The following is a 72,089-nucleotide window of genomic DNA, read 5'->3' as shown; positions in this document are numbered from 1 at the left end:
GTTAAATCATGATTTTTCAATGATAACCGTCGAAAACTGTTGTCACGTTACTTGATATCTGAATGTTTGTTTTTTTCAATTTTTGGTTTATGTGATCTCGAAGTATATAAAAACATGTTTGACGGTTTGATCGTTGAAATTAGTTTCGTAGAATGCGTATCCCATTAAAATGATAAATTCACTAACACTTAAAAGTTTATTCATACTTTCATTAAGTATAATATAAGATTTTGTGGTATCCACTAGTTTAAATATTTTAAATTGAAGATCGAGTTCATTCATGATATTCATATAGGGTCAAGGAGTGTAGCTGTAAAAAATCATTAAAATCGGAGTTAAAATAACCATTATATCGTCATTTTTCGTTGATAACCGTCGAAAAGTTTTGTTCCGTTACTTGATCTCTGAATGTTTGTTTTTTGAAATTTTTGGCGTATGCGATCTCAAAGCATATAGAAACATGTTTGAAGGTTGGATCGTTGAAATTAGTTTTGTAGAATGCGTATCCTATCAAAACAATAGATTCACTAACACTTAGAGTTTATTTATACTTTATTAAACATAACATAAGATTTTGTGGTATCCACTAGTGTAAATATTTTAAATTGAAGATGGAGTTCATTCATTATATTCATATAGGGTCAAGGAGTGTAGCTGTAAAAAATCATCAAAATCGGAGTTAAAATAACCGTTAAATCGTGATTTTTCGTTTATAACCGTCGAAACGTTTTGTCCCGTTACTTGATCTCTGAATGTTTGTTTTTTCTGATTTTTTGCTAATGTAATCTCGAAGCATATACAAACAAGTTTAACGGTTTGAAATTAGTTTTGGAGAATTTGTATCCCATCAAAACGATAGATTGATTAACACTTTTTATTTATACTTTCATTAAGTGTAATATAAGATTTTGTGGTATCCACTAGTGTAAATATTTTAAATTGAAGATCAAATTCATTCATTGTATTCATATAGGGTCAAGGAGTGTAGTTGTAAAAAATCATCAAAATCGGAGTTAAAATAACCGTTAAATCGTGATTGTTCGTTTATAACCGTCGAAAAGCTTTGTCCTGTTACTTGATCTCTGAATGTTTGCTTTTTGTGATTTTTTGTTGATGTGATCTCGAAGCATATACAAACAAGTTTGACGGTTGGGATCGTAGAAATTAGTTTCAGATAATTCGTATCCCATCAAAACGATAGATTGACTACTTAGAGTTTATTTATACTTTCATTAAGTATAACATAAGATTTTGTGGTATTCACTTGTGTAAATATTTTAAATTGAAGATCGAATTTATTCATTGTATTCATATAGGGTCAAGGAGTGTAGCTGTAAAAAATCATCAAAATCGGAGTTAAAATAACCGTTAAATCGTGATTTTTCGTTTATAACCGTCGAAAAGTTTTGTCCCGTTACTTGATCTTTGAATGTTTGTTTTTTGTGATTTTTTGCTGATGTAATCTCAAAGCATATACAAACAAGTTTGATGGTTAGGATCGTTGAAATTAGTTTCGGAGAACTCGTATCCCATAAAAACAATAGATTGACTAACACTTAGAGTTTATTTATACTTTCATCAAGTATAGCATAAGATTTTGTGGTATCCACTTGTGTAAATATTTTAAATTGAAGATTAAATTCATTCATTGTATTCATATAGGGTCAATGAGTGTAGCTGTAAAAAATCATCAAAATCGAAGTTAAAATAACCGTTAAATTGTGATTTTTCGTTTATAACCGTCGAAAAGCTTTGTCCCGTTACTTGATATCTGAATGTTTGTTTTTTGCAATTTTTTGCTGATGTGATCTCGAAGCATATACAAACAAGTTTGACGGTTGGGATCGTTGAAATTAGTTTCGGAGAATTCGTATCCCATCAAGTTCAATGGTGTGTGTGTGTGTGTATATATATATTTATTAAGTAGATTTAAATCTATTTATTTTGTACATATAATTGATTGGTATACGGAGTAGTACATCACGTGAGTCATTATAAAAATAGTGAGATATGTCATATATGTGATAAAAAGTTAATAACTTAAAAAAAAAAAAAAAAAATCTCACCACTTCTATTAATTTTCATTTTTCCCTCTCTTTTTTGTTTCCTTTTCAACTTTTCTTATATTTTTCACTTTTCCCTCTGACAGCCTATGGTGCCTACCCATCTTTCCCTAATTCCCGCTCTTTTTTGTTTCCTTTTCAACTTTTCTTATCACTTTCATTTTCCCTCCATTTTTCTTCAAAAAGGATGGCACTGCAGGGAATGAAATGGAATTATCAATTATGAAATCAAATCAATGAATGCATATTAATTAATAATTATTATAGTTTTTATAAAATTTAATTCAAAATTTAATATATATATATATATATATAATTATTATAGATAGTTAATATTTTGGGGGTATAATTATTATAGTAAATTTAATATATATATATATATATTATAGTTTTTAGGGGTATAAAATTGTTAAATTAATATATATATATAATTATTACAATATTTTTTTAGGGTTATAAATTTATAAAAATAATATTTTGCTTATCGTGTATCGTGTTACCCACATGTATACCCGAATCAACCCGTTATCTTAACAGGTGCTTATCGGGTTACCCAATAATGACCCGATTCGTTATCGTGTCGACTCGGACACTTGTTAATTTCGTGTCGTGTCAGGAATTGCCAGGGCTAGGCAGCGTGCACCATTCGGGGGACCTTCACTTCAACATACAATCGCCCTGCGCAAAACCTCTCAAACACCTTGAGATTTTTCTTTTCCTTTTTTCCGCCGACACACCTTCAGTTTGGATAAACAGTATTGCGGAGGCAACTGGCGAACACCTTCAATTTGGATAAACAACACTGTTACCGTAGAATTAGCCGACCAAGGAGTACCTTCTGTTTAGATAAACAGCACTGCGTCGTGGCCGACTGGTTACCTATCCAAGTCTCGATCGAGAAAGGTTTTCGAATCCTTATTGGTAGGGGTCATCTTATCAGCCCTCTTGGCGAAGTAAGGTGTTACGAGTTACGACATTCGGCGTACCGGACGCCGAGTGATTTTATGATTGGATGCTCACAAGTGAGTTTCAGAGTTCAGCATTCTGGCGATCGAACCACGTTTACCATCAAGACATACATCACCTTTGAATACTTGTGTCTGTACAGTCTGGTGTTGATTCGACGTGCTTATACTCTCACAAATATAATCACCGTGATTGAATCCAGCGCCGACGATTTGTGAACTTTGCAGAACTAGCAGCCTTGTCTTCAGGCTCTAGAACCAAAAAACTGAGAGTGTTCCTTCCTCGGTCGCAGTCGCAAGATAAAGAAGTCAACAACGCGCTCAACGCGACATCAACGAATTTTACTCCTCGACCGAGCTCGGCCGACGAGTTGGCACGCCCCGCATTCAACCAAATGACGTAGTTAGCTTATTAGTTACTCGGCCTGCGTGCCACGTAGGTTTTGTAATTTTTAGAGTCAACATTTTGGCACACCCAGTGGGACCCAGTGCTAAAACTACGAAGTTCATATGATATATCAAGATTCCAATCTGGCTCAACGTAGCCGATTGTACGAGCGCCTAGAGGAATTGAAAAAACACAATGAGGAATGAAAAAGATCTTTGGAAGTGGAAAAAATTCTTCGTGGCCATACAGAGATGCAAAAGTCATTCGCTTACATGTTGAAAATAAAAGCTCCTGTTACCCTGCAAGAGAAATGGGTAAATGAAGACAGGGCTCGATTTAATACTTGGCTAGATGGAAAATATTTTCCTTACGTTTTCGACTACAAATCGATTCCATTTGAGGAATGGTTGGTTGAAAAGACCAGGGGGCAATTTTCCACTCTGGCCGTAATTAGACATCAGCCCAAGAAAATTGTTACTTTGGCCGATGAACAAAGGCCACCTATTTTTTCGGTCGAGACTGAAAATATGGTCGGTCAAGAAGAAAAACCTAGGCCACCTATTTTTTCGGTCGAGGCTGAAAGTGTGGTAGGCCTAGAAGAAAATGTTCAAGTTTATGAGCCAAAAATTGACTTAGAAAATAATTCGTCAGAAAAGTGTTCCAATGACGAACAAGACCAATTCATGGTTTTAGATACCAAAACTACGCCAATTGACATGGTGATTGGTGATAAAGCCGATATAGAGAAATCCCATTCGGCTAAGTTGTTTGAATTAAAAGCCGAAATTATGCTTGGGGGGCATAATAATTGTTCAACACATTCGACAACCGAACATGAAAAACTTTTTGCCAAGTTACAAATATTTGGTGAAAACCCTTTATTCGACTTAGAGCGAAATCAATTTGAAAATGTTGATATTAAAAGATCTCGGCTTGAAATAAAGCATTGTTGGCCTCCTCCTGATTATGGTTTGGCCACTTTCGGTTTTTTTTTTTCTTTTGCTAAAAAAAAAATAATGAATAATTTTTTTTCTTAACCATTCGGCTCCTCAGCTGATGCATAAGAAATTAAGGAGGCTACATAGTGGATACACCACGCGGGGTGAATTCAGGACAACATCCTGCCGAGTGAATTTTTATTTAGTGGCAAATGCTTATTTTTTCTCAGCGATCAAGGAATGTACATAGGAGAGTTCTTTGCTTAACCGCATCACTTCATTTTCGGCAATACGAGGGGTTCTTTGACTGCGCTAATTTCCTTAACCATTCGGCTTGCTAGCCGAAGTTCAAGGAAACTGGGGGGCATAGGTGGTACATTTCGACGGTTAAAGTTATTTTAATCTCGTCGAGAATGAGTGAATTAAAATAGCTACTTGGTGAGACTGTTGCTTAGTGCAGAAATCTATACCCACAATCCAAATTAAATGGTCATATTCAACACAAAGGCATTGGCAGATTCACGCGGCAATACAACCACTACTAGATTAATTTCGTGCAATTAATCCATGAGATAAAGGTGAAATTGTGAGGTAGTGATATGATGTGATTAAGACAAAAGAGGTAGTAGGCTTTAGCCTATGGACATGATTGTGGCGTGTGGAATCATGATTTTCTTCAAGGTACTAGGCTAGTGAGGAGTCATGGTTTACTTTCTTGTCATGTCAGAATACAATTAGGAAGACAAAAGTTTTTATTTAGGCTGAGCTTGGCAAACTCGGCCAAATTTGGGTTTTATTATCCTCGACCATATGGCTCAGCATTAATTAAGTATTGTAATCACTCGACTAGGACGTCAACAATGAGATATGAGGTATAGAAAATCACCTACTTTTGGTGTTCATTCGGTGCATACATGCATCATCCCTTCATATAATGGAAGATAGGACCCTTCTGACATTTCAACCCCCTTTTCGAATATATATATGCCTGGAGCAGCATGCAATTTATTTGAAATGTCAAGCCAACAGCATTATTGCCTTGGTGTTAAAGTCAGCATACATCAGGCTAGTCATATATAAGTGTGTGAGTGTGTGTGTATATATATATATATATATGTATATATAGGCTCTACACCCAATTTTTCTCGGCCTCGGCCTCGGCCCACTTTACAAAACTATATGGCCGAATACAATTTTTCTGAGTTTAATATATATATATATATATATATATATATGGTTGCAAAACGTGCTCAGAGGCATGGGTTTAGGCTTGAGTTTAATATATATATATATATATATATATGTATTTAGTAGTATCACGTCGAGATACCATTATCGAATTTTAAATGCCGAAGCGTGGATAGCTGAATGACATGTCGAACGGCTGTCCATATGTGATTGTTTCTTGAAGACAAGCAGGTTGCTTGGTGGCGGGCCTTTGACCATTTGGTTTTTCTCGACCCTCGAACCTATTTGGCTTTCCTCGGTTTAGTTTTTCTCGAGTCGAGAGGACAACTGAGCACTAGTCTCCAACATGCATGCTGCATCCTCACCTTTGTGATACCCCTATGTTCTTTATAGCGGCTGGTGGGATGGAACCATCAGATTATGGGATCTTGGTGATCACAGTCCCTTGACAGTATTAGGCGACAGCACATCTGGAGTTGTGGCCTTTGTCTCGCCGTTGACAAGCACATGTTTATTGCAACTCATGGCAATGGATGTGTAATGGTGTGCTGTTTATCCGTGTCCTTACTTGATTCAGGCTAGAATTATGTTAGGCTAAGCTCGGCCAACGCGTCGAGGTTTCTTTCAAGACTTGGCAAGCTATGGAATGGATTCCTTGACCATATATTTATTTGACTGCTCTAATTTCCTTAACCATTCGGCTTACGAGCCAAAGTTCAAGGAAACTGGGGGGCAATGTTTGGATCCAAAATTATACTATCGGCCTGAGCAATCGAGACCGTTGGATGAGCAGAATTTTAAACTGTTGAATGACAAAGTGGTTGAAATGATTTTCAATTATTATTGAGAAATAATGTTGTGATTTTAATCATGATATTATCTCATAGTCATATGTTAAATTATTTAAACCTAATATGTGTCTAAATCCCATTTAATTTGAACACATGGAATATTGGGATATGCACGGGATCCATTGGATGAGTGCAGGCATGGTTAGATCATGCAGAAGCCTAGATAAATTTGGCTTTTGGTGGTGATATGATAAGCCTAGGATTTGATGTTGATGGAGTTTTGATGAGGTAAGAAGCATAGATAAGCTAGACCTTTGATTATGAGTTTGAAAAGTCAAGATGGGCTTTTATCTTGTTTGGAAAGCCAGCCATTTGGATGAAAGGTTTCAGACTTTAGAGGAACATGGAAATAGTGACATGATGCAGCAGGAGGTTTACCATGCATGAAGAGATAAAAGATTGTGATGGTGGGACCGAATATCCTTGGCAGGATGCTAAGAGTTTTAGTCAAATGGCAACACTTGCAAAACTTGGAGATAAAATCACAGTATATCAGGTTGCTACAAATGAACATGTTGCTGCAGTTTGCGTAAGATGGTATGACTAAAGCATAGGCTTTGGCCTGCGTAACGTAAATTGCTTTATGAGTTTGAAAAACGATTGGATTCTATAACAGGTATCCAACAAGTGTCAGCTGCCAAAACCAGTATAGCAGTGCTATAAATACAAGGCAGCGTGCACCATTCGAGGGACCTTCAATTCAACATACAATTGCCCTGCGCAAAACCTTTCAAACACCTTGAGATTTTTCTTTTCCTTTTTTCCACCGGCAGACCTTCAGTTTGGATAAACAACATTGTGGAGGCAACCGGCGAACACCTTCAGTTTGGATAAACAACACTATTGCTGTAGAATCAGCTGACCAAGGAGCACCTTCAGTTTGGATAAACAGCACTGTGTCGAGGCTGACTGGTTACCTATCCAAGTCTCGGCCGAGAAGGGTTTTCGAATCCTTATTGGCAGGGGTCATCTTATCAGCCCTCTCGACGAAGTAAGGTGTTACGAGTTATGACATTCGGTGTATCGGACACCGAGTGATTTAATGATTGGATACTCACAAGTGAGTTTCAGAGTTTGGCATTCTGGCGGCCGAACCACGTTTACCATCAAGACATACATCACCTTTGAATACTTGTGTCCGTACAGTCTGGTGTCGATTCGACGTGCTTATACTCTCACAAATATAATCATTGTGACTGAATCCGGCGTCGACGATTTGTGAACTTCGTAGAACTAGCAGCCTTGTCTTCAGGCTCTAGAACCCAAAAACCGAGAGTGTTCCTTCCTCAGTCGCAGTCGCAAGATAAAGAAGTCAGCAATGCGCTCAATGCGACATCAACGAATTTTACTCCTCGGCCGAGCTCGGCTGACGAGTTGGCATGCCCCGCATTCAACTGAATCACGTAGTTAGCTTATTAGTTACTTGGCCTGCACGCCACGTAGGTTTTGTAATTTTTAGAGTCAACAGGTTCATACATTCCCCTTGAGTAGTTTTTGTACTCTTTGATCAACATTAGCACCTGTGCATAAAAGATTACAAAACACTAGATTGTTCATATGCAACAAAGAATGGGGGGTCCTAGTTTTGTAGTGCCATTTACATGGGAAAAAATATTAGGAAACATTGTTCTATTTACAATGACAAAGGAATATAACGTTCTTTAGTAGAACAACAAAAATTTTGCTCTTGTATTGTGAATTGTTGATAAAACGACCTATACAAAGGTAAAATAAAATAAAATATTGAAACACATGTATTAAATTTTCAAGAGTTCAGTTCAACCAGGCTATAAAATATTGAAACACATGTATGAAATTTATATATTAATAGACTTATATTGTGAAAAAAAAAAAAAAAAAGAGAGGTAAAGTATGGTTACCTAGTTCTCTTTGGTGGAATAGCATCCACTTTTGCACCAGTTGAAGAGGGTTTTTATTTTTATTTTCTCAATAATTTGATAGGAACTTCATCAAGCTCTTGTAAGTTTATTTTTGAGATTTCTTCTGTTTCGCTATCTCAAATACATCACAAAGATTGTAAAGTAGAATATAACCTTTTTCAGCACTGGTAAAATGGGGTCTTCTAATTGCTTTCCTTTTTCTTTTATGTGATTCTGTAGTTGTCTCAGGTGGTGAAGTGGACAATGACACTGTGGTTGAAGACATGGCAATTTCTCTGACAATAGACTATGTGTTGTAGCCTACTTTATCTGACAAGGTTAAAGGGGGCCAGTGGCAAGGGTAGAGAAATTGAGAGAGATGTGTTTGTAAAATTGTAGGGGAATGTGTGTTGTTATCCCTCCTGCATTGTGCCTTATTTATAATAGTAAAAGGAGATAAGATGTTTGTCACATCCTCGACCCGGGCCCCCACTACATCCCGGGCTAGACTCCATCGTAACATGATATTGTCCGCTTTAGGCCCCGACCACGCCCTCACGGTTTTATTTATGGGAACTCACACGAGAACTTCCCAGTGGGTCACCCATCATGGGATTGCTCTCACGCGCTCCTAGCTTAACTTTAGAGTTCTGATGAAACCCAAAACCAATGAGTTCCCAAAAGGCCTCGTGCTAGGTAGAGATAGGAATATACATATAAGGCTTACAGGATCCACTCCCCTGGGCGACGTGGGATGTTACAATCCACCCCTTTAGGGGCCCGACGTCTTGGTTGGCACATTTCCGGTTAGGGATTGGCTTTGATACCAAATTGTCACATCCCGGGCTCGACTCCACCGTAGCATGATATTGTCGGCTTTGGGCCTCGACCACATCCTCACGGTTTTGTTTCTGGGAACTCACACGAGAACTTCCCAGTCCATCATGGGATTGCTCTTGCACGTTACTCGCTTAACTTCAAAGTTCCGATGAAACCTGAAGCCAATGAGCTCCCAAAAAGTCTCGTGCTAGGTAGAGATGGGAATATACATATAAGGCTTACATGATACACTCCCTTGGGCGATGTGGGATGTTACAATATTCCTTCTTCCCCAAGTAATACAAGTTGTAATAGGAAAGGATAACTAGAATCAAATCTAATCTAGGATTTACACAATCACACTTAAACTAGGAATGTTTACAACATTCACCCTTGAGTGTGTAAATACTCAAGGTAGATTTAGCATCATGCAGTAGTTGAGGAAGTCGACTCGTCGACACTGATTTCAAGGAACAACGCTTATTCTCAATAAGTTAGGAACTTGCATAAGTAAATGAGTCTCACTAAAAACCCTAAGGCTATGGCAAAAACCCGAGTAGGGACAACATCCATAGTCTAAGGAATAATGCGTGATAAATGCAAAGTCAAAAGAAACGTCTACAAGTCGTCATTAGGGATATGACTAGCCCAAGGTGGGTGCCTAGTTAAAACCTAGTTAGGTAGCAAAAACCCAATGGGAAAAATGCTCCTAATGGTAGAGAAAAAGAGTACATTAAGATCAAGTAAGTATCTTCAGGATACTCCCCATGAGTTTGACACAATTCCAAAGGGAAATAGGAAAGTTACAACTCAGAAAATTTACGCATACCAATTCCATGAACAAGCTTCTAAAATGTCGTATTCGGCAGTGATTTGGTGAAGAGGTTAGCCAAATTGTCTTGTGAACAGATTTGTATGACTTCAATCTTTTGATGCTCTTGTTGTTGATGTGAAAAGAAGAATGTCGGCGCAATATGCTTGGTGTTGTCTCCTTTGATGTAACCCTTCATGAGCTGTTCCATGCATGCTGCGTTGTCTTCAAAGATCGTCATCGGGACATCAACGGCGGGATAAAGATCATAAGTGCTTCGCATATGGCCTATAATTGCTCTCAACCAAAAGCATTCACGAGTTGCTTCATGTAAGGCAAGAATTTTAGCATGGTTAGACGAAGTGGCAACTAAGGTCTATTTAGTTGACCTCCAAGAGATTGGGTGCCTTCAACGATAAAGATATAACCTATATGAGAATGCACCTTGTGCGGATTAGATAAGTATCATGCGTCGGCATAACCAACAAGGCGATAATTGACTCGAGAAGCAGAGGGTGCAACATCAGTCAAGGATCCGTAGGGATAGAACAACCAAAATCCATAATACCTTTAAGATAATGGAAGATGTCTTTCACGCCAGTCCAGTGTCTGCATGTTGGTGCATTACTGTATCTTGCCAAAAGAATAACAGGAAAGGAGATATCGGGTCTAGTGCATTAGCTAAGTACAATAAAGTGCCTATCGCACTTAGATAAGGATCTTCAGGCTCCAAAATCACTTTATCATCCTCCTTCGGATAGAAGGAATCTCGTTTTACATCTAGTGATCGAACAACCATAGGAGTACTCGAAGGCTTCACTTTATCCTCATTAAAACGACGCAACACCTTCTAGGTGTATTTCAATTGATGTACTAGGATTCCATTAGAGCAATGCTCTACCTCGAGACCGAGACAATATCGAGTCTTACCTAGATCTTTCATCTCAAATTTCAACTTCAGGTGCGCGGCAGTTTTCGCGAACTCTTCAGGAGTTCCAATAAGGTTCATGTCATCGACTTATACTGCAACAATCGTAAATCTGGAATGTGACTTCATAATGAACACACAAGGGCATAGTTCATTGTTCACATATCCCTGACTAGTCAAGTACTCACTCAAACGGTTATACCACATTCTTTCGGATTGTTTCAAATCATAGAGTGAATGCCTCAGCCGAATTGAGAGCGTGTTCTAGGGTTTGGAAATATTTGAACCAATCAATGTAAGTCCTTCGAGAACTTTCATATAGATTTTCATATCAAGATCCCCATAGAGATACGCGGTTACTATGTCCATCAGCTGTATATCCAATTTTTCAGAAACTACCAAACTGATAAGGTAGAGAAAAGAAATCATATCCATAATGGGTGAATAAGTTTTTTCATAGTCAATCCCGGGGCATTGTGAGAAGCTTTGTGTAACAAGGCGAGCTTTGTAACATGCAATTTCGTTCTTCTCATTACACTTCCAAACGAAATAGCCACTTATAGCCAACGGGCTTCACATGTGGAGGAGTAAGAGCTACAGGTCCAAACACCTTACATTTCGCAAGCGAATCGAGTTCAACTTAGATTGCTTATTTCCAATTTGACCAATCAGTTCTACGTCGACATTCATCAACGGAACGCGGTTCAATGTCATCACTCAACATGATCTTAGTAGCTATTGCATATGTTAATGCATCGTCATCAATCATCTTATTTCTACACCACACATCATCTAAGCTAGCATAATAAACCAAAATCTTATGATTCTCGGGAAGAGGATTCGTCTCTTCAAGGATACTTCCATAATCTAGAATTTCCTCATTAGTTGGATAAAATGAATAAGTGATAGTCGGATTCACGGTAGGCTCTTTGGGACCTTGTGCCATGGGTTTCCTCTTCCGGGGTTATGAATCTTTTGAACCAAGGGGTCTGCCATGCTTTTGAGTTGGGGCAGATGATTGGCTAGCCACTAATGTAAGTGGATCACCAATATTGGCATTCTGGGCCTCCAGGAGGGAAGTCCGTCCTACATTTGGTACATCCATCTTTGCAGGCGTATTCGCAGCTGGAATATGTGATCTTATCATGCGCGTTAGATTGGTGAAAGCACCTGGCATGCTCTGAGCTATGCTCTGGAGATCTAATATGCGTTGCACTTCAGTTTCAGACTGAGTAGTGCGGTGATCTAAATGAGACAAAGTGGAAGTTGTCCACGATAATTCGCATCATTCTTTAGGAATGTTGATGTTCTTATCTCCTTCTAACGAAGGAAAAACTGTCTCATAGAAGTGACAATCCACGAAACGAGCGATAAACAAATTGCCTGTCAAAGGTTCTAAGTAACGAATAATCGAAGGAGAATCATATCCAACATAGATTCCCATATTTCCCTGAGGCCTCATTTTTGTACATAAGGGTAGAGAGATCGACACATATACCGCACAACCAAATAAGCGTAGATGCAATATGTCAGGTTCGTATCTGGTAACCACTTGAAGGGCACTAAATAGTTGTGTCGCAATAGGCCTCAAGCAGACCAACATTGCAGCGTGCAATATTGCATGGCCCCAAGAAGCGATCTGGAGCTTGGCATGTATGACCAACGATCGAGCAATCATTTGTAAGTGCTTAATGAAAGCCTTTGCCAGGGCGTTCTGGGTGTGAACATGGGGTATAAGATGTTCAACTTCAACCCTAACTGACATGCAATAGTCATCAAAAGTTTTAGATGTGAATTCTCCAGCATTATCCAATCGAATAGATTTGATCGGATAATCAGGGTGGTGGGCCCTGAGCTTGATAAACTGAGCCAACAGTTTGGAGAATGCAGCATTCCTTGCGGATAACAAGCACACGTGTGACCAACGTGTGAAAGTGTCAACCAAAACCATAAAGCATCTAAATGGTCCGTAGGGAAGGTGAATCGATCCACAAATGTCCCTCTGAATCTGTTGTAGAAAAATGGAAGGATTCGAACGAATCTTGTCATAAGAAGACTTAGTAATAAGCTTTCCCATTGAACACGTTTGACATGCGATTCCTTGGATCGAACCTAAGCTTCAGGTTAGTGGATGCCCGTGAGATGATTTGAGGATACAGCACATCGTTATTCATCCAGGATGTCCCAAACGATCATGCCAAAGTGTAATTTCATGCGTGGCCCCAGTAATAGGGCCAACTATATAGTGGCATTCGATGGGGTGTATGGTCGTAGTATACATACCACTCGGGATATGCTCCAACTTTTCTAGAATACGCTTCTGGCCATATTCGTAGGAAGTTATGCACAAAAAGTCAACTCCATTTTCTACATGGGTTTCAGTGTGGTAATTGTTATCTCTAATGCCCTTGAAACTTAACAACGTTCTTTTGGAATGTGGACAAAAGAGTGCCTCAGAAATGGTCAAGATTGTACAATTGGAAAAAATTATACGTGCCTTATCGTATTCGTCTATCAGGTTGGATGGGCCTGAGAGGGTTGTCAGAGGTGCATTCTTAGGTCTGAAGTTAGTGAAATAGATACGTTCACACAAAACTGTGTGCGTGGTTGCACTATCTTCTTGACAACTAACTTTCCCGCTAATCATACCTAGAATGAAAAATTAATTTGAAACGGTCACATGCATAAAAGTTCTAAAAACAAGTATGAATTCAAAATAATTTCATTTATTCAAGGATGGTAACTAATTAAAACTTGATATCAAAAAGAAAAAAAAAACAAAAACAAAAACAAATCGCCAACAAATAATCCAAGCATAAAGGAAAATTGTTCAAAAATCAACCAAAAACAAAGGGGGGGTTTGGCCACTAGGTGGAATTCGGCCCCAATGTGCAATTTTAACTAACTAAAATTGTTTATGTCTAAGATTCTAATCTTCCATAGGGGTGGTATCCTCCTGAAAGTCAGAAACCTCCATCTTTGTAGTTTCCAATTTGTCCACTTGCACGAAGTTTAATTCAAACTTCTTACAACGAGAATGATATTCATCTGCAACTTTCTTGGGAGCTCAGCAAACATGGGACCAATGGTCCTTTGAACCACAATGATAGTACATGTCCGCACCCATGGTTTCAGGTGCTTTACCTTTATTCTTGAAGTTCAGGGCTTTGGGAGCGAGGTTTAGGCCCTTTTGGGCTTTGTTTCCTCCCTTGGATAGGCCTAAGGGGGTTGTTAGAGGTGCATTCTTAGGTCTAAAGTTAGTGAAATAGATATGTTCACGCAAAACTGTGTGCGTGATTGCACTATCTGCTTGACAACTAACTTTCCCACTAATCATACCTAGAATGAAAAATTAATTTGAATCAGTCACATGCATAAAAGTTCTAAAAACAAATATGAATTAAAAAAAAAAACAAATCACCAACAAATAATCCAAACATAAAGGAAAATTGTTCAAAAATCAACCAAAAACAAAGGAAGGGGGTTTGGCCACTAGGTGGAATTCGGCCCCAATGTGCAATTTCAACTAACTAAAATTGTTTATGTCTAAGATTCTAATCTTCCATAGGGGTGGTATCCTCCTAAAAGTCAAGAAACCTCCATCTTTGTAGTCTTTGATTTGTCTACTTGCACAAAGTTTGATTCAAACTTCTTACAACGAGAATGATATTCATCTGCAACCTTCTTGGGAGCTCAACAAACATGAGACCAATGGTCCTTTGAACCACAGTGATAGCACATGTTCGCACCTATGGTTTCAGGTGCGTTGCCTTTATTCTTGAAGTTCAGGGCCTTGGAAGTGAGGTTCGGGCGCTTCTAGGCTTTGTTTCCTCCCTTAGATGGGCATTGACTCTATTGACCTTGGTGGGATGGCTTCTAGCTGCCCCTACTATGCCTTTTTTGGCGTTTTGGGCATTGGTTTGTGCTATAATGTGCTTCAGGGATAACAGTCGCCCCAGTAGGTCGAGCTTGATGATTTTTCATCAACAACTAGTTCTGCTTTTCAACGAGAAGTAAAACAGAGATGAAATCCAAGAACTTAGTGAACTTCTGAACTCTATATTGTTGATGCATGACAATATTAGAAGCTGAGAAGGTCAAATAGGTTTTCTCTAGGAGATCGTCTTCGGTCAAAGTTTCGTTACAAAACTTGAGCAGTGATCAGATTCGACAAACTTCAGAATTATATTCATTCACAGACTTAAAGTCTTGGAAGCGTAAATGTTGCCAGTTATGTCTTGCATCAGGCAAGAATATGTTCTTTTGGTGATCAAAAGGATCAGCCAAAGTGACCCATAGTGCACGTGGATCTTCTTCAACAAGATATTTAGTTTGCATAGCATTATGGATATGTCTTAGGATGAAGATCTTAGTGGTTGCTTTTTCAGCTTCGCCAACAATGTTGTCCATTTCTTCTTTAATAGTGGGACACAAGTTCTTTACGGTGAGGTGAAGCTTCACATCTTAGACGTACTGAAGGTAGTTTCTCCCAGAGACCTCTAAAGCGGTGAAGTCGAGTTTGTTCAAGTTTGACATGTTCCTATCACAAAATAGATGGACAAGATGTGGTTAGTGTAATGGAGAAAAAAATCAATCCATTCACATAGGAGTAGAACATACAGGTTCTAATAGACATGTATTGCTTTAATTTTGCATGAAAAATTTCGGGTTTTCATGGGTGATGTTTATAAACAAGGCATGTTTATAAGAAACTTCACGTTTCAAAATAATTATGAACTTCAGGTTCATATATTCTTGCAGGCAAACACAAATATATACAGAAATATCCAACAAGAATATGCAAAATATAATTTTAGGTGTATAATTATAATTGAATTAATTATTTGGACTTTGAGCCAAATTAAAGTGTGGGTGAAAAAAATAAAAAACCCATTGGGCCTAAAATAATTAGGCAAGTAAAACTTGGGGCCCAAAGAAAAACTAAGCCCACGGATGGCTTAAGGAAATTGGTGCCGTGCATTCCAGGCCTTAGGGTGGGTTGGGTTGGGTCTTGGGGTGGGATTGTAGGCCCACGGGGAGAGGAGAACAAAATAGGCCACATCAGGCGGGCCTAAAAAAATTCTTTTTTTATTTTTTTATTTTTTTCTTGGCAGGCCGAGGAAAATAGTTAGGCTGAGGGAAGCTCCAAAGCCCAACGGGCTGACTGAGAATGGACCAACCCTAAGAAAGGCTCGGGTTATGGAACCAAACACCCCAGCGTGTGTTGGGTGTGTTTTTCCGGAGAAGTACTCTGGACCGGTCGCTCCAGGGGACGGTCTGGGGTTTGTTAGGACTCTGTTTGAGTCATAGTGGTCGTTGACGACCATGGTGGTGAACAGAGATGATGTAATCTCAATGTTATAACAACCAAACCCTAGAAAATTTAAATCGGAGTTTTGAAAAAAATTCCGATGAGATTTAATCGAATCTTGGTCCTAATTCCTTTGGGGACGACTTCAGGTCGTCAGTGTTGGTAACCAAAAGGGTCAGGGTGATGGTTGTAGGCCATACCCATGGTGATCATTGACAGAGACACCATTAATGTTGTCGGGTTTTCTATGTTGTGAAGCTCGGAGCTTTTGGCTTTGTGGTTCTTGGCTTGGCGCAACATCAGTCCTCAGGCTGCAAGCCTGTGTGATGTTGAGGTTCGAAGAACCCTAGGTTCCCAATCCCAAATTTTATTTTATTTTTCAATTCAATTCAAAATATATTCAATTTGATGCATATGCAATTCAATAATTTTAATGCATGTACATATATTTGATGCAATTCACGGCAAATATGAAATTCACATAATTCAATAATTATGAGTATAATGCATACACAATTTACGTAGAATCTAAAATTCGAAAAATGTAAAGTTGGGTCATGCATTAAGGTGAATGTTCATGCTATGAGGGCTGCAAAAATATCGAGATAAAAACTGTTGTTTTGAAAGAACCTGATTGCGTGATGATATGGATGAATTGGTTTGACGTAGAAAAATTCTTCAACGTCAGATTCCTAATCACAGCGGGAGGAGCGTGCAGATAACGTGTCATAACCTATTTTATCTGAAAAGGTTAAAGGGGGCCGGCGACAAGGGTAGAGAAATTGAGAGAGATGTGTTTGTAGAATTGTAGGGGAATGTGTGTTCTTATCCCTCCTCCATTGTGCCTTTATTTATAGTAGTAAAAGGAGAGAAGATATTCCTTCTTCCCCAAGTAATACAAGTTGTAATAGGAAAGGATAAGTAGAATCAAATCTAATCTAGGATTTACACAATCACACTTAAACTAGGAATGTTTACAACACTATGGAGTTTTTGGCTGTGTTGTTGTATATTCAGAAACACTGTAGATAAGGATATTATTTGAATTCATGTTATTTTTTCTACTTCCGAACCGCAAATGAAATTATTTTTCTGTCCTATAAGCCTTAGAAACTCATTCGGCAACTGCTGTTGATCGACTAATCTTTGGTTAAACACCAAATCTTTGCAAGTTGCCCCAAACAGTTTTTCACCAGATTTCCCATTATGAGAGCATTGATTTTATTGGTGTGATAGGAGCATATTTATGCGACTTTGTTAACCTATTTCCTTGCATTTACTCAATTAGTTTCTATTTATTAGAGTGTTTTAATCTATTTTCGTGTGTTTGTAGGTCCAATTGGCAAAAGTGGCAAGAAAAGGCAATTTGGAGCATTTTATAGCAGGCAATTTGAAGCATTTTATAGCAGTTTTGGGCTTGGAATGGATAACACATGTATGGAGCGAGGTGGATGGACGTTTTTGAAGATCAAAAAAGGCTAGGAATGTGCTACAAATCTGGAAGAATTAATGCAAGATGTTGAAGATTGGGAATCAGCTAAAAGGAAGGAACATTATCTAAACCTTATCCAGACTTACCTTATCTTATCCTATCCTAATCTTATCCTACCTTAATTCTAGCTACAAAGGGGACTCATTTTCACATTAAATCACCTAAATATTTGGTTCTAGAAGCCCTATCCTCCGCCCTAGATTTATGCCGCATACCTTATCCCTTGTCCTTCTAGAAACTTGTCACAATACCCCCTTTCTAGAAGCCCTAGTTTCTACCGCAGCATCCTAGTCCTTTTCCTTCTGGACTTGTGCCTTGCCCTATCCTTGTCCTCTAAGGATTGGTGCCAAGAACCCTAGCCTTATATATACATATTTTATGCCGCACAAGAGACAGAGAGAGCCTTAGAGAGAAAATAAAAAAAAATACACTTTGTGCCATAGCTTTGCAAGGAAGGAAAGAGAAGAAGAGCTTTCTGCCGTGACTTGCAATCCAAGGCCATTAGAGTCCTGGAGCATTTCTAGGTTCTTTCTATCCTTAGATTTAGTTCAATGTTTAAATTAGATTGGTTTTGTTTAATTGCAAACATGTGGAACTAATTTTGTTTTAGCTAGAGGTGAATTCAAAGCCATCGACATATGTTTTATATGAATTGATTACATCTTGTTATTGTTTCGAAAAACATGAATGCGATTTACTTATCCGTTTGATTGATAACTTATTCTTGTATGTTGATTAAGGATGCATACTTAGTTTGCATGCATGAATCTGATGCTAAAATATAAGGGAATTTCACCTAATAGTTATGAACTTATATTTATAAGTAGTGGAAATCACTAGTCATGATTGTGCTAAGTAAATCCATGGCAGGAGTATCATGCAGTTCATAGTTACAAATGCCTTGTCAATGTTTATGATTTTCACAGACCTTAATGATCTTTGATATGTATCTCTATCATGCAGTTCATATAGGGAACTTGATAAGAATAATTTGATTGCGTCGCCGAGTCCAATTCAATGAAATTAGGAAAATCTGAGAGTTAATTTGTGCAGTTCACAATTAATTTGGGGCATTGTCATTCATGGTTTATTTGAATAATAATTGGAAATCGATTTGCATGCATATGGTTCATGTGTGGAGAAGAATTCTCTAGCTAGCCTATCACCCCTTTAATTCACCCAATTTCATACCTTTTAGTTTGTTTCTGCAAGTTTGTTTGTTTAAATCTTTAAATTCGTCAAAACCACCCCCATTTAGTATTCTGAGTCTTTTTAGTTTAATTTTCGTCCAAATTTCTCTCTAGTCCTTGTTTTGAGTCAATTTAACTTAGTTTTGTGTTAATTGAGTTAGTTTAGCTTGTTTTAAGTTGTTTGAGTCTAGTTTTCTATTTTTAAGTTAAATTAGTGTAGATTAGCATCCCTCCTAATCCCCGACCTAGAATGATCCCTACTTTCACATACTACAACTATCAAAAAGAGGGTTTAATTTGTGTGTTAGTTTATATCACATCAAATTTTGGTGCCGTTGCCTGGGATTAGTAAAATTGCTAATCCCTCTATTTTTTGTTTATTTTACTTTTGATATTTGATTTAGTTTTCTTTCTTTAATTTTAGGTACTAGAGAAGCAAGACATGGCAATTGCTAGTCTTTAAACTCAAATGTCGAATCTTACTTCTCAGTTGTCGTAGTATATCGAAAGGACCACAATGCAAAGTGTCCCAACATTTGGTGTGTCCTCTAGGCAAGGATATCAAACTCATCAACGTCCTCAATTAAAAAAGAATGGAGGTGCCTGGGGTTATCGAGGCCATAATCAATCAAGGAAGAACCTGTTTTCCAACGCCTACAATTCAGATTAGAAAGATTATTCAAATTTTATGTGGAGGGAACCTCGATAATTTCAACAAGATGGATATTGGTAGCAATCTGAGGAGTTCTATTCAAGACCTATGCAGCCACCATAACCTCTCCCAGAACAATTGCAATCGAATTCAACTGTGTCCATGGTTTACAAAATCAAGCCAAAGAGATGGGCGAAGTGAAGAAGCAAATTGGGCAGATGGCGGAATTCATGGGACAATTTAGAGAACAAGGCAAATTGCCTAGTTCAACCATTATCAATCCAAAGGGAGGTTTTGAAACCGCCAACGCCATCACGTTAAGAAGTGGCAATGAGATTGGAACAAGTTCAAAAATGTCAAAACCAACCCAAGAAGAGGACGAAAAGCTACTGCTCAAGGAAGAGGAGGATGCCAAAGCCACAGCAAGGGTATAACACCCCTTGCCGCAGCCCCCTAAGCACCCTAAGTCATCCAACTCAACTAAGGTAGGTCCAAATTCAATTCCTTCTAACGCTATTCCACCAAATGTGCCTTTCTCTGGCAGGTTTATGCAATCCAGGAACAAAGAGAATGAAAAAGACATTCTAGAGACATTTAGGAAAGTGCAAGTCAATATCCCGCTCCTTGATGCGATAAAGCAAATTCCAAAGTATGCTAAGTTTTTAAAGAAGCGTTGCATACCAAAGAAATGAATTCGGGAGAAAGAAGTGATACATGTAAGTGAAAATATCTCTGCAATGTTGCAAAGGAATCTACCACCTAAATGCAAGGATCCAGGTAGTTTCACTATCCCTTGTGTAATTGGTAATACAACGTTTGAACATGCTATGCTAGATTTAGGTGCTTCCATTAATGTCATGCCATATTCTGTTTATGCATTTATGAATCTAAGAGAACTTAAAAATGATGGAGTTATTATCCAATTAGCCAATTGTTCTAATGCATAAGCGAAAGGAGTTTTGGAAGATGTTTTGGTGTAGGTTAACCATTTGATATTTCTAGCCGATTTCTATGTCCTTGCGATGGAAGATTCAACCTACTTTCCACCATTGTCAATCTTACTTGGATGACCTTTCATGAAAACAGCCCAAACCAAGATTGATGTGGCCAAGGGAACGTTAACAATGGAGTTTGGTGCCGATATTATTAAATTCAAGGTTCCTGAATCTGTTAAGAATCCGAATGATGTTCGTTCTTGTTTTGCCATATATGTGATTAAAGATTTAGGGCAGGAACGTTCAGCAGCACCAATCAAGAAGGATGTATCTAGAACCACCATTGAAGAGGGAATTGGAGTGGAGTACAAGGAACACGCCACTACCCTCAAAATACCCAATGTGGCCGAGAGCATCCCTAGTGAATTTGTTGACAGTGCTGTTACTTTTGAGCCTTCGTCGCAGTATATTGGTGAGCCACCTATTCCAATTCCAATTCCAATTCCCATTTCAATTAATAGTTTGTTACCTTCTTTGATTCGGGTGCCCAATCGAATCCAAGGTGGTGGGAGAGTTTACATTGACTTTAGGAAGCTCAATGCCACAATTAGGAAGGATCACTATCCCTTTTCATTCATAGAGCCTTACTATGAGTATTTTGAGGAGCATGTCGTGGAGGATTTACCCCTCTATGTCATTGGCCCTACTGGAGCTTAAAAGGAGGTATCGTTTGGCTGGAAGACGTTAAAGCAAGCGCTTCTTGGGAGGCAACCCATGCATTTAAATAAAGAAGACCTAGGAATCTCCAGCTCCAAAACCAGATTTGCATTCCTTAACCCTACTCTTTATTGCTTTTACTCTGTCATAATTGTCATGTTTGTTAGTTGCGTTGTTTGATTGTTTTCGTGTGAGTCTACTTTTGAAACATTGAGGACAATGTTTGGTTTAAGTGTGGGGGGAGGGGGGTAAACAAGATGCTTTCCATCACTTATTTTCGAATTTTATCACCTATCATTTCTTAAAGTTGTTACTCACTGTTTTTAAGTGTTTTTATTGTGTTTTGAAGTGTTTTAGTGTGTCCTATAATAGAAAATCCGAAAATTTTGAAAAAAAATTGAAAAAGCTTGAGAAAATACCAAAAAAGAGTCGTTTTTGTTTGTTTGCTTGTGTCTTAGGGTACCTTCCAACACAATGATGAGGATTTGGTTTTTAATTGCATGACTATTAAAGAAAGTTACAAACATGGGTGGAAGTTTGATATGCTCTTTGGTTTATGCTTAGTTGTAGTTGTCATTTACGAATTCACATGCAATCACAAAAAGAACAAAAATCAGTTTTTGTAACATGCTTGAAGGAAGAAACTCAAACTAACGCTATAACCCTGAGAGACTTGAGCCTATTCTTTGTTTAGAGAGTTATTAATCTGTGATATTTTTGTTTTCTAAAGTCATTGCATGATCTCATTATTTCTTTGCTTGGTTGCTACTTAGAAAGCATTTTCATCATTATAGATCCAAATACTAGAACTCGTGCCCATTTCATTCAAAGCATAAATTGATTGCATAACAAATAACAAGATGAAGTTGTTTAGTTAAACCAAAGCCAAAAAGCCTTACCCTTTGCATATGTATTGTAGGTTTAACCCCTTTGAACCTTACTTAGCCTATTTTCTTTGTTAGCCACATTACCCTTACCTAGCCTAGAATAGGACTATCCATAACTTGTTCTTAAAGAATAGTGGAGCATTACTTAGAGGGAATTCCTTTTGATCTACAATTTGTAGAAAAAACAAGTGTGGGGGAAGGTTTTTCGTTGGAAAATCTATGAGGGTGTACGTTTTGTGTGCCAAAGAAAGAAAAGGGCACGGAAAAAAAAATGTGGAAAAAAAAGAAGAAGAAGAACAAAAAAAGTTGAGAAAAGAAAAAAAGAGGTTGAAAAGAAGTGAGAATGAGTTCATAAGTGTTGGTTGCTGAAGAAGGGTCCAAAAATGTGAATCTGACCCTAAATTTGTATGAATCTCCCCTCTGTGTTTAAAGTTGGGTTATGCAATCAAAAGTTGAATTCTAAGTGTTGATTTGATTACTTTGCTTACAATCACTTTAAGAACCTTTGTTTATCCTTAACCTTTCTTTGTTAGCCAATACCTTAGCCCCGTTACAACCCTTAGACTTCAATCTTGATTGTTATGTGATTTAATACGTGGAGTTTGGAATTGGTACGAGCATATGGAATCCCTGGTTCTCGCTTTAAGTAGTGGCATTCCATTTATGAGATCATATACATGTTAATAATTCTAGAAAGTGCCTTCTTTGTTATAACATATGTGAGTGCTAGTCTACATGTTTACATCAATCTTCTCACATGTACTTAGTATAGGGAGTGTAGTAAAAAAATATGTGTGAAAATAGAGAGTATATCCGGTGAGGAATTGAGTGAATTCTCTTAGGCATGTTACTACATTCAAAATGTTGTTTTAATTGATTAAATGCAAGCTAGTGAGTGGTTACTGCGATTAAGTATAAGCTCAACAGTTTCATTGGAAATCCCAGAGGCGATTGTTGGAAAGTTTAGGTTGTGTTTTGTTTTCTTTGTTTTGCTCGGGGACTAGCAAAAGCTAAGTGTGGGGAAATTTTATAGGAGCATATTTATTCGACTTTCTTAGCCTATTTCCTTGCATTTACTCAGTTAGTTTCTATTTATTAGAGTGTTTTAAGCTATTTTCATGTGTTTGTAGGTCATATTGGCAAAAGTGGCAAGAAAAGGCAATTTAGAGCATTTTAGAGCAGTTTTGTGCTTGGAATGGATAGCACATGTATGGAGTGAGGTGGATCGACGTTTTTGAAGATCAAAAGAGGCTAGGAATGTGCTACAAATTTGGAAGAATTAATGCAAGACATTGAAGATAAGGAATCAGCTAAAAAGAAGGAACATTATCCAAACCTTATCTTATCCTATCCGAATCTTATCCTACCTTAATTCTAGCTGCAAAGGGAACTCCTTTTCACATTAAATCACCTAAATATCTGGTTCTAGAAGCCCTATCCTCTGCCCTAGATTTGTGCCACATACCTTATCCCTTGTCCTTCTAGAAACCTGTCACAATACCCCATTTCTAGAAGCCCTAGTTTCTGCCGCAGCATCCTAGTCCTTTTCCTTCTAGACTTGTGCTGTGCCTTATCCTTGTCTTCCAAGGATTGGTGTCGTGAACCCTAGCCCTATATATACATATTTTATGCCGCACAAGAGATAGAGAGAGCCTTAGAGAGAAAATCAGAAAAATACACTTTGTGCCACAGCTTTTTAAGAAAGGAAGGAGAAGAAGAGCTTTCTGCCATGACCTGCAATCCAAGGCCATTGGAGTGCTGGAGCGTTTCTGGGTTCTTTCTATCCTTAGATTTAGTTCAATGTTTAAATTAGATTGGTTTTGTTTAATTGCAAACATGTGGAAATAATTTCGTTTTAGCTAAAGGTGAATTCAAAGCCATCGACATATGTTTTATATGAATTGATTACATCTAGTTATTGTTTCGTAAAACATGAATGCGATTTACTTATCTGTTTGATTGATAACTTATTCTTGTATGTTGATTAAGGATGCATACTTAGTTTGCATGCATGAATCTGATGCTAAAATATAAGGGAATTTCACCTAATAGTTATGAACTTATATTTATAAGTAGTGGAAATCATTAGTCATGATTATGTTACGTAAATTCATGGCAAGAGTATCATGCAGTTCATAGTTACGAATGCCTTGCTAATGTTTATGATTTTCACAGAACTTAATGATCTTTGATATGTATCTTTATCATGCAGTTCGTATAGGGAACTTGATAAGAATAAATTGATTGCGAGTCCAATTCAATGAAATTAGGAAAATCTGAGAGTTAATTTGTCCAGTTCACAATTAATTTGGGGCATTGTCATTCATGGTTTATTGGAACAATAATTGGAAATCGATTTGCATGCGTATGGTTCATGTGTGGAGAAGAATTCTCTAGCTAGCCTTTCACCCCTTTAACTCACCCAATTTCGTACCCTTTAGTTTGTTTATGCAAGTTTGTTTGTTTAAATCTTTAAATTAGTCAAAACAACCCCCCATTTAGTATTTTGAGTCGTTTTAGTTTAATTTTTGTCCAAACTTCTCCCTAGTTCCTATTTTGAGTCAATTTAACTTAGTTTTGTGTTAATTGAGTCAATTTAGCTTGTTTTGAGTTGTTTGAGTCTAGTTTTCTGTTTTTAGGTTAAATTAGTGTAGATTAGCATCCTTTCTAATCCCTGGCGTAGAATGATCTTTACTTTCACATACTACAACTATCAAAAAGAGAGTTTAATTTGTGTGTTAGGTTATATGACATCATGGTACAAATTGGGTTCCAGCTCAACGAATAGTAACACATACTGATCATCACTCTTCAATTTGATTGATTATCATTGATAATTATGTGTAGATGCTTTTTCAAATTACATAAATACCACAAATGACATAGGTTTATGTTGTTATAAAACTAGAGTTCAATATATCAAGTGTATATTAATAGAGTATGTCATTCATTGAAAATCAAATACTAATTTTCAATTGTGTTATATCATATAAACGGCTAAAAGCTCAAATTTCCAGCACATATGCTAACACGTTTTCAATTAGTTTACATCTGTTAATTGATTGAAAAACACTTATTCAAACTTTGAGCCTCGCAGTTTATAATAGAAGACAAATTTTGTTCGGTAGATATAAATTATTTTTGATAATTGGTTGTTGGGTTATGAATGTTGACAATGTGTTTAATTTTGTTTGTTGTTTGTATAACAATAATTTAGACTTGCTAATATAATCTAAAAGTTCAAAAATTATAAGAAAAATAAATGTTAAGGTAAGAATCATCAAGTTATGAATCACTATGCACATTATTGAAAGTTCTGTTAAAAAAAAAAAAAAAAAAAAAAAAACAAACAAACGATTAAACAATATTTTTCATAATAAGAGATGGAATTAAACTATAATTTATTAGTGATTAACAAGGAGTAGGAATTTAATTGGATGTGTGACGTCTAGATTTTGTGTTTGCCATTTCTTGTAGAAAATTGTAAATGTTACCACATCCTCTTGTTAGATTTAGGGGTTCAAGGGTTCACTGTCTCTATGGAATCATTTTGCTGGGATTAAATGTTCAAGGGTGTGGCACAACTCTACAAAGGTTTGTTCATACATATGCATTTCATGCTTAACCTTCTTCATTCTGTTTTGTCAAAACTTATCGATGCTGGTCACACACTTTAAGACAGCCCACATAGGCCAACTGACACCTTTGTAGTTGATTTGGATGAATGCCAAGTGTTTGGGGATTCTTTCTTAATCTCCTTCAACATTGTTACTTGTTTTGGATGACTGAAGTGTCATCCCTCGCAATTTTATATGTTGAAGAATGTGTGACAGGTTAAGAGATACAAATCCTTATGTTGAATGAATGTTTGTGATAGTTTATTGATAGGAGCATATTCATGCGACTTAAAAGGCTTGTTCTCGTGCATTTACGTTATGTTTCTCTAGTTATTTTAGTCCTTTATGCTTCTTTTGTGTGTTTTCAGGTTCTAATGGCTTAAGGAAGAAAAAAGATGCATTTTGGAGCATTTTGGAGCAAAATTGGGCTTGGAATGGATGGCATATGTTTGGAGCCAAAATGTTGGACGAATTTGAAGGCCTTGTATTCACTTTGGACATAAAACAAAGGGCCTAGCCCATTCTCTCTTAAACCAAGCCCTTTGCCATGCATTTCCTTCCAATTCCAAAGCCCACAATCAATTCAAATGCCATGCAAATCCATATTCAACACCCTAAACTACAAGCATGCATCATCTCACCAAGCAATCAAACAAGCCACATGCATGTCCCTTTAATCATTCAACCACATTCCCACTTTCCTAGCTAACCCTACATGCATTCTTTATTCACTCTTCATCATTGCACCACAAATCATTCACCCACATGCATTCATAAATCATCCACATCTTTGTGCCATGCACATTCATAGCTTTCCCAACATAATTCACATACATTCCATTCCATCTCCCACATGCACATTCACCCCTTTCTCCATACCAAAACCGTGCATACACATTTCATTCCATTCATCCATCATTCATCCATCTTCCACCCCCTTTAATCATTTAACCCACATACATTCACAACACACTTCACATGCAAAACAATAACCATTCACACACCAAAACATCCATGCCGTGCATCCCCTCCACATTTCAGCTTTCCAAATGTAATTTCATCAACACATGCATTCATTATTCATTCACCTTGCATTTCAACCCACATGCACATTTATTCATTCAACCTTGCAGCCACCTTTACACCCCATTCATCCACAAACATGCAACCAACACATTTTCACCAACAAACAAGCATCATTGCCGTGCACTTCACCTTGTGAAAATTCCAGCTTTCCACCCACTTTCCTAGTCTTTTATCACATGCATTGCAGCCATATGTTCCCTCCACTACTCCTATAAATACCTTGCATTCTCATCATTCAAGGCATTCTTCATCTCATTCACAACACAACACTCTTCAAAATCATCCATTCTTCCCCCTTTGGCCGTGAGTTTCCCTTCCATTTCTCCTCCATTTCTTCCATTTCCATAAATTCCCCAATCCATTCAACACACCAACAACATCCCTTAAACCTTGTGCTACAACAACGAGGAAGAGAAGAGTGCCTAAACGTTCATACAATTCAAGTTTTGAGTTGTTGGAATGTTTAGGTGTTTCTTTGATTTCAAAGTTTCATTTTAATTCTCTTTGTTTTGTATGTATGGAAGAGAAGAGTGCTTAAACGTTCATACAATTCAAGCTTTGAGTTGTTGGAATGTTTAGGTGTTTCTTTGATTTCAAGGTTATGAGGAACTAAACCCCCTTTAGGTAGGGGGTGATTCGAAACTATGTTTATATTTGCAATATGAATTGATTAACTTTCGTTGGAATTTCATAAGTTGTGGATTCAATTTGTTTAACCGTTTGATTGATAGCTTATTTATGAATGTTTATTAAGAATGCGCGCTTAATTTTCATGCATAAATATGACGCTAGAATATAAGTGAATTTCACCTAATCGTTATGAACTTATATTCACAAGTAGTGGAGGTTGCTTATAAACAATCGTGTTAAACATATTCTTGGCACGAGTTTCATGCTCATCATAGTAACGAATGCCTCGTCAACACTTATAGTTTTCAAAATGCTTAATGATCTTTGATTGTATCTTTATTGTGCTATTCACGTAAAGGACTTTTGGAGAATGTTGTGAATTGCGTTGCGCAAACCCATCCAATTCATTAACTTAAGGAAAACTTGACGGTTAATTTAAGCGGACCTAATTAATCCGGAGTGTTGAGTATCATGATTTATCGAAAGACCAACTGAGAATCAATCTTGTACGCAAGTATAACATGTGTGGAGAAGAACCCCTTAGCTAGCCTTCATTCCATTCATTCCATCACAATTTCATATTTACATTCCGCTTAGTTTGTTAACTTGCTTTGTTATTTCAATTTCCGTCAAATCCATATTTACAATTTGTTTTATTTTCAAGTTTCCATTTTTAGTTTAAAATCGTCCAAATCCAATCCCCCTTTACTTTATTGTTCAATTTAGTTAGAAATCAATTTAGTTCGTGTTTTTAATGCATTTTGAGTCTTTTGGTTTGTCTTAGTGTTTTAACGTTTAGTTTCACATTCTTTGAATCTTGTTTAGTGTTTTATCTTGTTTTTACATTTTTGAGTCAGTTTCCAAGGTTTTAGCAATCCCTCCTAATCCCCGGTCCAGAACGATCCCTACTTACATCCATACTACAATTGTCAAAAAGAGGGTTTAATTTGTGTGTGTATAAATCTCGCATCATTTATGAAACTAACCCTTATTTGTTGATATCCTTCCGGATGATACTTGTATATTGAATGAATTTTAGTGACAGTTTATTAAACAAACCCTTATGTTGAATGAATGTTTGTGATAGTTTGTGAAATCAACCCTTATGTTTATGAATATTAAGTACCACAACAAGAAATATTAAGTACCAAAACATATAGTCATCCAAAACATAAACTACCACAACAAGAAACACCAAGTGCAAAACATAAACTACTTCAAACAAGAAACATAAAGTACCACAACATGAAAACCAAAATTAAAACGTCTAAACTAAAATTGAAACCGTTTTAAACTTGTGAACTTGTAAATTTCTTCATTAGTTGTTGTCACCCATTGTAATAACCGTCCCTAGTTTTACGGTTTTTATCATTTTAAAGGTGTTAATTGACCAAAATTCCCTTGTAGGCAAGATTGATGACTTTCATTGATTATCATTTCATGATGTGTAAGAGTTACTATTTTATCGTATTTGTGTAGTACTTGTTGCTACGAACGTGTGGGTGCAAGCAGAATCGAAATTGAAGTTACAGTTAAAATTTTACGAAATTACAAAATTCGAGGGTATTTTAGTAAATTGAAAGTTAGATAGTTTCTTCTTTTATTTTATTAATTTTACTAGGGTTTTGTGGCCCATGGGGCCCACATCACTCAAACACTCGCCCTCTTTTTCATGCGTCTCTTCCCCAGACTCTTAGAACTCTCTCGATCTCCCTTCTCCTTCACCTCATCATTCAAAACTCTCCCTTAGCTCTCTTGCCACTCTGGCGAGCACCACTGCACCAACACCACCTACATCACGAACCTCAAGCCCAGGAATGTGATCACTCTCTCTCTCATTCTTTCTCTGCACAGTGGTACTGTCACTATACAAAACTTTTCCCGATTCTCGTTGTCTCTAACGAAGGTAACGCTTGAAAACTCTTCAAATCTTTGTAGATCGTGTTTAGAAGTACGATTAGGACATTTTAAGATGTTTTGATGTTGTTTGGACGTAGAGATAGCTTGGGGAAGGTTTCCCTAGTTTTCCAGCGAGATTCAGAGAGTTTTGCAAGTTTTTGCTGGCCAACTCCGGCCACGGCTCAGTTTCATTTAGGTATATTTCAAATCCTTATCTCCTTAGCTTCATTGTTTTCTTTTGAATAGTTAAAAATGGATGAGTTTTGGACCCTGATCGGAGGTGTTGAACTTTTTTGGGCTTCTCCTACGAATTCTGGCCTTCTTCTTCATTGGGTCCAGCAGGTGTAACCTGCGAGCTTAAACGGGTCGACCTGACCGGATAGCTCATAACAGAATCCAAACCCGGATCAGCGCACCTACCCAAGCCCGAGACCCAAATCTGACCTAGATTCAACCCGGACCCATTTCTCAATCCATCTAGAATATTCCATTAACTTCCAGTTAACTTCAACATAATATTATGTCCAAGGATGGAATATTTTATTAAAGTTAACTGTTTGCCTTTAGGTGACTTTTTCGAAATTTTCTCGGAAGCCCTCTTGACTAATTTTTATGCCCTAAATCCATTTTTGGCATTCGTGTAGTGAAATTTCGAAGTTTTAACGTAGTTGACCACCTCGGCAACTCGATTGACTTTTTACAAAATTTGTTGGGACCCTTCTTGGGGTATTTCAACGTGCTAATTCCAAATTCACCATCCGTTTTTCCAAATTCAAAGGTTTAAATTGAATTTTACTAATGGGTCTCTATTATGCTTAGGTAGGATTAGCATCGATGATTTGTGTTTTCTAGTTTGAATGGCTATGACTTTACAAGTGACTGTGATTGGACTTTTCTTTTATATAGTATATATAGTTATTGCATTTTCATATATATATATATATATATATTTAATAATGAATTTTTGATGTGATGCCATAATTAAATTAACTTTTATAAGAAAAGCCCTAATGATGAGAATTATGAGATTATTATAAATCTTACATGATGCCTTAATTATATTTATGACCATGAATAATATTATGTTGACTAGAATTATATTTACAGTCATGATCATATTTCGCTACACTGGTGTTAGTACTCGCCCAGGCCAGGGCAAGCCTTAACGTGTATGTTCACATCGCACCGGACACTTACTTTGGATCCATTATAGGTGCCAGTCATGTCCTAGATTGCTATAGGCAATTAGGACCTGTATTTGTTGAGCATAGCGCCAGTCTTCATGTGATTTTAGTACTAGAGCGTAAATCATTATTACACCCAAAATCGTTCATGTCAGAATATCTCTGCACTCGTGTGTCAGCATAAGTCGATGAGCGCTTAATATGATATGTTTGTTTATGCGAGATATTGTGATTACCGGATATGTGTTTATTTATGAAATAGAGAACTGTTATTAGCACTCCAAAAATTTCATTTTACACTTCTCACAAGGGTATTTTTCTTTCAAATTATAGAAAGTTTGGAGTACCAAATCATATTTTTGGAGTGCTAATAACAATTTCCTACGAAATATTGTGAAGTATTGCATTCTTGAGATATTACCGTTCACAATAAGTATTTTCATACTATACATAGTATGCTATTTTTGAAAACTATACTTGCTTTACGGTGAGAGGTTATTACATTTTCAAAAAGGTTTTACAAAGCATTATTTTTAGGCCCACTCACCCCTGTTTTTTGCCCCTCTAGGTTTTAGTGGCGGAGCTTTTGTATCGATGAGGATTCTTGGCAAATGTTGGTATAGGAGAGTACCTTGAATGGTATAATTCTTCTTTTACTTTTATTGCACTATGCTTATGCTTTGACATCACGTATGAAATGAGTTCAATCCCGCCCACATGTGCATTCTTGCATTTAGTCACTAATTATTTTAAATTTACTCACATTTTCCATATCACTAAACTTATGGCTTCACCACCTTCCTGATGTCGGCCAACAGAACTCGATTCGGAGTCCTGGTGGACATTCCAGGTTGGGGCGTGTTACCCCACCATCTTGCTAATTCCAGCATCTTCATTTATCAAATCTTTTATTTATTTATTTTTTTTTTTTCAAATGAATCGTAACCAACGGAATGATTGTCATCTCCTTATGCTTATCGGCTAGACCCACTCTTAGCTCATCCCATACACCATCTGCCTTACTACTTCTGGTAGCATATTCGGCCCATCCTCGAACATCTTATTCATGAGGAGCCAAGTTACATCTAGCTCTTCCAGATCATATCCACATTTCTCAACTGCCTTTCTCCCATAATAGAAGCATACCTCAAACAGCTTTTCGTAACTTAGGAAAGTAAACAACTCCTCATCCTCATTCATGGCTAGCACCCCTTTGAGCAGCAAACTGAACGTTGATTTCTATTATAACTCTAATAGCTATTGCATTAAGGGAATTGATAAACCTATCATCCATCCATACTAGGCGCCCAATCATCATGATTTCCCGATCTTTAAACTGGATTGATATCCGAGGGATTTGAACTCACACCCTCAAGAATGTTATAAGATTTGATTCTCTAAAGTGCTTCATCCACCTTACGAAGTGAAAAATCTGTCCTTTCACATACTAAGGACGGTTTTCCATGACATAATCAACTTCATCCACAAAGAAGAGTGTTTTACTACCAAAGGAAGAGTAGCATCACCAATTTTGAATATTAAAGGTGTGAAGGAAAATATTTTTGATAGTGAAAGGAAATATATTCCCAGTATAACATTTTCACCCTGATAGTTATACTGGTAGAGGGAATGTCTGTGACTAAAGGAATCTGTAAGCGAACAAAGAAGAGGTTTAAAATATGCTTGTGACTTAAAAGTTCCTGAAGCTGATATGAATGAAGCTTATATGGGAATCCAACAGCTTTTACAAAGCATCTACTATTCATACTAGATATGGAAACATCGGTATCAACCGATGTTATGGCTGTAATAGGACCTTCATTTGGAGGTTTAGTGATCAGGTGAATGCGTGGCCTGAGCAAATCTCCTGGTTATATGTAGCTTGAATTAGAAATACAACTTTTTCATTAGAAGTGTTTGAAGATTGACTGCTTGAATCTTTAGATAGTTCAACATGATGTGATCTTTCTCGATTGTTTGTCAATTCGTATTAATCATCCTAGAATTCTGGGTCATCTATCAGATGAATTAGGTGTGTCGAAGCTTTCTTCTTTTTTGGACAATCTTTTGCCTTGTGCCCTTGCTTTCGACACAAGAAACATTTATTGGACTAAGGAAGAGAATTTTTTCTTTTTTTGAAGATTTTGTACTTCTTTCCTTTGTATAGCGTCCAATGTTTCTTTTTCTTATTCCAACGCTTTTCTTTCTTCTTGAAACATATGCAGGGTTTTGTTGTTGTGCATCTAAACTTTTGTACATCATTCTTGTAAAATTTTGCAAGTATAGACTATTCAAAAACTTTCATTATTTTATTTAACTGTTGAGCTTGACAATGCTCTTTGAGCAAGGCTTCCACTTTCTGGTACATGCTTGCTAGATTGCAAGTAGTTAAGTCTACTAGTCATATCTGTGTTTTTGTTGAAGCTAATGAATAACTATTCTTGCCTAAGATAATAATCCTTCAGCTTAAGGACATCACAACATTGTTTGAAGGAATTCCTTTTCTTAATGCCTTGCTTCTGTCTCTTGTACACCTACAAACTCTCTAGAGACAAGAGTAAGTAGACATGACACCGGATATTCTGTGTTCAGAAAAGCATGTCTTGTATTTTATTCCAAGTGTATCCACCACTTGATAAGTGATCATGTTAATGACGTAGCAAGTCTCTTTGTTACTTCTTTGAATTCCGTAGTAGGATTTATGAGAATTTCTCCTTTTGCCTAGGCAACCATTTTCCCATTAGGCAGTCTTTTCTTTTGAATCTACTGGCAATGTTCAAGAAGTTTTTGTGATCTGGGGCATGTGGAATGACTATTCTTAGTGGGATGGGTACATGTTGATCTTGCTCTTGATCTCCTAGTGGAGGTTCTTCCTAGTGTGACTAGAGGTAGTTGATTCCTCAATTGTAGTTCTTTGAAGAATTGGTGAGAGTTCCAGTTCTTTGAAAGATCATTGAGAGTAGTCATTCTACATACCCCAAATAAATTTAAAAAAAAAAAAAAAAAAATTCTGAAACATTGATCTATTAGATACAAAAGAAAGGATAGCCTATCAAACTCTTCCAAAGTCACTCATCTTTTTCCTTCATCATCCTTAGTGTCGGAATTTAGAGGTCTTCAACTTTGGGGACTTCTGGAAAATCATTCAAGCATCCAAATCCAAGAATCCAAGGAGACTACAAGATGAAGATGACGGGGATGGAGTTCAATTCAAGGAGAGGACTGAAGACACTTCCTGAGTGATTAGCCTTTCCATATACAAAGAGGAACTATAAAGGTATAAAGAAATCTCAACTCTTTTGTGATATGAGTCGAGTTATGGTCTACCACTGCTACTAGGCTTTGAAGTTCACGGTTTAAGTTTTATTTTAAAGTGCATAAAAGCATAATATGTTGCTTAATGAACTTAGTTTCTCAAATATTTTCCTTCACAGTTGCACTGGATAAGCAAATAGTGCAACTATTGAATTCCTTCAAAAAGAAATATGTTTTTGCTTCCCAAGATTGTAATTTTTCTATACGACTAGTGGCCTCTTTTGTATCTAGAATTGTCGATGACGCACCTCGACCCTAATAACACAAGTTATGAGGTTGTGTTGTGATGTGCTGGCTGACACTAAATTGACCATATAACCCTATATGGAGATGATGTCACAAGCCAATTTAGTGACGAAGTCATAGTAAGATATTTATGATGTGTAAGAATTTGAACCAAAGATGTTCACTTAATATAAATCCAAAGCTACTACAAGAAATCACTTATCATCCTTCCCACTTGGGGACACAAATTTTCTTGGGTTTAACCCTGTTATTATCTTATAACAACAAAGCAACTATAAGTTTCAGGCAACAGTAAATACAACAGAGTGCAGTGTTATGCATAATCAAAAGTACGATCATGTCATAATTATTACTAAGATAAAACTACAGTAAAGGAACCATCACTCAAAGTCTAGAGGATGAAAGCTTCACTGCCAAGCCCACTTGTCCCCACCGATGTTCTCCTTACTCTTGTTACGTTCTGAAAGGGACGATCGAACAAAACGTGACTGGACTATTTTTATCACAGTTATAAAATCATCGTTGAACATAATAACCCCTGTTTTGAAAACATGTATAGTGGAAACTATATAATAATATTTACAATCATAATAGTAAATCTCATTCATCAATATCATAAAAACAATCAAGTCAAGTTCAGAAATCATACCTTCAATCAATCATGCTAGCATCAACTAACATAAGTACATCAAGCAAGAAATATATTAACATCAAGTAGTTAATCTCAATACCGGTGATAATCATCAAACCTAGCATCTATTAGGACAAATATCGCCTGCAAATAAATCTACGGCCGAAGATAGCTATATAAAATTTCACATAATCACCATGTGGTGAAAATAGATCACTGAGGATCTAAAGATATTATCAAATATCGTCACAAGTCTCATTAGAGACTAACATAATAATATGCATCCGCACATTAAGCATATAACACACACACACACACACACGCACACTTATCTGCCAGTACTAGGTCTAGATCTAATTTAAATAAGATCCTAGACATAATAAATGAAGAACAAAAGTTAGAATTTCAGTAAGACGAAAGTGTCGACTTTGGAGATTGGAATATCCCAAAGTATCCAGTAAAGAAATTTATAAGAAAAAATGGTCACTCTCTTCATTTAAAAGTGAACACCATGTAAGAACAGTTGATCAAGCTTATGTTGTTAGTGAAGAACAAGAAAAAGCTCATAGAAAAGACAGTCAGAATTACATTCACATTGGTATTGTACAGATCGCAGTAAAACCATTAATAAGAAGAGGTCTCAACACCTCTATCATGTTATGTCTCCGAGATGCAAGATTGGTTGACTTTAGTGATAACATTCTTGGAATGATCGAGTCAAGCCTATATAATGGACAATTCCATTCTGATTATTTCCCAGACCTCACAGTAAACCTAACAGACCCATATGTGTTAAAAGTACTCACATCAAACAAAAAAACCTTTGGTTATCAAGTCTTGGAAGGTGTCCAACCATAACTCTGATTTTCAGAGTCAATTACAAGTGCACAAGTACAAACATGAACTTCCAAGCCATAGCTAAAAGTCCCAAAGAACAACCTTATTAATCCAAAGTAATCAAGAAAATGCCAATATCAAAATACCCAAAACCATCAAATGGTCAGACATCAGTTTACCATCACATTGGTTCCTATTAATGAAAGTAAACTAGTTGATATTCAAAACAACTTAGTCAACCTAGACAACATAGAATAATACTTTGGCACAGTTAAAATCAATTTCAACACTCCAGCTAGGAAGTCGAGCGTCCAACGTCAAGAATCAAGTTAATCAACTAGGTCCAAAGAACCAGTTAGAAATTCCTTTTCAGGATCTACTTCAAAAAACATATTAGATCGTGACTGAGACTTAATAAATGATTTAATAAATATGAGACTCAAATTAGTTAGGACAAACTCCCAAGTTGCTCATCCCAACTTCACTAACAACTGATTTTGAAGTAAACTAACCATTATTAGTTTTCAGCAAGCCATTTAAAATATGTTGGAAATCATTAAAAGCTTACATCAGAGCAGAAGAAAATATACCATGGAGAGAAAGATTCAGACAGAGTTATACCCAAGATCAAAAATTAGATATTTACGAAAAATGGGAAAACTTTATGAATAAACACAAGATTGATATATTCTTCTTTAATTTTGTTGAAGAATACTATGAATCAGAAAAGAAAATTGAAGTGATCACAAAAGAAAATTGGGTCAAACAAGACAAAACAATAATTTCTTCGAGTCACCCCCCACAAGAACAATACTAATCACCACCTAAAATACACAAGTAACAACCACACCATATAATTTACGGCTACATTAGATTAGATATTGACGTGGATGAATTTCGACAGCATCTTGGTACAGTTCTTCAGATGGACGACGTAGATACGAAATACCTATGAGCCACCTAAAGAACGTACAGAGATGACACCGAAAATCTCCACAACCGAAACCTAATCCTTCAACCATAAACGACGTGTCATAACTATGCATTCCCAAACTGTCCAAATAATAGGACAATTCAAGAATCAATTGGACCGCAGTCATACTTTCGCATCCATGCGCGAAATCCAACTAATCCTCGAATGGGAAACTAAGTTTTACTTAAAAAAAAAATAATAAGTAGTATGTTAATTGCAATTAACTCCGTACATCACAATACATATTTGTACTTCACGTACAAATTTAATAACATATTATAAATATAATTTCACAACACAATATAAACATAACAACATAAGTTGAACATAATTTTAATTAATTTTATTTTTTTTAAATAAAACCAAGAAAGTACCTTCTCAATCGTTCTCCAACAATCGCTAATCACACACAATATCCCTATGAACAACGAAATTCATGGCGTTGGTATGAATTTACATTAATAATTTTACCCTAAAAAAAAAGCTTACCAAAGACACCGAGACAACTCGATCAACCTAGACAAGAAGATGGAGGGAGTATTAGATGATGAAATTGAGAGAAAATGAAAATGACGGATGTCGGATTGAAGAAAAACGAAAGGAATGAGTGCAAAGACTAAATCTGCATTTTTACTGCAGTTTGCCTTTGCATAGCTGAATCCAAATTATAAAGTTAACTTTTGGAAGACTGATTTTGCACGACGAACATTGTCTTCATTGCGCAAACACAATTTGCGCGACCAAAAACATGTTCATTGTGCAAATACCGTCTAAGCGACAAAAACAATGTATAGTTGCACGAGGTTACAATTTTTTTCCTTTATGCATTAAACACCCAATCGTTGTATAATATGGTTGGACTATCTTCGTGGTTTTTCATTAAACTTGTGGTTAAGTTCTTGAAGTTTCAAATCTACTTGTTGACTTGTTTATCAGATTCACGTTGGTTTCTTCCTTAAACCATTGGACTGGAGAAACTGACTAGTCGTTGAATTTAGATTTCATCAACTTCATCATAACATCATTTGCATGTGTTTTTGTTGGTCTTGGTGTTAAAAGGTGAGGATTTTAGGAGCTTCCATTTTGTGAAGACTAAAGACCCACAAGATGAAGAGTTTAGGAGGAGCTACCATCTTGTGAAGATTGAGGATGTTTCCATCTCGTGCAAGGTAACGTTGCACAAAGGTAAAGCTACTCCGTAGATTAGATCTAGGAATTGAGCTTTGTGTGATACTTTGTAAAAACCGTATGTGCACTAGTGGATTGAACTTAGTGGAGAGTCCCTTATTTTTTAACCTAGAGGTGGGTTTTCCTGGCCAAAACATCATGTGTTGTTTATTGTTTTTCTTGTTCACATATCTTACACTTTGCATATGATATATGGCAACCATGATTTCAAAATAGATATGTCCATGCAACTAAGTTTATCAGAGTTAGAATGTGCATTGTACTAGACCTTAGTTAACTAGGAATACTTCAGTAAACCAAGTCTTGAATTGATTAATTCCGCTGTTGATAAGCTAACAAATATGATCTTAGTTGGCTAGTTAGTCAAGTATATAGAGAATTTTTAATTATAGGTTATTCTACCTGGTACCAATTTCAAGATGCTTTTGACAAATCAGTGGACCGGTTGTTGAATCCTTGTGCATTTGCTAGACACAATTGGGGCAAGCGATGTACCACCATTCGTGTGTCAGACCGCTTAACCGATGCTTTGCACAAAAATATGTCATCCTGTAAAATATTTTCATAATGATTTTTATTAGTGGTAATCATTACATATAGAGTTTTAAATTAAGAATTAAAAACTAAACTGCAAGATTTTAATCAACCTATATTGTCCTCTTACTCTATTGGTGCAAAAATTCATGATTTCGTAACAAACGCGGGCTTCAATTTTTTGCATTATGCTTTCATAGTCCATGTCCATTGAACACACTTCAATTGCTTGTTGCTTAACAATTCAACATGGTAAAAAAACCAAGAAAAAGAAATTGTTAAAAATCCAGCCAAAATGTGAATTACAATGTATACCACATTTAGAATAACAGGAATATGCACGTGCACATCAAATACCAAGCAAGAACATGCACAACAAATAGTAACAATCAACTAACTATATTTGTTGATGCACAAAATCGGCGAGGACTTTGGTACAACAGAAAGTGTCAAGTTTGTGACCTTCGCTAGGTTGCTCTGGTCATTAGTGTGGATAAGTATGTAAATGAATAGAGACAGGGAAGTAAATAACACAAGATGTACATGGTTCACCCAGATTGGCTACGTCCACAGAGTAGAAGAGTTCTCATTAGTTGTGAAGGGTTTACACAAATACATAGGTTCAAGCTCTCTTTTAGTGAGTACTAGTGAATAGTTTAGTACAAATGACATTAGGGATTATTGTGGGAGAATGATCCCCTTTTATAGAAGAGAGTTTCTAGCTTTGTTCTGATCAAACTCCATTTGGTGGATGGCAACCTTATTTTTGTAGAAATGTGGTGTTTTAGAGGAGTGCTTCAGTCACTGCTCCTTAAGCAACAGTCTCTCATACTTAGTGGTTGCAATCATCAACTTTTGAAGCTCATTAAACTGCACGTCATAAAACTTTTTTCTCAAGGGTAGTCTCAAGGCCTTCTAAGCAATAGCTATGAGCTGAACATGGTTGATAGGAAATTGACATCTCATCCTTGTCCTCCTAAACCTCATAATGAATTCTTCAGTAGACTCATGCTCGTATTACTTTACCTTAACTAGATCGTTGATGGTCATCTCTAGCTCCATCCTGTAAAACTGCTTGTGGAAGGCCATCTCTATTTGCCCTAGTTAACAATGGAATTTAGGGGCAACAGAGAGTACCACTGAAATGCTAAGCCCACCAAAGAGTTTCTAAACAATCTCAACTTGTAGTTGGGGTTATCTTCAAATGCCACACAATGGTTGGAGAACTTGAAGATGTGATTTCTGGAGGACACATTATTATCTTCTATGCTGAATGTTGAGAATGCAGGCATCTTGAAGTTAAAAGAAAAGGGATTTTGCTCATCAATAAACTCTGGGTAGGGCTTCTGATAGGTGACCCTAAACAACGAGGGAGTTTATGGCTGACCATTTCTCACCACCATCATTCTTAACACAGCCAACTTATCTCTGAGTTGCTAATTGGCTGTGTTATTATATGGGGTGTAAAGAGTTCCCCACTTCGGGCTAAGGTCATTGCCCGATGAGGCCTCCTTCTTTGACTCGGGCTGCATCCATTTGACATCCCCTCCTTTATTAGCCATCGGTAGTGGCCTATAAGGCGATGGTTTGTCCATAGTTATATATTCTCCCTTCCCACTGGATTCCCCGATAATTAGGGTATCCTATATTTTGTTCTTTCCAGTCTGCTCTGCCCCCTACTGTTGAGTGAAAATAATAAGGGGTCGGGCAACTCTGCTTCTTGGATTTCTTCTAACACTAGCTGATCCATTCTAGATTCTTTCTTAGTCTTTTCCTTATTCCTATTTTCCTCAAGCACAGGAAACAAATGAATGATTGGGTCATCCACAGGGCTGGCTTCTCTCATCATCTTTCTAGCACGATCATTTTCTGGGGTAGAGTATTCCAAAGCTAGCCTTCTTTGCAGATTTTTGGTTAAGGAACGAAGTTTGCTTATTTCCTCTTTTGTTTCTAGATACATTTTCTCCATGCTTTTCAAGATAACTATTATGGTAGCCTGCAGGTTTTCATTTGTGACCTTCCCTCTCAGAAGGAGTTGGGTTTTCCATCAAGACAGGCCTCTGCAAGTTTTCATGGAGATTTGCCATACTCAATCTTGGTGTATACTGGGGTGGTTTCAGCTCTGTTTTCCTCTTAAAAGTTTGTTCTTTCCTTCAACTTCTTGATATACAAGATTTGTGGTCCCACTAAGCATGCCAAAACTATGTTCGGGAAGGAAATCTCACTTGGAGAGGTCCCTGGCTTGAGCACACAGCTCTCCGAGGAGTTGGCACTTTGGTTGGTTGTCAAGCTTCTGCTTGTTGAAATGCTGCAATAGGAGGACAAAGTTAGTTCTGAAAGGTGCCTTTATAGGGCCTTAGGTGTAGGCCTTAAGGCTCACAATCAAAACTAACTAAGTGCTTAGGCGTGCCACTGCCATCTCAGTATGGCAGATGTAGAACAAGTGTGTTTAAGCTAATTACTTGTGCCCCAAGTTATTATGACTTCTTGTTATCAAAGGATTGTCGTAGATGGGTTAAGTCTACATTAAGTTCTTTTTTATGCCTTGAGATCGAGGACTTTTAGTTGGTTATCTTGTATGCTTAAAGGGTGGAGGTCCAGATCTGATCAAGTCATCAGTTTAATTCACATTTAGTCTTCTTATGACAGTAAAACCACTAAGTCAATCAAATCTGGGAACTGATGGAACTTTGGTTCATCAAAAGATTGGAAATGACTTGAATATATACTGGGGAATACATCATAACATCAGATCTATTAACTTAAAAGCAAAACAAAAGAGTCGGGCAAGATTTCACCTTGTCGGGTAAGGTTTAAGCATCTTGCAATTTCTTCTCTTTGTAGTTACAGGGGTTTGAATACTAAAGCAGGATGAGTGGTGAACAAGTTTACATAAGAGACGTTACTACAGCGTCTAGAAAAGGTGGCAGAGCTTTTACACTAGACAAAAAATGTTTTTCTAAGGGGAGTCTAAGGCTGAAAGGGTATAGAATCTGGACAAAGCAAAACTTTTTGGGTATTTGCTTAATTGAGAGGCAAGTTGTATGTTTGTTTGTTTGATTGGTTGAGTGTCTTTGTCTCTGGGGCCTCTTCCTTCTTTAATAGCCCAATTAAACCCGATTGTACAGTTTTCTGCTCTTGCCCAAAGGCAACCAAAGGGTAGTAAGTCATCAGCATTTTTACATGTTTTGCCATTCAAAAAGTAATTTTTGGGCCGAGAGTAGGTGGATTTCCATCGGTTGTCACTTCTCTTGTAAGCACCAAGCCTTTGCATTAAATGGGGAGCCATTATATTGTCTCAAGATAAGTATCTGGGCTTGACTTTGGGCCTTGAGCAAAATCTCCTTTATTGAGTTCTTTTGGGCTTTCTTCCTTCAAGTTCAAAGTTAAATATTAACCCAAACACGCCCAAAACCCCACACTCAAAGACAGAAAAAGAGACAAATATTTTGAAAATTTTTGAGACAACGACTCTCGCACAGGTTTGCCAACGACAAACCATGAAGCGCAGCAAAAACCAAAGGCAAAGGAAGGAATATGCAGTCAAAAATGCTTGAGTGACAGAGCTCGAAGCCGAAAACAAGAGAGGAAAAATTTATGAAACAGAAACATGAAAACAAAAGGTGAAGCAAACAACAGTGGAAAGAGAGAACCTAGCGAAGATCAACACGTGGATCAAATGGGCAAAACCGACTTTTTACTGCAGAAAAGAGGAAACAGCAAATCAAGCAAAAAGAAATCGAGGGGATTTCTACCATTTCACTATTAATGAATAGGGCTGGGAAACTGAGTTTTATATAAGGAAAACTAATGAAAAGGACTTGAAAACTTCGAGAATGACAAAATAAAGAGTAAATTGAATAGTACCAGGAGCTTTTCGTTAAAGTTTCCTTTTATATATGTATAATTTATGGAGATCGCACTTGATAAGTTCTGCAATCAGTTTACTGATAGAAAATTAGGTACAGGATCGGAAATGGATGTCGTTAGACTATCGATCACAATATGGTGTAAAGGATATGAACAGAGAGTGAATATGGAATTTAATTGAAATCTGACAAAAAGGGATTTGGCAAATATATAGAGATGGAAGTAACCTTTCTGGAAGAGTTGTGTTCTTCAGGAAAAGTTATAACTTCTCAGGTTGAAATACAACTGTTCATATCCTTTAATTAATTAATTATATTATTTCCTTTATTAATTAATTAATTTATTTCACTACAATCGTATGTATATTAGTACACCAATGTTATAGTGTACCTTCATATATGATTACACATATTGTGAAAACCATGTTGTCATAATCATATTCCAACATCTCCCACTTGATTATGATGACATAAATGGTTTCCTATTCTAATTTGTTTCTCAAGAGTATTACTCATAAACAAATTGAATGTAACAACAGATATGTGGCTTCTATACCTGGTATGCACCATTCCACTTAATTTGATAACATTTTACTCTTTAGTAAAATGGCATCATATCCAAGTAACTAGGGAAAAAACAATCCATACCCAGTTACAAATGATGACTTAGCCCCACACTATACGCCACAGTGTTATATAAATTATTTCTTGAAGCTTATTATGGATTTTACTTTCAAGACGATGTATTATAACCTGGTTACCTCGCTAGTGCTCTCTATCTTTAACCGACCAAGTACTAAAGAACCAGATAGAGTCGCATCTACTTGTCCATGTTTCAAGCGTCGCTAAAACCATACAACGATGCCCGTCGCACGTCTTACACTACAACACATCTAGATGTTTTGCAAACCCATTATAGTCACATGATCTTTGAATTTTTCCAAAGACAATCCCTTGGTCATCTGATCGGCCCCCATCTCTTCGGAGGGTATGTAGTCGACCTTTACCTCTCATCTCTCCACTATATCTTGTATATAGTGATAATTAATATCAATGTGTTTTCCTTTGGAACTATTTGCTCCACTCTTTATCAGAAAGATGGCGGACTTATTATCACAAAACACATTGACGTGTTCCTTAGGTATACCTATATTTAAATTATCGATAAATCGTTTAGCCCATACTGCAGTACTTACCACTGTGCTACAAGATATATATTCTGCTTCCATGGTAGATTTTGCAACACAGCTTTGTTTCTTACTTAACCAAGAAACAGCTGTTCCATCAAACAAGACAATGTTACCACTTGTTGACTTTCTGTCATCCAAGTCGCCTGCGAAATTTGCATCGCAATAACAAACTAAATCCAAATCATTTAATCTGAAACAAAGTTTCATACCTTGGGTGCCTTTTAGATATCTAATAATTCTCTTTACTGCCATCCAATGTTGCTTTCCGAGGTTGGATTGATATCTACTTACCAATCCAATTGCATGACATATGTCAGGTCTTGTGCTGGTCATAGCATACATCAAACTTCCAACTGCTTAGGCATACGAAACATTTTTCATATCAATGATGCCTTGCTTATGTACCAAACACATATTTTTGGAAAGCATCATTCCTTTACAAACAGGTGTACTAACTGGCTTGCAATCTTGCATATTAAATCTTTTAAATATTTTATCCATATAATTTTGCTGATCCAAATAGAGTGTTTTGGCATCTCTATCCGTAGTAATTTTAATTCCTAAAACATAAGATGCTTTTCCCATATCTTTCATTTCAAATTTGGATCCCAAATATGACTTATTCTTTTCAATCATATCTATAGAGTTACCTGCAAGTAAGATGTCATCTACATATAGTGATAATATACACAAATTATCTTGGCAGTTCCAAGAGTAAACACAATGATTCAATGGATTTATTTTATAGCCCATTTCCATAATAGCTTGGTGGAACTTCAAATATCATTGTCTTGATGATTGTTTAAGGCCATACAACGACTTTCTTAATTTATAGACTTTATTTTCATGTCTTTTGACATGATATCCTTCGGGTTGAATCATATAGATATCTTCCTTCAAATCTCCATTCAAGAATGCTGTTTTGACATCTAACTAATGAAGTTCTAAATCCATTCTAGCAACAATTGCCATAAGAATACGAATGGATGTAAACTTCGCAACTGGAGAGTAAGTGTCCACAAAATCTATACCGGTAACCCTTAGCTACAAGTCGAGCCTTAAACTTATCCAGGGTACTATCTGATTTGTACTTCTTACGATGTGCCCACTTACAACTGATGGGCTTTCTTCTATCAGGTAGATCAACCAATTTCCAAACTTCATTTTTCGTTATGGAATCTAATTCTTCATTCATTGCTTGTTGCCATTGTTCAGACTCAAAACTATCCATTGCATCTTTATCATTCCTTGGGTCTGGATCTCCCACTGAATCATCTACCTCCTCAAGATTGAAAACAAAGTGATCTTTCAATCTTCTAGATGGTTCCGTTTTTCTTTTACTCCCACTGATTTGATCATTTCTCCCACTATATATATATATATATATATATATATATATATATATATATCTTCCATTATAATATCATGATCATCATCCATGTGTGTGTCATGATCGACATTGTTATGATCATCCATGTTTACGTCTCTCACTTGATCATTGTCAATGTCATGATCATGAGACAAGTCTAAATTAAGATGGAAATCTTGATCAACCGTAGGAGAATTTTCTTCTCCCAAAGATTCCAATTCTTGTATGGGATTAATCAAATAAGTTTCAATAAAAGTAGCATATCTACTTTTGATCAATCCTTTCTCAAAATGATAAAACCTATATTCGTTACTATTATCAGGATATCCTATAAATTTACATTCCAAAGTTTTTGCTTGTAATTTATTTCTTAATGGCTTTGGAATGAGGACATGCGCTTTACAACCCCAAACTTTTAAGTTTGATAAATCGGGTTTTCGCCCATGCCATAATTCATATGGAGTGAGTGGCTTTGCCTTTGTATGAACTTTATTCAATATTTATGCTGCAGTAGCCAAAGCTTTACCCCAAAAAATGTAGAGGTAAGTCAACATAAGACATCATAGATCGCATCATATCCATTAGAGTTCGATTTTTTCTTTCTACGATACCATTTTGTTGCGGTGTATAAGGCATAGTATAATTATGCCTTATACCATTCTCTTTGCAGAAATCATCAAAGGCTTCAAATTCTCCACCTCTATCACCATTAAAGGTCTTTATGGATCTTCCTAATTGGTTCTCTACTTCTGCCTTAAACTCTATAAATTTGTCTAAGGCTTCATTTTTATGTTGCAAGAAGTAGACATGCCCATAACAGGAATAATCATCGATAAAAGTCACAAAATATTTCATTCCTCTATGGGTTTTAGTTCTCATTGGTCTACATAAATCTGTATGCACTATCTCAAGTAAATTTGTAGAAGTCCAATGCTGAGAAAAAGATTTTTGATTCATTTTTCCTTTAATACAGGATTTACATAAATCATGTGCATGTACTTGAGGCAACATTCCATTTTTACTCATGCGTATCATTTTATTTTTATCTATGTGACCTAAACGTAAATGCCATAAATATGACAAATTTTGAACAGTAGAGACAAATGCATACTTGGAAGAAATATTTTTATTAATACAAATTGAGTACATATCATCGACTCTTATTCCCCTTACATAAATATAACCCTTTTTCCCAATAGTGACAGCACCATTCATGAATCTTGTCTCAAAATCTTTCTTTTCTAGGACAGAGACAGAGACAAGATTCCTCCTTATATTTGGTGCAAACAGAACATTTTTAAGCATTCCTTCACCCAAAACATCGACATAAGTATTGTTACCCATGTAGGGACGATGTTCTCCTAGTGCTTTCTTCTTGAAATTGATGATGCAACTTTTGTCCTTGCATACATGACGAGTTGCTCCTAAGTCTATCCACCATTGTCCTTGATCTTCAGCAATGAGTGCTTCGGAGACTGTCAAATTTAGTTCTTTAGGATTTTTGTTGTTCTTGTGTTGTTTTGGGCAGTTATGCCTATAATGGCCAATCTCTCCACAATTGTAACATGCATTATCTTTTCCCTTAAACTTGTTCTGCTTGTGGTGTCCAAACTTTTTGAAGTTCGGGCGCTTGTTACTACTATGTGGCTTATGCATGTGTTGCTTGTTTTTCTAAGAATCTTCCGCTATGAGGAGGTTGGCTCTGCCTTGTTCAGTTTCCTTTTTCCTATAATTTTTACGAACTTCTTCAATAGCCAACATTGCAGGCAATTATTCATCGTTAATTCAACTTGACCATAAGTCATGGAAGGTAACTACATTTTCCCAAGAATTAGGGAGGCTACCAAGAAGAACACTAACTTGCATTTTATCAGAAACTGAATGGCCAGCATTGGCTAAGTCTTTTGCCATTACTTCCGTTTTAGTAATATGATCGACCATAGAATTAGTTTCCTCCATTTTTGTCCCATTGTATTTCTCAAGCAATAACTGAATGTACGTTTGAGATTTAGGGTCATACTTTTTTTCAAGTACATCCATGATTTCTTTGGCCGAATCATATTCTTCATAGAGAGGTATTAATTGATCTTCCATGTAATTGAGAATTGTAGCCTTAGCCAACTCATTATCTTCTACCCATTTACCATAAACTCGTGAGGGCCCAAGGGGTCTTTCGTCCTTGATAGTGTACAAAGTCTTGTCATGGGTTAAAAGATAAGTGATCATTCTCTTCCATATTCGATAATTAACGTTATTCAACCTCTCTATTTTAAAAACTTCGGATGTGGAAGATTTAGTAGCCATAACTCAGAAAATTACAAAACAAACACAATACTTAATACAAACTTAAATACAAATACGAATACTACTAGTGTACTTTTAATTATTACAAGTCACAAATACTAAATGTTCTTAATAAATTAAAGAATAAAAAAATAAAATAAAATAAAAAATAGAGATTTATTTATTCTTAGCAGTAGATACCGCATACACTCACAAAAACTTTTTCTAATTATTGAAAAACGAGTATTTGTTCAGACGATCACATGGATCGAAGGCTTTCTTACTTGTCTACTTGGGCAGGTGGGATCAATTCTTCCTCTCTTTTCTTGATCGTGACTTTGTGATGGACACCAAAAGAACTGTTGCCTTTGATTTCGTCCCCACGTGATGCCTTTGAAATATCACCAAGACTTTTGACTTTTGTGTAGTCTCCACGTGAAACCTCCCCCAAAATAAATTCGACTTCTTTATTTTCAAAACAATCTTCTTCTTCTTTATTTTCAAAACAATTCCTCTGAGAGAGAAAACCGGTTCCACTGTCTGCTTTCTCTGGAAAAAATTTGTTCCGCAGCCTGGCGGATAATCTTGAACGGTAGAGACAATTCTCCTTGGCGGATAACGGTGTCGGCGGTATTATGTATTACCGCGAAACGACGAGACCACGGGGAAGAACACCACCACGCTGTTGCCTGCTTTGGTTCAGTGGGTTGCCGTGGCGAGTCTGGAGCAAGGCGCGAAAATCGCGGGTTCAGTCTCAGATTTGTAGCAGTCAGTGAAAGACTTCGAATCAATCGCTATGTGGCAGGTAAGCTTCTTGGGTTTTGTGACCAAATTGCAGATAAAGGTTCTGAAATTATGGGTCTAAAAGGACTCTGCAGGTCTTCAATTTTCTGTGCAGGTTTGATCTTTGCAGCCAGAAACCCCGACTGGAATGGGTTGTCTAAGGGCTTCATGGGACTGTAAAAACTTTCTGAATTCTGATAATTGTTGGATGAATTTGTATGATAAAATGGTTTATATTCGGAAAGAATTTTGTACTCTGTCAAATGAAACGGTGTAGGGGAATAAAGTTCAAATTGTTGGGTTAATTCAGGCCTAGGTTCAAATGGGTTGTAAGATGGGATTTCGAACGATTGGGTATTTTTGTGTTTGGATTCTACAGGAAAACTCTCAGATGATGATTTCGAACTTTCGATCAAAATCGGTTCAATATTCTCCTTGGTCACCAACGCCCTCTTCCCTGATTTCTTCTCAAGTTGAAACTTAGAAAGAACGTTGTGGGATTCGTTACTTGACGAAGAGGAAGTCTCGATGTAGTCCTCGGATGAAAACTGGGCAAATTGTTTTGATTCATGAAAACCTGGCTCTGAGGCCATTGATAGAAAATTAGGTACATGATCGGAAACAGATGTCGTGGATCACAATATGGTCGGAAGAATATGAACAGAGAGCGAATATGGAATCTAATTGAAATCTGACAGAAAGAGATTTGACAAATATATAAAGGTGGAAGTAACCTTTCTAGAGAAGTTTTGTTCTTAAGGAGAAGTTACAACTTGAAATACAACTGTTCATATCCTTTAATTAATTAATTAATTATATTATATTGTCTTCTTTATTAATTAATTTATTTATTTCGTTACAATCATATGTAGATTAGTACATCAATATTATTGTGTATCTTCACATATGATTACATATATTGTGAAAATCATGTTATCATAATCATATTCCAACAGTTACACCAATATTCAGATAAAAATGTGTAAATGCATATATGCTAACTCGTCCACTTACTACTTATATGAAATGAGAAGTTGTATTATGTTACTCATGCAAATCCAAGATGTGTGCACTTTCTGTTAGCATTAAACTTATAGAATAAGTCCGCTTTGCTCATTCAATCTGCACGTGCGAAAAATAGTGTCACATTCTCTAGTACACATGAATCTTGTTAAGCAATAATGAAATCAAAACGTATTGACATACGACTACTATAAACTAACTAAATCATTATTTGGCAAACAGTGTAGCTAAATGATACAAACCAGCTGCAGCAACAGGAGCACCAATACCCGTTTTCTCTGCTTGTGATTCTCCTTCATAATTCTTCCAGCTGTGGATGAAGGTGTGCTGTTTACATCTTGAACTGGCTAGGATCCATGCCTTCAATAAGAAATATCTTTTTGCTTCCCAATCGAGGTTGTAATTTTTTTATACACGTGGTGGCCCCTTTTGTAGCTAAAAGTGTCGGCTCTCATAGATGGGACTGCTATGCAACATATTGGTTGCTTAATGCAATATCATTTAATGTAAACGTTTCGATTCGGATTTAATAAAATTTTTGCCAATTGCCCCAAAAAAAATTTTGGTTTCATTCTCTGCTCTTAATGAGTCACATAGCAAACAAAAGTGTGAAATTATTACAGCACAAACGTTATCATGATCATTTAGGCATCATCACTTTATTAATTTTGTCCCATGCATTAGAGTGAATTTTTTTCCTCAAGATTTCTCAAACATGCAAAACCTTGGGTTCACAATACTAAAACCTCCATCCACCAAAAGATTATGCCCACTAACATACTTTGACTCATCACTACCCAAGTAAAGGGCAGCCTCAGCAACATCTTCTGGCCTAAGAACCTTCCCTTTAAGGTTGGAATAAACTCCATGCACTCCATCGTCTTCAAGATTGAAGAAGTGCTTCGCCAACGGCGTTGCAACTAGGTATGGTGACACGCAATTTACACGAATACCGTATTGTCCAAGCTCAACGGCCGCATTTTTCATTAGCCCCACTACACCGTGCTTCGAACTTGTGTAGGCATGTGAAGCACTTCCGCCCATGGTAGAACAAACACTAGCAGTGTTGATTATGCTGCCTTGTCCTGCCGGTATCATCACACGAGCTGCATGTTTAATCCCCAAAAATGCTCCGAGTAGATTTACCCTAATCACTTGCTCAAATTCAGCCTTGCCATTGTCGAGGATATTGGGTTTGGGTGTGCCAATTATGCCTGCATTGTTGAACATGATGTCTAGCTTTCCATACTTGCTTGTGGCTGTTTTAACTGCATTTTCGATGTCTTCTTCTTTTGTTACATCGCAATGGACGAAGGAAGCGGATGAAGAATTTAGATCTCTGCAAACAGATTCACCCAAGTCGTCTTGCACATCCGCAATCACAACTTTAGCTCCATGTTTTGAGAAGACTCTTGCTGTGGACTCCCCTATGCCGCTGGCTCCACCAGTGATCAGTGCCACTTTGCCTTCAAGCCTTCAACATTGAGGAATAATTTTACTTTCATATTAGTCTAGTTTCAACAAAACATTTAATTAAAGGAAATTTAGTTGTTATTAGTAACCAGATAGCTTAGGGACCTAATTGTCCAACAAAAATTGGTGATCAATTTTTGCTAACAATATAAAGGAGCTGTTAAGGCACTCTAATTAAAACGTCATTTGCCCTCCAAGCATTTAGAAATATAAGAGAAAAATCACAGTTGGGAGAACGTAAAATAACGTTTTTGTAGTGGCTTTAACAACACCCTAAGATAATGAATGAGTTCTTTAAAGGAAAAAAAAAAAAAAAAAAAAAACAAATGAATGACCTATAACAACTATTAGGATGAAGTTTAATGGAATTTTGACATCTAAATTCCAAATTTTATTATAAATGAAATTAAAAAAAAAAAAAAAAAAATTGTTCATGAATCTGTAAAACCGAATTAATACATCTCGATTCAGAAATTCCAACTTGTATTCATATTCCAATTTTATTTCTCTTGTTGAAACGCAAATAAATACAAGAAAAAAAAAATAAAAGAAGAAATAATGTAATGTGCAAATTTGCAACTATTAATTCCAATACATAAAGGAGAAAAAAGAAAAAAGAAAAAGCAACATCTTCTTTAGAACTAGATGCGATATGCCATGCTCATGACACAAGGCCATCATAGAAAATCGAATATTAAATAAAGAAAAATGGAATTTGGTAAATGAAATGTTCTAAATTACTCGTATATAGAGGAATTTGATCAACTAGGACAAATCTTCAAGGGGAGGAATTCAAACTTAGATGAAATAACATATTGCTCTAACGAACTGATATGATTTGTCGTCTTTAAATAATTATCACTATATAATTTGTCATTTTTTAAATTAGATAATTTTATCATCTTCATACTATAATCTAGTGATATTTCTATTTATTTGTGAGAGATCTCAAATTCGAATATTGTCGAGTTCGAAAACAATTTATTCCCCCAATTCATAGTCTAAATATATTGTTGTATAAAAAAATAACAGCCACTAAAACCTTAAAGCATAATTACAATTTTATCTTCGACAAACGATTGTTAAATGTTAGGAATGAGTTAAGGGAATCGGTGGGGATTGAATCTGCATTAGAATGTATAAACATTATTACTTTATGCCATTGCAGTAAAAACTCACCACATAATTATAAATTTTTATGATTAGATACATTAGTAAAACAGTATAAATTAACATACACAATACCATTTTATTTTATTTCCTTCACTAGACAACTTATATGGTAAGATCAAATCTCGCAAGTTCACTGGTTTGATGGGTAAAAGGAGTACATAGAAGAAAACATGCACAATACCTTCTTGCAGCAGCAGCAGCAGCTGCTGTGACTAATGAGAAGGTTCCCATATTCTTCGAAAAAGATTTAACCTCCTCCTCTTCTGGAACAAGTGAATCACTTCCTGGAGGTGGAGACCTTCGTTCCATCTTATGCTCAATAATTTAGTTGCATCGTACCTTTGTAGCAGCCCATGTGAATTGCGGGCCATGCTTATCTGTCGTACCTTTTGTTTTTTTTTAATCACATGTATGGTATGTAACCATCTTATTTTTTTCGTTTCTGAGGACAACAACGAAATGGTTACGCTTCGGATATAGGAATCAGTCTAAAATCACGTAACAACAATTTATTTTGAACTCGCTATTGATAAGAATTGAACCTACACATGTAAAGTCCATTCTCTCATGAATATGAGATTCATTCTCCACACAAATCAGGTGACTTGGAGTATCTGCAGCCGTTGAGCTTCACTCGTCAGACAACTTGTTTTGATACCATATATAAAGTTAAAATTCTACCATAAAACTAGGCTTGTCAATTCTTGACAAGACCCGATAACTCGACACAACACGAAATTAACAGGTGTTCAGATTGACACGATAACGAATAGAGTTGTTATCGGGTAACCGGATAAGCATATGTTAAGATAACGGGTTAGTTCGTGTGTACACGTGGGTAACACGATACAAGATAAGCAAAATATTAATTTTATAATTTTATAACCCTAAAAAAATACTATAAAATTATATATTTTAATTTAACAATTTTATACCCCTAAAAACTATAATAATTATATATATATATTAAATTAAATTAAATTTAAAAAATTGGTGACCATTGGATCAACTGAGATTTAATCTCAACCGTCCATTGTGCATTAGGTTGGAGGTTATCCTTCTCTTCTCTCTCATTCACTCTGATCTCTCCAGTCTAGACTTACTCCCGTGCCGTCTCCTTAATCCGCATCTCTCTTACATCCTTCTCCATTCACTTCTCATAATTCGAATGGTTTTTAATGTTTGGTTTTTCTATACTTAGTTTAGGCAGAAGAGAGTTCTAACGTGGAAAACCTTACTGAAAACATCATCAACATAACTCTTAAAGGCAATAGATCAAGCTAAAGTTCCAATACAATTTTCTCATGATGATCGATGAAAATTGAGGATTTTGTAAAAGGAATAACATGCAAGCTTTGAGTTCCATTGGCAAGATTTAAACTTTTGAGAAAGGCTTCATAACCTTGAAAAAAAAAAACTCTTTCATTTTGCATATCCTTGCACATTTAATATTTTGTAATAGACTAGTAGTGTATGAATGTTTTTTTATTAGGCTCTTATTTTCGAGTGTAGATGTAGTACTTAAACAACAAATGTGTTTTAATGTTTTAAAGTAATATTTATGTGGCAATGTGTGGTATATGCAAATTTTAAAAAAAATATATATTTTTCTTAATGGGTCATAACAGATCATAACGGGTCGGGTCATTTTACTTGTTGGGTAAAGTGACCCGACCTGTTAAGATAACAGGTGTGACACGACACGACATGATCCATTAAGTTAATAGATGTTACACGAACACGATAGACATGACCTATTTGTCAAACCTACATTAAACCAATTTGCAATATCAATATGGAGAGTAGCTCAATTACTTATAAATACATGCAAAATATCTTCTCACATTAATATAAAATTCATTCTCAACATTTATAAATAAAAAAATTTAAGTTTGCTATCAACAAGTATAATTGTATATAAAAGGGACTCCCCAACACAATTCTTTGTTTTTTGTTGAGACGTATACACGTGAAAAATGTGAAAGTTTGCCAACACAATTCTTTTGTTTTTTTATTGAAACGTTATACACGTTAATAATGTGAAAGTTTGCCAACACAATTCTTTTGTTTTTGGTAAAGATGCCAAAATTATATACGTACGACACAATAGGGACTCCCCAACATCTTTTCGTAACTCTCTAGATTTTTCTTTTTTTTTTTTTTTTTAAATAAAATCAATATTATTAATTACATTAAGAAAAAGTGACAGACTTAACCTCACAATAGGTAAGCAATAATATAGTTCAAATTCGTATTTGACAAAAATCAAACATAAGACCTCTCACTTACAAGTGAAAAGGAATACCACTAGATCGTAGTACTAAGTGACTTTTTAAAATAAATATTGGTAGGCCACTTAGTATTATAGTTTAATAATATTGGGAAATTTGAAAAAAAAAAACCAAAATCTAGCTTTTCTCAAAGTGGCATCCTAGAAAGCTTCGTTTCTGCCGAAAAGTAAAACGTTGTTTCTTCATATCTTGTTAACTGAGAGAAAATTACCTCATTAGCATAAATTTGCTGGCAATCTCTAGGAATTCAAATGAAACCCAAAAGCCAAGTTTACAATCCTGTCCCAAATGTAGCTTTGCTCAGGGCATGTTTACTTGGTAAGGGATAATCAGAAGGCGGATGAAGTTTGGATATTTACGGGGTGTAGAGAAAACCTGGAAAGAAAACGGAACCATACGCAAAGAAAACTCATCCCCAAATCAATTTATGTTGCTGCATTCCCTTCCACGTGTATGATCCAGACTTGTGACTCCAAAAGCAAACAACAAAAATGTCAATTACTTTGGGTCATATTGTATAAGCAGAACATAAGTACCAAATTAGAGAAGGAAGAGTCGAAGAGATCTATGGTTTACTATGGAAGAGAATGTAGTGGAGTTGATTGGAGAACTGTTTGGGTATATTAGTACTTTAATATTAAATTTTGGTTATAATTATCATAAAATTAAAAAGGTGATTTTAATTCTATATGAGTGTAGACATCGAAATTTCAGTAAAACAAATGTTCACCAATGCATTAAAGTTTTGACGTGTCAAGGCATACATGGGAATGAATTTTTGTTATTTTTTCAAATTTCCAGTGGTATTCCTCTTCAGTTGTAAATGAGAAATTTTAGGTTCGATTTTCATCAAATGCGAATTTGAACCACATTATTGTTAGCCCATTGTAAGGTTAAACCCAACCCCTCCTCTTAGTGTAGATAATATCGTTTATTCAGAAAAAAAAAAAAAAAACTATATATATATATATATATATATTGGCGTGTATTTGAATCTTCTATATTAGGTTCATTATTCATTAAATTTCCTACATTAGGTTCATTGTATGAATAAATATTGGTGTGTATTTGTAGTTAGTCTATGTATTTGTCTATATACTGTACATTGGGAATGAATGAAATATGAAATCCGTCATATCAAATTTAATCTGGTATTAGAGCAATAAAAGCTCCACCAAGCATTTTTTTTCGATCCCCGTCTCTTCCCTCATGGGTGACGACTCCAGTTCCCTCTGGTATCATTTGGTATGCAAACAGGACGGGACGGAACGAAATGGGACGGGACGGGACGGAACGGAATGGGACGGGACGGGACAGGACGAAACGGAACGGAGAGGGAGCAAAGATGCCCTCGGATGGAAACAAGGAGGAAGAAGAAGGAGACGGAGAGGTTATAATTTTGTGTTCCACGGATGTGGAACGAGTCGTTCCAGGAGGGTGAGGTGGAACGAAAATTCACCCAAAACTCGTCCCGTGGAACAGCTCGTTCCACCCGTTTTAGGCGCACCAAACGTGGGACGGAACGCCTTGTCCCACTCTGTTTCGTCCTGTTCCACGTATCAAACGGTACCTCTATTCCTTTTCACCTGCCACAGGCCTTCCACTTCACCTACCACAGGTCTTCCTCTTGATACCACTAACAACCCAACCCTAGTCACTATTAATGTCGCTGCCCAGTTGTCTAGTTACAGCTTAAACTCGGCCCATTCAATTTTCCTTCCTGGCAAGCTCAATTTAATGCCCTCATTCTTAGGTATGATTTGATGTGTTATGTAGATGGCTCCAAAACTTGTCCAGATGACTTTCTTTTTTTTTTTTTTTTTTTTTTTTTTGGGGGGTGAATATAGGGGTGAAGACACCCTAGACGAACTAATACATATCATTAATAACAAGAGAGTAGCCTATAGGGGCACCTACAATATCATCTGTTAGATGTTGCATAAGCCATTGGGGAGGAAATTGAAAAGAACACAATCCAAGGTCCATATTGTAGCTCCATTTGGCTAGTTGATTTGCAACATTGTTCACTTTCCTAAAAATATGCTTTAGCTCACAATACTCAATTTGTCTCATCAAGTCCCCGTAACTCTTCAAAAGGGTACCAAGGGGATGAAAAGTATCTTGCACAAACTGGTTCAACAATAATACTGCAGAGGAAGAGTCCATCATGATGATTAACTTAGATATGCCTTTTTCAATAGCAAGCTGAAGTCCGAAATACAATCCCCAAACTTCAGCTTCTACAATCTGCCCTTGCCTTAGATTAATAGAGAATGTCACATCCCGGCCCGGGGCGGATCACTTCCCTGGCCCGCTCCACCACTGTAGCACGATATTGTCTGTTTTGGGCTTACCATTCCCTCACGGTTTTATTTTTGGGAACTCACGAGCAACTTCCCAGTGGGTCACCCATCATGGGATTGCTCTAGCCCCCCTTTCGCTTAACTTCGGAGTTCCTACGGAACTCGAAGCCAGTGAGCTCCCAAAAGGCCTCGTGCTAGGTAGGGATATAAGGATCACTCCCCTGGGCAATGTGGGATGTCACAGAGACGCCTCCTAAGCAATAACCATTGTGGTCACGGAGAATTCATCCAGCATCAATGCTACTCAAAACCATTTACTTAGATCCATCCACATTTAACTTGTGCCAACCAAAAACAAGAGGCTCCCACTTCAACATAACATGCATCCGAAAATGTGGTTTATCAATTTTTAGAAGGGAATCCATCAATTCAGAAGCAACGCCAACAATAACATTTTTAGGATCACTAGGGAGGAAAAATCTGGTGGTTCCTCTATTTCCAGATATACCAACATGCAAAGACAATCAAACAATTCCATGCTTTCTTGTCAGACCACATTACCTTGGACATCACATTAGCCTTCAACCAAGCTTTCAAGTCCAAATTAAAAGTATTGCACAAGTGAAAAGGAATCCGAAGAATATCCCAAATGCATTTAGCTCTGTTACATTCTCTCAGAATATGCATGATGGTCTCCAAAGGCCAAGAACAAAGGTTGCAAGAGGAATCCACAGTTAAGTTTCTTTTGGTTCATTGCTCATTAGTAAGTAATTTACCTTGACCAATGAACCAGAGGAAGAATTTCAGTTTGGGAAGGATTTTGAGATTCCAAATCCCTAGCCAATCAAACACAAGCCTTTTTTCACAATCATATAACATATTATAAGCCCTTTTTACAGTGAAAGTTCCATTTGAAGTGCATCCCCAAATAAGTTTGTCCTCTCTAGCACCAATAGTCCCAACAGGCCAACTGATTATCTTTTAGACCAAGTATTCTGGAAGAGCAGATCTTAGCTTACTAACGTCCCACCAACCATCCCCAAGGAAATAAGATATTGGAAAGTCCTTCTTGAGGAAATTATTAGCATCAATATAATTAATTAAAGGATCATTCAACACCCAATGGTCTTTCCAAAACTTGACACCATCAGTTTTCCCAATTTTCCATTTCATTCCTTTGCGCAACAATTCAGTTCCATAAAGAATTCCTTACCAAGTGTGGGAGCAGTCAGACTTCTCATGTAATTTCGTATCCAAAATAGAGCTTCCTTGCAAGTATTTTGCTTCATAGATTTTTGCCGAAAAACTTGTATCCTTAGCATGAATCCTCCATCCAATTTTAGCCAACAAAGCTTGATTCATCTCTATTGTTTTCTTTAATCCCACACCTCCAATGCACTTGGGCCTTCAAACAAGGTTCCATTGACAGAAATAAATTTTCTTTTTCTGCTGAGAGTCCCCCTAAAAGAAGTTTCTGTTCCACTTATCCAAATGCTCGCATACACTAACCGAGAGCTTAGTGGTTTGCATAGCATACACCGGTATTGCAGAGGCGATTGTTTAGATCAAGGTGGCTTTTCTAGCCATTGAAAGGACATTACTCTTCCAGGAAGAAAGTCTACTCTGAACTTTATCAATCACACCCTTGTAAGTTAACTTAGAGACTCTACATTGGATCAATGGCATCCTCAAATAATTTCCAAGATTATCAAACAAAGGAGAACCATAAATTGCATTGATTTCTCTAGCCCCATTTGCACAAGTATTAGGAGAACAATACACCATAGATTTCTCAAAGTTGATTGCATGGCTAGATGCTAAGCATAATTTGTCAATACATTTCTTCATCACCCTAACTTGTTTTGGTGTTGCATTTGCAAAGAGCATAAGATCATTTGCAAAAAAAAAAAAAAAAAGGTGAGAGACGCTAGGACCAAGTTTAGAAGCTTTATCAGGTTTCCACTTACCAGAATTAACTTCATTAGTAATAATGTGAGACAACTTTGTAAACATGAAAATTCTATAACAAATGAAACGAGAACACGTGTACAAGTAGTAGATTTGCATTGATGAATTTGTAGGGTTACAATCTCTGTTTTCAATTTTCCTCTGATTCAGTCTTTAAATTTGATGTAGATGCATAGGTTATTGATCCAAGGGTCGCGATGATGTGATCTCAAACAAACAATTGAATGATTGCTTCAAGTTTTGAGATTGAAACAATGCATGGATAGTCTTCACCTCTAGGTTTATGTATGACATGCGGCAAAGGTGATGTTGATGTGGGATTTTTTTTATTCAAGGGTCTTGGCGACTTGATATTGAATTGAACATCGTTACAAGTTTTAAGCTTGCAACAAAGTCTTGAAAGAATCAGCACAAGTGCTTATTGATTCTTCAAGGGAATGCTTCGATTGTGGTTGGTTGTATGTTCTTGAAGAGAGATTTGGTAGTGTACTAGTCTTCAAAGATTTGGCAGAGGTTCTCCTTTTGTGAGAATTTTGGCCCTTCAATGTAGAAATTGTCCACCTTATGCTTGTCTTGGAACCTTGCATTTATAGACTTCTCAAAACTTGCCTTTGGATAGATTTGGCTTTAATTTATGTCTTAATTCGTCCATGGGAGAGTTTAGGCATGTTTTGTGTCTTAATTTCTGTAACTTTCCCTTTCTTGGCCGCATTATAGGGCTTTCTTGCCTATTTTGTGAGCAATCTTCAATTCTTGCTTGTTGTGAAGATGCTTTATCTTTCTTTAAGGTTTTGGGAGCAATTTGGGCCCCTTGCCGATTTTAAGGAGATTTCTTCCCCTTTGCTGAATTTTAGGAATGCTTTTGAGCTTCCTTTGCTTGATTTGTGCCACATGTCATTAATGACTTGTTCATTTGTGATGAGTCGTATGCCACGTGGAGCTTTGTAATGCATCATTTACATGCAACGAAATTTACATGTCTACAAGCTTCTCAATACAAAGAACAAAAATATAAGGGGACAAGGGATCCCCTTGCCCGATACCATCACTAGGCATGAAGCTCTCAATTAACTCACCATTAAGATACACTTGGTATTTAACAAAGGATATGCAGTCCATAATAAGAAGAATCAAACTTTCAGGCAAGCCAATCTCATATAACACACCACTAATAAAACTCCAATTTAAGTGATCATAAGCCTTGGACAAATCAATTTTACAAGCCAAAAAAACCTTTCTTACCCTTGGACCTTCTAAACTTATAAAGAATCTCTTGTGCAATGAGAATATTATCCGTTATACGTCTGCCAGGCACAAAACTAGCTTGATTTGGGCTTATCAATTCAGGAAGAAGAGGCTTGAGCCTAGCTACAATAATCTTAGTTATGACCTTATATAAAGTGCAATATAGACAGATTGGTCTAAAATTCAGCATCCTTTTGAGGGTTCTTAATTTTAGGCACAAGAGCAATTAACGTTTTATTCAAATTATGAGGTAAACTATGAGTTTGAAATGCTGTTTTAACCATATCAACAATGTCACTTGCATATCTGCCCCATTGAGCTTGATAAAAGCAAGCTGGAAACCCATCCATACCCGGTGCTTTAGTACCTCCAATACTGAAAAGGCTATCCTTAACTTCAGCAGGGTCAATCTCTTTATTAAGTGATCTAATATCATCTAAATGAGTAGAAGAAAATAGTGTAGGTAGAGAAGTAACCTGTCTGGACCATTGCCCATGAGAGAAGAGTGTTTGAAAGTATGCCACAACAAGACTCTTCAAGTCATTAGGGTCTACAATCCATTCACCTTGGTCATTCTTCAGTCCCTCGATTCTATTTCTTCTTCTTTTTCTCACAATCATGGTAAGATGGAAAAATTTGGTATTACGATCGCCGTCTTCTAACCATTTCAATCTAGACTTTTGACGTCAGAAGACAGCTTCCTAATTTAAAATTCCATTGAACTTTGAAATTAATTCCTGTTCTAAGTTGAGAGGAAAATTGTTTAGGCCTCTACACAGTGCTTTTTAAATACCAGTAATGCGTCCAATAAGCTTCTTCTTCTTCTTCTTCTGCTTTAAGTGCCTAAAGACATGAATATTCCATCTTTTTAGAGGTTTAACTAGAGCATAAGTTTTGTCCATGGCAGAACGATAAGAAGCGCCACCAATTTTCTGCAATAAGCTTATCAAAAGCGTCATGCCTAAGCCACATAGCCTCAAATTTAAAAGGTCTTTGGAGAGGATTGGGGAAATTAGTAGATTGAAGACTGATTTTGAGAGGACAGTGATCAGATTTAGTACGTGGTTAGTGGAAAACTCATGCTTTTGGGAATAAGTTTCTCCAAGCCATATTACATAAGCCTCTATCAATTCTTTCTAGAGTCCTCTTGTTAAAGTGAATTTAGGACCAACATATCCCAAGTCCAGCAAACTATTTGTATCCACCTGATGTGAGAATTATACGCACACAAATTAAACCCTCTTTTGACAATTGTAGTATAGATATAAGTAGGGATCGTTCTTAACCGGGGATTAGGAGGGATTGCAAAATCACTTGGAAACTGACTAAAAAACGTAAAATAAAGTTTAAACTCAAAGAATGCAAAACTAAACACTTAAAACACTAAAACAAATCAAATGACTAAGACTTAACAAAATATGGGGGGGAATTGAGTTTTTGACGAAATTAACTAAAATGCACAAATTGTAATTAAAGGCAGAATGTAAATATGAATGTGATGAAAATATGGATGGAATGCTAGCTAGAAGGTTCTTCTCCACACATGTTACACTTGCATACAAGATTGATTTTCAGTTGGTCTTTCGATAAATTATGAAACTCAACACCCCGGGTTAATTAGGTCCGCTTAAATTAACCGTCAAGTTCTCCTTAAGTTAATGAATTGGATGGGTTTGCGCAACGTAATTCACAACATTCTCCAAAAGTCCTTTACGTGAAAAGCACAATAAAGATACAATCAAAGATCATTAAGCATCATGAAAACTATAAGTGTTGACGAGGCCTTCGTTACTATGAAAAGCATGAAACTAGTGCCAAGAATTCATTTAACGCGATTGTTTATAAGCAACCTCCACTACTTGTGAATATAAGTTCATAACGATTAGGTGAAACTCACTTATATTCTAGCGTCATATTCATGCATGAAAATTAAGCGTGCTCTCTCAATAAACATACATAAATAAGTTATCAATCAAACGGTTAAATGAATTGAATCCACAACTTATGAAATTCCAACCAAAGGTAATCAATTCATATTGCAAGCATAAACATGGTTTCGAATCACCCCCTAGCTAAAGGGGGTTTAGTTCCTCATACGTACAAGACAAAGAGAATTGAAATTAAACATTGAAATCAAAGAAACACCTAAACATTCCAACAACTCAAACTTGAATTGTATGAACGTTTAGGCCCTCTTCTCTTCCTCTTCGTTGCGGCACAAGGACTAAGGATAGGTTTTGGGGTGGTGTGAAGTGTTTTGGAGGAATGGGGAGTGGTTGGAGTGGCTGCAATGGAGGAGAAAAACTGCAGAAAATGGAAGGGGATGCATGGCAAGGATGGGCAGTTTTGTGTTGGTGTGTTGTGTGATTGTTTTGTGGTGAATGGCTGAGATGGTTTGATGAATGAATGTGTTTAAATGGTTAAAATAGGGAACAAAGCCCTTCCTTGCACGGCAAGGAAGGGAGACACAAGGAAACACACGGTCATTGCTTAAGGTTGCAAGTTTTGTGACCTAGAATAGGTAGGAGCCCTTGATATTGCTGAAACTTGGAGTCTTTAAGTCTTCAATTTCGTCCATTCCTTTTGCTCCAAGCATATGCTATCCATTCCAAGTCCAATTTTGCTCCAAAATGCTCCAAAATGCATCTTTTTGCTTCCTTAGCCATATGAACCTAAAAACACACGAAAATGGCTTAAACTACTAAAACAACTAGGAATTAACAATATAAATGCACGAAAACAAGCTAAGTAAGTCGCCTAAATATGCTCCTATCACCACCCAAGATTTAAAGTCCTTGATCTTGCAAAGTGAAGCGCCACCAAGTTTATCACCCGCCTCTAACATTTCATTAAAATCCCCTGCTAGCATCCATGGCATTTGGTGGCAGTTAGCTACACCGTTAAGGTAATCCCACAATTTTCTTCTCTTCACAATACAAGGGCTAGCATAAATGAATGTAAACAGCCAAGGATTATAACCAGCTCCCCTCACACAAGTCGAGATGGATTGATCAGTGGTGCCAATGACATCAATATGAACCTTGTTGTTATCCCAAAGAAGCCACAACCATCAAGAGAACCCATTAACATCCCCTATTGCAAATGAAGGAAAGCTTAGCAATTTGACCCTGGAAGAGCTCTTGTACCACTAATTCTAGGCTCACAAATCGCAAGAATCTCCATTTTGTCTTTTTGCTCTAAATTAGTAATATTATTTTGAAATTTGGTACAACTAGATCCTCTAGAATTCCACACAACTATATTCATGCTTAAAATTAATACCGATTAAGAAAGCAGAAAGCCAACATCATCCAATATCGAACACCACACCTCTAAAAATCTTTACAGAATGCATATCCATCATATAAAAATCTGACATTATCGTCGAGCAAATCAAAGGTCAAAATACCCAAAAGATCAAGAACACATAAAACCCTAGAAATTTGTAGGTACATCTTGACAAACTTGTGGAAAATTACATAAATTTAGGATGAACTACCAAATTAACTCAGATGAGTTACTAGGCTGCAACCATCTGCATCAACAACTGAGGCAGCAGCAACAAGGATCTAAAGAAAGATTTTCCTTCGATTAACAGAAAGGCTAGTTTTCTTTTATTGAGGAGAGAGAATTTAATGCAAGGGAGAGGAGAAAAATCTCCACAAGCAAAAGGAAAATATTTTAATAAAAAGGTGTAGGCTAACAACGGAGAATCATGAGAAGAAAAAGTTTCGGAGAGGACTGAGTTGCTTGGGAGAAAAAAAAGAAAAGAAAAGAAAGGTGAAATGGGTAAGTAGGGAGTTAATTGGAGAAAGAAAAAGGGTTGGGCATCAAAGACAGATCTCCACAACCACAAAGGAAGTATTTTAGTAGGATGGTGTGCTTGAAAAAATGGAAGAGATGGATGATTTGATTGGGATCTAGGGAGGAAACAAAGGCACTTTGGAGAAAGTAGAAAAAAGAAAGAAAAATGGGGAAGGGAGGGCTAGTAGGTGAGACAGAAAGAGGTCAACTTTGGGTAGAGGAGGAAAATGGGTAAGGCTTATCGGGAAAATTAAAGCTAGGGGAGAAAAGGAGTAGGGATGATGGGCCACCGAATAAAGGAAAATCAGAGGAGCTCACAGAGGAGGGGAGGACTCACAAAGGAGGGGGAACTTTGTTAATCTTTTCTTGTTTTTTGTCCTAATGACTCATTCATTGTGCCTCATACCTTTTCGGTTCGACAATATCAACTTCTTTTACATGTTATTTGATGAGTCAATTTCATATTATATATTTTACCATATTCTTAGTATGTTTTGGTAATTATTTTGGTAGAATTTTGATACTTTGATTTATATTTAGGACTTCCAACTTCTTCTAGAGCAAAACATGACCAAACGGATGAATTTTGGATTGATTCAACCCTATTTGTGACAATTGTAGTATATATGCAAGTAGGGATCGTTCTAAACCGGGGATTAACTAGGGATGCTAATCAACACAATTAAGACTCAAAAACACTAAACTAGACTCTATAGACTCAAAACTAACTTAAAACACTTAAAACAACAACAAACACTCAAAAAGACTCAATTCTAGACCTAACAAGTGATTTTGGCGAAAATAAAACTTAACTTGACTCAAAAGACTAAAAGAAAACAGATTTTGACTCAAATAACAAGACTAAATGAAAGGGGGATTGTTTTTGACGAATTTAAAACTTAAAACAGAAACTTTGTATAAAACACTTTGTAAAAACGAATTTGGGTGAATTAAATGGGTGAAAGGCTAGCTAGAGGGTCCTTCTCTACACATGATATATGCATACAAACCAATTTCCAGTTATTATTCCTTTAGAATATGAATGACAATGCCCCAAGTTAGTTGCATCGCACAACTAACCATCAGATTTTCCTTATTCCATTGAATTGAATGAATACGCATTACAACCAAATTATCTTTCTCAAGTTCTTTATATGAAACACATAATAAAGATACATATCAAAAGTCATTAAGTTTTGTGAAAATCATAAGCATTGACAAGGCATTCATCACTATGAAACGCATGAAACTCATACCAAGGATTTACTTAACACGATTGTAACTAGCAACCTCCACTACTTGTGAATATAAGTGAATAACTATTATGTGAAACTCTCTTATACTCTAGCATCAAATTCATGCATGCAAATTAAGTGTCGACCCTCAACCAACACACATAAACAAGTTTTAATAACTTAGATAATTCAAGGCTTAAGAAACAATAACTGGATGTAATCAATTCATATAAAACATATAATCATGGCTTCGAATTCACCTCTAACTAAAAAGAAATTAGTTCCACATGTTCATCATAATTGAAAACCAAATTAACATAAACATTGAACTAAAACTAAGGATAGAAAGAACCAAGAAATGCTTCACACTCCAATGGCATGCACGGCACTCCCTTGGATGGCAGATTGCACAAGTCTTCTTCTCCTTCCTTCCTTGCTTGCAGCACTAGGGTGATGTGGTGTGAATTTATGGTGTTTGCTGTCTGAAAGTATGAATGAATGAATGAATGGATGGTTTGAATGGTGCGGCATAAGTTTGAATTTATAGGCTAGGTTTTGCACAATTTTTGAAGGAAAAGGATTGCACAATCCTAAGGGAAAAAGGTTAAGGTTTGGTAGAAACCAAAGGGGAATGGGATAGGATATACACGACAAGGATTTGGGGTCTCTAGACGGATAAGTGCAGCACCTTTTTAGGAGGAAGATAAGGCTTCTAGAAAAGATGTTTTAGGGTAGATTTCAGGACCTAAATGGACAAGGACTCACGACATAGGTGTAAAGAAGGGATTACAACTCCTAAACCTCCAAGGAATGGCCTATATGCGGCACACAAAGGGATTAGACTTCTAGAATCTGAATTATGTGTTTAAATGTATAACTAATCCCTTCTAAATAGCTAGAATTAAGGCACAAACTGATTTGGATAAGATAAGATAGGAAAATGCTAGATTTAGGAAAGGATAAGGTTGGTTAGGATAAGATAAGATAAGGTTGGATAATGTTCCCTATTTCTTGCTCTTTCCTTATCTTCTTTGTATTTGAACTTCTTTCTCCAGATTTGTAGCATTTCCTAGCCCCTCTTGACTTCAATTTCGTCCATCCATTTTGCTCCATAGTTAAGCTATCCAATCCATGCCCAAAACTGCTCTAAATGGCTCCAAAATGCACTTTCTTGCTCCTTTTGCCATTAGGACATACAAACATACGAAAATAGCTTAAAAGACTATAATAAGTAGTAATTAATTATCTAAATGCAAGGAAACAACATACCTATGTAGCATAAATATGCTTATCATGCAAGTTCACTTAGGATGAATACCACGTCTTAAGGGTTGCACGGTTTTTCAAAAGGTTTCACAAAAATTTATTGAGTCATGCATGTTTAGATTTGATCTGAATACTACAGACGGATTGCATGTTTGATATACGCTTTATGCTGGGGGTCCAAGTAGGCATATATTAGGAAAACCTAACCTTCGAAATATGCATGTATAAGTCATAAGTAATTGATAGAACTATATAGGGTTGTTATGGTGACGGCGCTAGTGCTTTCTTTAATTTGATTTCTACAAAACTGTTTCCTTTTTCTTCATCTTTAATATTGCATATTAGTTTCTTTTATTAATTAAATTCGTTTTATTAAATTAGGTCATAAAAATCAATCATCTCAACTTTTTGCTTTACAATAATTAGTTGGAATTTAATTTACTTCGATTTATTAAATAATCCATGTGGAGAACGACTTTGTGAGAACCATTTATACTACAATATCCTTGTCACTCTTGCAAGTAATATAGGAGTTTTTAACCCATTTGCAGTTGTGATAAAATCCCTATCATTATTCTAATCTTTGTCTCTAACCAAGTCATCACACTTATTGCATTTGCCAAAACCTTGAAGAAGGCTTGGGACAAGTTGAGCTCTATGCCAACAAGGTTGTGCTTGTGTTCTAGCCCTTAAAGAGCACATCACGCTCATGTGGCGTGACACACAGTCTGTGACTGAATTTTTACAGGTTGTCAAAGTCATCATAGATGAGCTTGCTCTCATTGATGTTCCTTTATGTGATGATAATGTTGTTCTTCACGTCTTCAGTGGTGTTGGCACTAAATTCAAGGAAACTATGTTATTGTTCATGCTCATGATTGCTCATTCTCATTCGAGAACCTTTATGATAAACTAGTTAAACTTGAGGCCCTTATCAAACTAGATTACACCTTCGTTGTGACTGCTCATGTTGCTCAGAATTCTCTCTCCTCCATTCATGGCTTCTGCATTCCACAAAGCTCTAACTAGCAGTTCCACCACTACAACAACAATTATCACAGTGGTACTCTTTCCACCATTCAACACTATGACTCTTCTGGTTCACGACTAACTTTAACAATCATAACACTAATCGGCGTTCTAGAACGTGCTATCGTGTGGTATTTGTCAATGGTGTGGTACTCAAGCACACAGTGCGAAATGCTGCCCTCATCTTTTTGGCTATCCCAACCAGCCAATAATTCACCATACTATAACTTATTCGTTAAAAACTCCCACTTGGCTGCTAGATTCGAGTGTCTCTCATCATGTCACTTATAATCCTTGCAATCTCTCATCTTTCACTTCTTATGATGGCCTAGATGAGATTATTATTGGTAATGGTACAGGTTTGCGCATGCACACGTTGGCTCCATATCACTCCCATCTTCCCTCGCCCCATTTCATTTAAATGATGTTTTGTGTGTTCCATCCATTAACCGTTATTTAATTTCAATGCTTAGTTTAATAAGCAAAACTATTAAGGGCAACATTGTAGATTCATCCTCTAGAGATAATACTTGGAGGTTAATGAAACTATTAGTTTGTTATGATAAGATTTCCTTTAGTTAGAAAGTTGCTATTGTACAGCTGGCTTTTATGGCTTGTATATATACCAAAAGTGTAACTTTATTTCATTTGTGAAATGAAAATACATTTTCCTAATATGGTATCAGCCACCTAAGTCTCACGACCTCTCTCTTCGATCCAAATTATCCCGCTTCTCTTTACGTGCTACTCAATCCTTCGATTCTCTTAGATAGATCGATTATCTCTTTGATCTTGATCGTTTCTTTGCTTTCTCAAGTCTTCATCTCTGGCTATGGTGACATCTACTTCTATTTCATCAGAATCAGCTTCTCAGGTTTTTCCTCCGACTGTACCCTCAAACCCTAGTTCTTCGATTTCTGCCCCCATTACAATTCAAAACATCAAATCTATGGTTCCAATTAAGCTCACCACTACCAATTACCTAGCATGGAGTGCTCTCTTCGTTCCAATTTTTTGTCGATATAATCTTACCAGTCTGATTGATGGATCCTCACCGGCACTGCCTCAATTTCTTACTAATTCTTCTGGCAATTGCAATCTTAATCCGATATATGTTGCTCGGTTTGAGAATGATCAAAACATTCTATCTGCATCAACTCAACTCTTTCTAATCCTTAATTTCATATATTGTTGAAGTAAGCTCAACTCGAGAACTTTGGGATAAATTGGAATCATATCTTGAAGCCATTTCACAATCTCACATCCACGAACTTCGATCTCTTCTTCGCAGTCTAACTAAAGGTGATCTAACTGTTGCTTAATATCTTCAACACATTGAGGAAATAGCTGATGCTCTTGCTAGTGCTGGAGCTCCAGTCAAAGATTCTGAATTGATCTCAGTTACTCTCCACAAATTACTTCTAGAATTTGATCCTTTTGTAGATGCAATTCAATTTTGTCTCAGTTCCATGACAATTGATGAGTTACATGATCTACTAAATTGAAAGAAAAGTGCACTGGTATCATCATTTCTAGCATACAACACCTCCACTAGCATTGGGCCCGCGAGTGTTGGGCTGCTCCAATTGCTGCAGCTGCTTAGGCCTGTTGAATGTGGGTTGCCTTGCGTTGGGCTGGCTGCCTTATGGCATGGGCATGGGCCTACTGCTGTAAAGTGGCCTGCTCACCTTAGGTAGTGGGCTCGCCATGGTTGCTACCGTGGTGGCTGCCACGATGGTGCCTCGTGGGGGTGGTGTTACTCCACTCGTCGTCGCGTTGAGCCTCGTGGATCGTCGTGGTAGGGTTACGTCACGATCTCCATCACTTGGTCCAAACCCTTGAATGTAGGAAGTTCTATTCATCGTGGTTTCCGAATTTCTAGTCATTGTACTTTTCTTTTACGTTTATTCAAAGAATTTTATAAAAAGAAAATTCTAGGAATAAAAATATACGAAAAATCTACAAATGAACGAGAAATCAGAAACTTTGAATGCGAGAGTCTTCTTCGAGCGTGTGAATTAAGTCTCTTAATGAAAGCACCAATTTATGGATGCAAATTTCTGCTGCCTTCTCTTTTGATGAAAATGCACCTGCAAAATAATAACACCTAAGATTAAGGCCAAAAGCCTCACGTGCCCACGATGAATGGAGGGATTTGGCCGAAGAATCTCTGATGCCAAAGTTAGAATTTGAAAGAGAATGTGTTTCAGAATATATGGGTAGAGAATGGCTTAGCATTTTAGTGGGAGAATATGGCTATTTATAACTGAGTGGCCAGCCCTATTTGGAGAATAGGGACCGGCCATATATGGTGGATTTATGAGTATAATTGCAAGATATCTTGCAATTAACTTGGCAATTAATCCTAATTTGAATAGGAAAATTGGGAGTTACCTTTTGAGTGAGAATTTGATGAGAAATGATGAAAGGGATTTGAATAAATACCATTTTCATCACCTTTAACTCTTCCTTGATTGAGCTGTTATTGTCCGTTACAAGCGCATGGGAATCCCGGTGTGTCTCGAAGGTAATTTTGTCATTTTCACGCAAAAGTCCACGTGTCACCTCCATAATTTCCTTGATTATTTTTTTCTCTATGATAAGATTTCCTTTAGTTAGAAAGTTGTTATTGTACAATTGGCTTTTATAGCTTGTACATATACCCAAAGTGTAACTTTATTTCATTTGTGAAATGAAAATACATTTTCCTAATAAAAACAATACTTCTACACAATTTTTTCATGGTTTCTTTCTTATCAAGGATCTAAACAGTAAGGTGGTGCTCCTTTGAGGCACGAATAAAGGTGATACATACGAATGGTCCCCCTCGATGCCCATGTCTCGACCTCCACCGCAAGCTTTGGTGGGTATGGTGGACTCTTCCAACCTTTGGCGCCGTTGGCTTGGTCACCCAACTCATCGGACATCTTTCTGTTTGTACTTTTTGTCATGCAATAAAAGTCATAAGCTCCCTTTTTGAATTTCTTCTCTTGGTATAGTAAGCGTCTTCTTGAATTCTTTTATAGTGATGTTCGGGGTCATGCCCATAATCATCTATTGATAGTTTTTCCTATTATGTTATCTTTGTTGATCACTGTACACTTGGCTTTTTCATTAAACGTAAATCTTATGTCTTCTCTATTTTCACAACCTTTAAGGCTCTTGTGGATCATTACTTATCTCACCACCCCACCACATACTCCTAAACATGATGGTGCGAAACATTGCCACCGACATGTTGTTGAAATCGGGTAACTCTTCTTCATCATGCCCATTTACCCCTCAATTATTGATCATATGCATGCAATGCTTATTTATAATCTTATTAATAGGATGCCCACACCTGTTCTTCATAACATATATCCATACACAGCTCTCTTTGGTGATAACCTTAACTATGCTAAACTTTACGCCTTTGGTTGTCTATGCTTCTCTTGGTTACGACCCTACAATTCCAACAAACATCTTTCTCAGTCCCATCCTTGCCTTTTTCTTAGTTACTCTTCCACTCATAGTTCTTATTAATGTTTGTTTCTCGATCTTTCCTCTAATTATATATTTGTCTCTGGTCTTGTTAAGTTTGACGAAACCACCTTCCCTCTTACCGCTCCTCATGTCTCTCCCTCTAGTTCACCTATATGGTCCACCTTTATACCTGTTGTTAATACCATTCCTTTCAAAGCCATCATTTTGCAGACGTTTCCCACTTCGCAACCGGCTTTCGCCTCCCTAGATGTCACCACTCATGCTTCATATGTGGCTAGGAGTCGCATCCTTCGTCTTATTCACCACATCCAACCCATTCTCTTCAGAACCAATCCATTGAACCTGGCTAGCCCTTCCTCATGCCTCATTTAGCATTGGTCACAATCCTAGTCAACTTACCAAGACTCGCCTTACCTCTCCACAAATGAAGGGAAATATGGAGATTTTTATGGGATTTCTAGTGACTAACATGCATATACAATTCAAAATTTGTAAACGTAAGCAACAAAAGCATAATAATCAAAGCTCCAATCATGCAAATCCCCTTCAACAAGCATACGTTCATAGTTGATGCATCAAAGAATCATAGTCAAAACCAAGGTGAAGGATTTGTGTGTTATACCTTTGGATCTTGACTTGAGTCCAACAAGTGACCACCTCCAAGAGCTCTCATTTTGGAACTCCTTGAGCCTAGCCCCCCTCTTTGCTTCATCCACTTGAAGATTTGGAACTTCTTTGATTCTTCTTAAGCCTCCAATGTTGAGGACCTCTAAAGATCAACACTCGCTAGTGTAATGAGATGGATGACAGAATGGCCAAAGAGAGAAGAGAAAGCTAGCACCCTTCTCCTTATGGTGGTCGATTTTGGTGAGAGGAAAGAGAGTTGTTTTGTTTCTTTTGAAGCAAGATGCTCACACAAAAACCCTGATAAAACTTTTTCACTAAACACCCTTTATAAAGGAAAGCGAAGTTTCATCACTTCAATGATTAATTTAGACTTTCAAATTAATTATGTCACTTAATTAATCTAATTAATTAATTCCATCATCCTTTTGTTATCTCATGACAAAAGTGTCGGTGTACAATAACTTTAGGTTCTAATTAGCGAGGCAGTGAGGTAATTGGTATCAATCCAATTAATTAGTACTTAAACAATCACTTAGTAAATTAAACTTACTTTTAATTCTCTTTCTACTTTGATGTCTACTTATCTAATCTTCTAGAAGGACCTACAAGCCAGGAGTGACATCTGATATATCATGGTTATCCAAGTTAATGTAGAATTTGGTGTAAGGACTTATTCAGTTGGAATTACAATGTAATTCAATCCTTCTCTAATTCAATGCTCTCAATACCAGGGTATGGATGCTTTATGTCAAACCCCTAATGTGATTATACCATCTTATATGACTCCATTGGGTTATATAGGAATGTCTTCCTACATTACGCTCGATACTTTAGCTGAAGATTCCCAAATTATATCTTAGAATGAACATCCTTTCATATTGAGGATTAGAGATTCCTTATTGAACATTTACATGCTTATGAGAATGAATCGTTGACCCCCAAAAATGCATAGAACACATCCAAGATGAGATGTGGTCACGTCTCATTGTCAAATGATCAACAACGTATCCCCAAGATAACTATGATGTCTTAGGTTAAAGGACTACTTACATTATTTGAACTAGTAGAGTTACTTGCTTGACATTTGAGTAGCAAGTGCTCTCTTTTGATTGCATTCAGTGGACTAATTCCCTTAACGAGCACCTACATACTAGTCATAGTGTCCCTCCACAAATGGCTTGAGACTTTCCATCCTTCCTATTGAAGCAGACATCGTACGTACTAATCTATCTAGATTGTCAGCGTCCCTCTAACAATCCTATGACTAGGAACCTTTTGGACATTTTGGTTATGTAAAGAAGGTTTATGTAGTCTAACATCTTTAGATTACTTCTTCCATCAATTCATCCATGGATTCATTATTTGGACGTATATCGTTTATTAAGATAGTCTTAAGGAGTGACTTTGCCTATTTGTTATATTAGACTTAACTATACATTCAGGCATTATCCTGAAAGGTTTGTTCTTAAGATTGACTTTTAGGACATATCTCCAACAATCTCCCACTTGCACTAAAG

At 36.7% G+C, this 72,089-nt stretch overlaps 1 protein-coding gene and 1 long non-coding RNA gene across 2 annotated transcripts; one reads left to right on the top strand and one right to left on the bottom strand.

Moving 5' to 3' along the window:
- Window positions 1-47,520: 47,520 nt before the first annotated feature.
- LOC125471150 lies at window positions 47,521-49,223 on the top strand. The gene is made up of 2 exons (XR_007253419.1): window positions 47,521-47,671; window positions 48,895-49,223. It is a non-coding gene; the product is annotated as an uncharacterized LOC125471150 (long non-coding RNA).
- Window positions 49,224-49,315: 92 nt separating this feature from the next.
- Window positions 49,316-51,599, bottom strand: LOC103963832 (secoisolariciresinol dehydrogenase-like). Its single transcript, XM_048571254.1, has 2 exons — window positions 51,500-51,599; window positions 49,316-50,146 (listed from the first exon to the last, which is right to left on the bottom strand). Exons 1-2 carry the CDS (start codon window positions 51,547-51,549, stop codon window positions 49,372-49,374), a joined length of 825 nt encoding a protein of 274 aa, XP_048427211.1. The 5' UTR covers window positions 51,550-51,599; the 3' UTR covers window positions 49,316-49,371.
- Between the last annotated feature and the right edge of the window lie 20,490 nt (window positions 51,600-72,089).

This window comes from the organism of the source record quoted next, unplaced genomic scaffold, assembly GCF_019419815.1.
Source record: "Pyrus x bretschneideri cultivar Hongxiangsu unplaced genomic scaffold, Pyrus_bretschneideri_v1 Contig58, whole genome shotgun sequence".
NCBI lineage: Eukaryota > Viridiplantae > Streptophyta > Magnoliopsida > Rosales > Rosaceae > Pyrus > Pyrus x bretschneideri.
Note: the sequence above shows the minus strand (reverse complement) of the source record. Positions and strands in the feature narration are given on the sequence as shown.

Excerpts from the sequence above, each read along its gene's own strand:
- LOC103963832 (XM_048571254.1), bottom strand. The coding sequence starts at position 51,549 with ATGGGAACCTTCTCATTAGTCACAGCAGCTGCTGCTGCTGCTGCAAGA. Across the intron at positions 50,147-51,499 it reads GCTGCTGCTGCTGCAAGAAG|GCTTGAAGGCAAAGTGGCAC; the intron begins GTATTGTGCATG and ends TCAATGTTGAAG.